The sequence below is a fragment of the Serinus canaria genome, chromosome 6, assembly GCF_022539315.1.
Source record: "Serinus canaria isolate serCan28SL12 chromosome 6, serCan2020, whole genome shotgun sequence".
NCBI classification, from domain to species: domain Eukaryota; kingdom Metazoa; phylum Chordata; class Aves; order Passeriformes; family Fringillidae; genus Serinus; species Serinus canaria.
Genome location: NC_066320.1, coordinates 1,604,917 through 1,669,373, shown reverse-complemented (window position 1 = coordinate 1,669,373; position 64,457 = coordinate 1,604,917). Strand labels below are relative to the sequence as shown.

Genomic DNA, 64,457 nt, shown 5'->3' with positions numbered 1-64,457 from the left:
GATTGATTCAAAACATTCATTGCAAGGAGATAAACAATAACACAAAACTGAACAGGCCCAAGCAAGTTGCAGAAAAACCACCATGGAGCCAAACAACAGAACAGGAATAAACAAGGCACTGGCAGTGTCTCTAACTCCTTTAACCATCCTGAGGTGCTGCCATCCACTGCTACAGGAATTTGACACAAGCACAGCTTTTCCACTTGGCCTTATCCAAAAAACCCCCTTCACAACACTGGCATTTCCCCACTGAAACTGCTCTCCAGCTGTGCCCTCTCTTCTGCAATAAATCTCAGAAATTCAAATAGCTCTTTAGTGTCCAAAGCTTTGTTCCAAGCAGCAAGCAGTAATGGGGGTTAGCAGGTACTCACCTCTAGAGTGAAAGATTGACTGTAAAAGCATTGGCAAGAAGCTGTGCCTTCCTGTGCCTGTACAGCTCCAGCTGCTGCAATATTCCTGCTGCCTCCTTTGTCTGGAAGTGTGCAGGCATGAAACAGTAAGATATACCTATGGTCGTGCTCCCCAAAATTCACTTTGCACATTCCCTGACTTCAGCTCACACATACCCCAGCCCAGGGAAGCCACATTCCAGACTTTCAGAGGAGCAGCACCCACAGAGCTGTTCAAAGGAGAGCACAGCTCCCTGCAGAGGTTTTCCAGCAATTCCCAGATCAGGGGGACAGAGCTGAGGACAGCTCACTCCCAGGCAACCCTTGTCCCAGCCCCACCCCATGCAGGAGGAGCTGTCAGAGCTTGTGCAGTGGGAGTTTCCCTTGGTCCCAGGTCCCTCGACGGGATGAGGACAGGGGCCACCAGCACCCAGCACAGTAGAACCGAGCAGGTCTCAGATCTTGTTCTGGGACAAATCCCATGGCAGGGAGGTTTTCATTCAGCTGAGAACAAGACTTTAATGGTGTAGGGGCAACTTCACACCTGCCTGGGAAGTTGATGGATGTGTACAGCCACTTTTCCTTCCACTCTCCCTAAATGGATATCCAACTTTAAGGATGTCCCCTTTGCTAGAAAACAACTTTCTGTACCCTTTCATTAGGTTGCAATTTATGGTCCACAGGGAAAAACAAAACAAAGCTGTTTAGAAATGAAAAGCAGTATCATTACCACCATAAGAGGTCTCAGAGGAATTGTTTGGACACTGCAGATTAAACAGCACTAGACTGAACTCGAGGACTTTAGTCTGCAGTTCCCAAAACTGTCTCCATGGCTTTAGTGATATAAAACACCCATTCCATGTTCCAAATTTCAGCCAAAAGGATGTCACAGAAGACCAGCAGAGCAACTCCACTGTTTTACAGAGGACTCAGTAAATAGTAAATGTTTTTTCAAAAGCCAGTTTGGCAGAACACTTACAGTGAAGATACTGGGTTGTTGAATACCACAGACCAAGCTGAAGCCTCCAGAGGAAATTATAGAGATGTGCATGAGTCTGTGGGATACTGAAATGTACAACAATTTCAGAGGTGTCCTAGCACCAAGAAATACACAATACATACCAACTTCTTTCCAACTAATCTGCTTAGAGATTATTAAAAAAAAAAAAAAACAAAAAAAACCAAAGTAAATTAGGTTGAATGGAGCTTATTATAAAAAAATTATACACTTCTGTTCAGTGGCACTTGCTAAACAGTGTGATTATAGAAACTAATGTTGGGGTAGTGTGAAAAAAATTGCATGCACAAATGCTTTTACAGATTGCACCTTGCAAGTAATTCAGTCTGAGCAGATCTGGTAAATGCATCAGGATTCTGAAGAATCACAGGCTCTGGTACCTTGCTGCTGGAGTTCAGTCAGTAGTCTGAGTGTAGCATTTAGGGTCAGTGCAATACATGTTCTACTGAGAAAGGGCTTTTGTAATACAGGAGTAACACCTTGGTAAGAATTTTATATGGAAATGCATTAAATGTGCAGGGGTATTATGTGAAGTCAGTGGTAAGGGCTAAATGCCAGCTAAAATTAGGTATTAAACATTATGAAACAATGTAAGTTTTACACAATCATTACACAGATAGAACTAAATCAAAGGCAAACAATAGCAAGGTAGATAAAAACTCCTTCAGAGAGCCCAAGTGTTTTCTTCCCTTTTTCCTCCCTAGAATATATCAGCAGACTCACCCCTGGAATAACTGTGATAACAGGTGAAACCCAGTTACAACACAATATGCAAGTAAGTAAGTTCTGAATCACATACCTTACTGAAAATAACTTTTAAAGTAGTGTTTGACAACAAAACTGCTAGAAACTCAAACTGTTCTTCATGTTTGGCAGCCTATCCACAGCAGTGCAAATAAACCACCATTTTAGCTCACCCACTCTTTTCAGGCCTGATAAAAATGAAAATACACAGAAATCTAAATAATCCCAACCAGTTCAATGCAAAGCAGGACCCCATGCTGGGAGTTACATTTCACAGAAGCCAGCACCATTGAAGTACAAAATTATTCTCCTTTGACTTGCAAACCTACATCCCTGTTTGTGGGGCAGGATGAAAGACACAGGAAGAAAGGAACTCCAAAAGAAAGGAATCCCATGAGGCACATCCCCAGGTCTTGCAGGGCTGCCATCCTCATTAAAGTTGTGTGTTCCTGTGTGCAACTGCAGTGCCTGACAAACAATATCCACTCACTCCAGTGACCTTTTCTAGGCCAAACAGGAATCAGCTACTCACGATGCCATAGTTCCATCTGAGGCTTCCATAAACATGCAGCAGAACTGTGCTGATACTGACATTCATTGCTGTGAACAAATTTAAATTACTCAAATAAAAACAAATCTGTCCTAAAAGCTTGCCAGGTGGCTTGGGGACAGGAATTTGTCTCTCATTTTAGGCAACTCTGAGAATTGCTAATAAGCAGGAAACACTCAAATACCCAGCTGCAGATGGAGCCCAGGTGTACCAGTGCCACTTCAAAACTCTTCCCAAAAGCTGGTACAGACATGCAGAGAAGCTGAGCATGAGGACCTCCACAGCCAGGCAGCCAGTGCCTGCTGAGCCCACTAAATAAGTGACACTGGGAGTCTTCACCTGGGAACTAACACAGTTCTCCAAAGCTGGGCCAGCTCTTGGAAAGGTTATTGCAGGCTACAATACTGCAGAAGTTTTGCTCTGTACTCCTTAAGCCGTTGCTGAACGTTTTCAGGAGATTCAATTCCACCCCTCTCCCATCTCGGGGATTCTGCTTGAGTATCAAAGCAGCTTCAGGGACTGTCTGCCCATTTTTTAGCTGCTTCTCTTCTCCTTATGTTCTGTGGGAGTCACACAAGAAAAGGTGAGGAGTTAGACTTATCAGATTACTCTACAAATGTACAAACAAGAGCACAAAGCAATTCCTTGTCTGATCTCATTCCAGTTCATTCAACACCTCCAGCAAAAAACGTATAAAACTCGACACTTCACAGAAAAGTGTAGTGTCCTTTCAATGCCACTCTTCAATAGGATATTTCCCAAGAGATAGAAATTTCCAGCCTGCAGCAGAGCCCTCTCTGGAAAAGGTGACCAGCACATTAGCTGGCCACAGAAAAATCCCAGTCTGCTTGCCCATCCCAGCTCCAGCCTAGCAGGAAAGGACAGGGCTTTCTTAGCTTTCCTTGTGAATAATTTGTAACTCTGCGACAGAGATGCTGAACCGAAGCAAATTTAGCTAGAAGCTAAGCAAAAATGTTTCATTTTGGTATTTTGTCTTCTCGACAGGAATCACAGAGGAGTGGAGCCATTCAGGCACATGCAAAATGCTGCTGGCAGGCTGGGAAGAAACGAGCTGGTGACCAGCAAGGACAGCAAGCGAGCAGCTCTCCGAAGGCTCAGGAGGTCAGTGCCCTCAAATCGAGTGTTTGTCATTGGCTCTAACTCAGCTGAGAGTCCCCTGCTCCTCTCCCCCATGCATCCCCCCGGGCTGTACAGGAAAGGTGGGTGGGGGGTGGCAGGGAGCAGTTTGCCCCTCGTTTGGTGAATAATTGACTGAAGAACTCAGCTAAGCACGGGAGATAGTCCACAGAGAGATGTCGGCATTCCTGCAGAGTTTGCTCAGCTATCAGATCAAGAGGTTTTAAAATTAGCTTCACCCTCGGAGGGAAATCTTAATTGCTGTGATTTTCCCCTTTTCTTCCCCTCCATATCCCAAGCAGAATAGAAAAGCTCCTGCCCAGTCCTGTGTGTACCATTCATCCCATGAGATCCCCATCAGAAGGAACGAGATTTCTGGATTTTATGTGGGAAAAAGCAGGGCAGTTTGTGTTAGTTACAAGATTTTGGGACTGAGTTTCCCCTTTATTTGATTGAACTTCCTGTGCCCAGTAGGAGTCAAGGTGCAGCCTGTTCTGTAAAGTCAGGATGTCCAGAGCCCCGCTGTGTTTCTCCAGAACAAACCTCATTTGAGCTGCTGGGATAAAGAGCAGCGATTTGTGGGACCACAGCGTCTTCTGATACAAACAATGGCCAGGAATGCTCCTGGAGATGGGCAGTGAGGAGGAGTCCCGAGTGCCCAGGGCTTTAAACCCAGCACGCAGCAGGTTCTGGATCATCCTGCACTGAAATGGGACTTGGCAAAATCAGCGCTGCGGTGCCGAATGCCCCTGGCTGCTCATCTGCTGCCCAGCAAACAAGTGGTGCTGGATTTCAAAGGAAAAACCTCAAAAGCCTTGGCTCATTATTCTCATCAGTCTGAAAACTCCTTCCCACTCTTTTGGGGTACCACAACCAAGGATAAAGGCAGTGCAGGCTAAGTGATTCCCATCTCTGATGCCTGGTGCACCCAGGGATTTGGGACATTTCACCAAATGCTGCTGGGATTTGCAGATGCTGCTGTTGCTACAGGTGCAGGAAATGTTTCCTAAGAACCACAGTGCTTGGTCCCAACATCCCAGCCTTTAGTCAGGAAACCCAAGTGGCTTCAATTTCTCATTTCTGCAAACAGTTACATGAGAGCAGATAGATTAAAAATGCAATCAAATCTCTCTGTGTTAAATAAAGACAGCAAATCTGATACCAGTAGCTTCATTTTTGAAATATGGTAATTTCTTTTAATAACCCAAACACCAAGAAAACGTTGTCCTTTGCATTCTAGTTGTGTAACTTGCTACTTGCTTTTCTGGAGCAAAATATATATAAAAAATGGGAGAAAAGTAGTCCATAGCAGAAAACAGCCATTATGATGACTTTTGAAAGAGAAGGCATAGAATATATAATTTTAAAATCAGAAAATTACCTAAAAACGACACTCAAAAAGATTTTTTTTTTTAGTGAAACTTTCAGAAATTGTTATAAATAAGAAGCTTGACTATGCCAATATTCCAGCAGCAATCAATTTATTAATTAATGTGGTAAAGTATGAGGAACACAGCGCTGGGTAGGTGAGGGCAGTTTGCCTCCAACTGCACACTGATAGTTGGGGCTTACAGGTATTTAAAGAGGTACTGTTATAAATTATCAATTCTGAAGCCAAATTTATGAAAAAATATTTTATAAATTTATTAGATCAACAGCCAAAAAATAAAATATTATAAAATCGCCACAGCCAAGAGAGCGTCAGCCCCGGACTTTGACACTGGGTGACCTTGGGACAGACAGATGTAGTGTCAGCATCTCCCAAGAGTGTCACCCCAACTGCTCCAGGCAGCCAGCTTCTGCACAGTTTATTCTGCCTGGAGCAGAAATGACCTCAGATTTCTGTAAGTTCCTACATATGTATAACGGGAACTATACAGATGCAGTCCTGTACAAAAGTCAGACCATGGCTTGGATGGCTGTCTGGGCTCCTGGAAATGCTCTTCCTTTCAGCTGTAGCCAGGACATCCCTGTTTTTCCATGTAATCTCTCCCAGGTGTTGTTGGGTGAATGTTCTGGACATTCTTGGGAGATGGTCGCTGATCAGCCAGGAAAGACTCATTCACTCGTTAATGGCCATGATTTTATCTGGGTGAGTCCGGGAAATCTTTTGGAAATGAAAAGCCCTGCTTCTGGCCATGGGGGTCAGAGGCATGGTTGGATCTTTATAATTTTTATACAATCTCCAAAGCATGAATTATCTACATCATATTCTACACACACCCTCCGTGGCTGCTGGGGTTGGCACAAAGGTTTAATTATTTGCATTCCCTTGGGTAAGGAGGGGACAGGGAGAAGGTCGGGCCCCACTGCCCAGCACTGCTGATCTTGGCACTTTTGCTGTGCAGTCCCTTCTCTCCCACCCCCTCCCTTCCCTGCCTCCTGCCCGGCTCCCGGAGCCCACCATGGATCCACAGGCACTTTGGGGATGCTTCTGCCTGCTTTGCTTTTCCCTCCTGAGAGCAGCAAAAGGTAAGAGAGGCTTTGGGCTGGTTCAGGTCCAATGACTCCACGGGGTCTGGATGCCCAGAGAGGTGAGATGCTCATCCCAGCATCTGTCCTCCCAGTCTGCAGCCGAGGGAACAGGGACTGGCAAACTGTCAGGGCATTTGGGGAGGGCCGGCTCATTACCAGGAGGGGCACAGGACAGCACCTGAGCTCCAGTCAAGGTGTGAGGAAGGGATCTCCACCTGTGGAGGGCAGAGAAGGAGCTGACTGACAAAACTTTGGGAGGGGCTGAGGGTATAAAAGGCAGAGCAGCCACTGTGTAAATGAGCACAGGGCTGACAGTCACAGCAACCCCAGCACCGTAATTTTTCCTTATTCAGTCCATTGTTGTATTTTTTGTTAAGGTTTAATAAACCTTTAAAATTTTAAAAGTGAGGGTCATTTCTCACATCTCCAAGGACAGTCCAAAATTCTCACCTTCAGACCAGTTTGTGTTGATTTCAAGAGCCCAGGGCAATTTGGATTTCCCAATCAAGCTTGTAGTAGAATGTTATAAATAATAAACATAGATATTGGCTTTCACATTTATGTTTTAACTTTGTTTTGTTTTGCAAGTTGTTATTGATCACAGAAATCCTGATATGGTGCAATTTGTAGTTACTGCTTTTGATATAGTATAATGTCAGTTTATGTATGCACTGTACAGCTTTTATAAATACTGGTGTAATCGACACTATCTTAGACCATAGCATAATAGAGACTGAAATGTTGGAAAGATTGTTTCATGTAACTAACTCAGAAAATGGTGTAAAATAATTGATTTCCCATATTTGGGGACAGTCTTATCTGGAAGACAAGATCACAGAAACATACACAGGAGAACTGAGTAAAAATAATTTATTAACCCTCATTATCAGGGAAAGAAAATAAAAGAAGATAGAACCACAAGGAAAACTAAATTGTATTAGTATAATTGAGAAGATGGCATGAAGACAAGTCAAAAGTTGAAACCAAAAAAAGAACATATTAAAGGAATCTTTGAATATGTATAAACTCTGTGAATGTTTGAATATGTATAAAATCTAACAGTATGCATGTAGCCCTATAATAAAACAGTATTTGAAGAACATAGTTTAGCTAATAATAGGCAAATAGCCAAGCATCACATTGCAGGATTTGACCCCTTTATAAACTTTAAATTTTAAATAATGAGCTGTGTTTCTCAAATATAAGAAGTACAATGCACTCACTGCAGGCAGCATCGGTGGCAGGATGGATTGCAGAGACTTTTCCTTTGCAGCCCCAGCCCAGCGCTGGCACTGGGGTTGAAGAGGCACTGAGGTGACCCTGAGAGGAAGTGCAAGGCACAGGGTGCAGCTGAGGAAGGGCAGCCCTGTGCTGGGCTCAGAGGTGAAGCTGGCACTGCCCAGCGTGGAGAAGGTCCTTTCTGCAGCCCCTGTTACAGGGGAGCTTGGGCCTTGCTGCAGACATACGGCCGCTCATTGGAGCAGAACTCACTCCTGAATCTTTTCCCGTCAGCCAGGTACACACACTGGGAATTGCCGAGGACAGGAACCCTGCAGGGAAGAGCAGAGACAGCGCCGGTTGTCAGGGGAACACCTTGTGTCCCTGTCCCCCCAGGCCCTGCCCGGCTCCCCGGCACTCACCGGGAGCTGTAGCTGCTGCCGTCCTCCCACTGCAGGCGCTCGCCCCGTCTGCGCAGCCCGAGCCAGAAATCGCCGTTCCCGCAGAGGTGGAAGAGCAAATCCTGCCCAGGAGAGAGGAGTGGGAGCTGCCCCGGCCCCTCGGGGGGACACGTGCCCGGGGCTGCCCCCGCCCGCCGGGGCTCCTTCCCTGCAAGGCCCCGGCCCGGGGCTGCAGCCCCGGCCCTACGAGCACCGAGCCCGGCCCAGGAGCACCCCCAGGCTCCCCTCAGCCACCCCACACCGCCCACAGCCCCTCACTCACCATGGCCTCCTCATCCTTGGCAATGGCCAGGGAGGCATTGAGCTGGGAGCAACGTTCCTGACCCTGCTCCCAGGTGCTGTAATCCCTTGAGAAGTAGTAGCAGACCCCATTGTGCCAAACCCAGCCAGGGGGACAGCCCAGAACACACTGTGGAGTCTCAGGTGTAACTGGAACCTGTGGTGTTGAACCGGGAAGAGAAGGTCTGAGCATTCCCCTCTGTAGGGAGCAGGGAGCCTGCTCTGCCCCGAGGTGCTGGGCCCAGGCTGCTGCCCCTCCCTTACCTGACTGCACAGCCAAGGCCACCCCCAAAGCCACCACCAGCACCAGGAGCAGCAGAATCAGCAGCGCCGTGCCCACAGGATGGGACCTGAACCATTCACCTGGAGCAGGAAAGAGCTGCTGGCTGCCAGAAGCAGAGCCAGCCCTGCAATCTGCTCAGCCCATGGCCAGGGAGCAGAGCAGGGAGGCCTGAGCCAGTGTGGGCCTCACTCAGCTGGCAGCCAGAGAGCCAAGAGCATGGACACAGGCAGGGACACAGCTGTGGGGACAGCCAGGGACACAGCTGTGGGGACAGGCTGCAGCAGAACTGCACAGCCTTGGGGGCAGCTGGGGCTCTTGCTTCCAGCCACTGATGGGGCCCAGCAGAACACGAGGCTTCTTCCAGACATTGGGAAGCAGCCACACACCTGCCAGCCCTGTCTTTGGGAGAGGACAGAGGCCACAGGGGTGGTCCTGCACTCACCCAGCAATCTTCTGAGCTTCCTTTCGTGTTCATTGTTGGTTGCTGATTTGCCCTGGGGACCCAGGAGCTCCCTCACACTGCCATCCCTGGTGCAGAATCCATTCTCCTCATCTGCACTCACTGCACGCTCACAAGGGGCATCCCCCTGCTTATGCCAAGTGGTTTCTTTCACCCCTGGCAAGTGTGGAACCCCCGCTGCTGGTCCCTCCTGGAGATGCTGGGGCTCATTAACAGTTCGAGGAATGGGACAGAAATCACTCTCCTCCTGCTCACAGCCGGCATCTCTCTGCCTGGAACAAACAGCCCTTTGCTGCTGAGGCATCAGGAGTGCTGGCAAAGCCTTTGGGAGCTCGGCCTCGGGAACAGCTTTACACTGGCGCTGATGGCACCCTGAAAGGGACACGATGAGAGGTCACTGCCGGTGCCGGCCCTGCGGGACGCCGAGGCTCAGGCGGGCGCTGCCAGCTCTGGCTGCGCTCTCCCCGCTGCCCAGAGGTGCGGCAGCAGCTGCGGAGACAAGCGCAGCCTCCGGCAGCTCTCCGGTGCCCGCAGCCGCGTCCCCTGGGGCTCTGCAGCCGCTGCAGCCCAGCTCCGTGCCGGGACGGGCGCTGAGAGCGCCTGCGAGCTGCCGGCTGCTGCTGGCCCGGGGCAGCTGCGGCTCGGAGTCCGCCTGCCCAGGGGCAAGAACCAGCGGCCCCGGGCTGCTCACCACTGTGCCCCGCATTCCCTGCCCCGGCGCCTTGGAGCCCGGGCACACCGAGCGCCGGCACGGCCGCTGGGGCTCCCTCCCTGCCTGTGAGCACGGAGCGGCTCCTGGCACACAGGGCAGCGCCGAGAAGCCTCGGCCCCGCAGCAGCCACGATGCGGCGCTTTCTGCCCGCACTCGGCGCCTGCAGCGCTTTGGGCTCTGACGCACGTTCAAGTTCATCCCGTGCCAGCCCACACACGGGTGGCACCGACACCTCCCGCCCGAGCACCGGCCCCCAGCCCGGTGCCGCACGGCCGGGAACTGTCCCGGGCACGGAGCAGCCGCCTCCGACCTACCGAGAGCAGCCGGGATGAGCCATCGCTGCCGCCTCACCGGCTCGTCCCCGGGGGTCCAGGCAAGGGGGAGACCGCGGGCAGCCGCTCCCTCGACGATCTCAGCCCAGGGGGGACACGGGGGAAGCCGGCACAAGGAACTCGCCAGAACACCGCGGCCCTCAGCGCGGTCCCCGCTGCCCGCAGCGAGCCCCGAGCTGGGGCAGCACCGACCGCGGGTCCCACCTGGGCTGGAGCCGCCTCCGAGCTCCGCCGCTCCTCTCCGGGCTCCGGGTGCCGCCGCCGCTCCGCAATGACCCGAATGCCTTGCCCGCCGCCGCCGCTCCGCTCCCGGTCAGACACAGCGGGCACGGCGCAACAAGATAGAGAAAATATCTGTAGCGGGAGGGATTGTGGCCGTTTTGATCAATCAGCGTTGGCAGGGAGCCAGAGCAATCAGGAATCTGGTCGGCGTCCAAAGCTCTCATGGAATTTTTCCAGGGCGCAGCCAGCACAGCTTGGGAGCAAGGGGTCAGTCAGGGGTGGAACTTTGTTAAAGTTTCTAAACAGAGATGTGCTGCTGGGAGGCTCCTGGGGCACAGTGATCATGAAACTACAGTGTTCTCGGAATCTGGTGATATCAAGAGGAACATCAATAAAGTTTTTACATTGGACTTTCTGAGGGGAGACTTGGGCCTGTTTAGGAGACTTATTCAGAGTTGCTTGGGAAGCAGTCCTTGAAAACAAAGGAGTTCAGGAAAGGTGGGCATACTTCAAACCAGAGATCTTTGGCACAGGAACAGACTGTCCCTGTGTGCCCAAAGATGAGTCCACGAGGCAAACGTCCAGCCTGGATGGGCAAGGTGGGTTTTGAAGGATCTTAGGAATAAAAAGAGGACATATCATCTTTGGAAGGAGGGTCAGGCTTCTGCGGAAGTATTTAAGGGGGCTCCTAGGGAATGCAGGGAAGAAACTAGGGAGGTCAAAACTCAGTTTGAACTTCAATTGGCAACTTTTGTAAAGGATAATCAACACGTGTTTACAAATACATTAATGGTAAAAGGAAGGGTAAGACCAGCTTTTGTTCTCTTTTTGGATGCAGGAGGGAACTCAGTAACTGCAGATAAGGAGAAGGCAGTTACTGACTTCCTTCTTTTCATCCATCTCTATTGGGCAATATTTTTTATACTAATATTTTATAATATTTTTATTGGTGACATGAATGAGGGGATTGAGGCTTTCATTAGTAAATCTGCAGAGGACTCTGAGCTGTGTCCATCTGTGGGAAGGCAGGAGGACTCTGCAGAGACACCTGGAACTGTTGGATGGATGGGCAGAGTCCAAGGAGATGAAGTTTAATAAGTCCAAGTGCCCAGTCCTGCATTTTGGCCACAATAACCCCCGCAGTGCTCTGGGCTGGGGATGGTGTGGCTGGACAATGGGGACAGTGCCCAGGCACAAAGGGACCTGGGGGTGCTGGTCCACAGCCGGCTGAACATGAGCCAGCAGAGTGCCCAGGTGGGCAAGAAGGCCAAGGGCTCCTGGCCTGGATCAGGAATGGTGTGGCCAGCAGGAGCAGGGAGGTCATTCTGCCCCTGTACCTGGCCCTGGTGAGGGCACACCTGGAGTGCTGTGTCCAGCTCTGGCCCCTCGGGTTGGGAAGGACATGGAGACGCTGAGGACCCGGCTGGAAAAGCATTCCCTGCAGAGGAAGGTGTCTCCCCTCTCTGACCACAGAGGGAGCTCAGCCTCCGCTGTTGTCTCCAAACCCTTCAGGCTCCGAGTCCGAGTGCCCGAAATTGGCTCGGCCCCACTTCCCAGCGCCCTGCTCAGAGCTCACACGGCTGGGGGGCAGTGCAGATTAAATCATTGATGCTCCTGGGCACTGCTTTAGCTCTGACCTACACACTGTCCCACAGGAACAAAACCCCTAACGAGGATGAGTTTCTCTTGCTGGCACAGGAAGGGAAGGAGAAATCTGACTGGAATATTCTTCATCATTCTGCCCAGGCTCTGTCAAACACTCCAGGTCCTGCACCTCGGGAAATAACAAGTGGCTTCTAAGAAGTGACTTTGATGTCAGTGAGCAGGTTATGATGGATTAATCTCACACTGAAAGCAGTCTTCACACCCTACTGCTCTCTGCATCACCCAGAGAGTTTGGAGGCTGCTGCCTGATGAGCTCCTGAGCTGTATCTTCCTTGTCAATCGCATCTGCCCCTTGTTTAATTGTAAAAACATAAATAAAATGCAGGGAGCATTGGCCCAGGGTCTCAGGACTTGCAAATCTCTTCCAAACATGGGGAAAAAAGAGTGTTTCTCCCAAACCACAGAGTTGAAAGTTCATGTAAACTACATATAATTTTAAAAGGAAAAGAGGAAGAGTAAATTATCAATTACTATGCCAGTGTTGCTTCAGCCTATTTCTATTCTCTTTCACTTGTAGCATCTTTAAGAATACTTAGGGACAAGATGAAACCTGTGTTAGTGGCACATCCACATGTTAGTGCTGCCTGTCACAATCACAGCAGCTTCATGGGTGTGTGTGTTAAAAATAGAAAAATGTACAGGATGGGGAAAAATTAAGGATTCAATGGATTAGCTCCTTATAGCAATCAAATTGGTCCTCAATAGGGAAAATTTCTCTGGTTTGAGAAAGATGAAAATGGAAATGACCCAAATATAAATATAGGAGGTGTAGCATTTAAGAAGAAAATAGAAGGGAAGAGGGAACAAAAATTGATCTAAAAAAAAGATCACAGGAAAAGAATTAGAGGAAACTGAATGAGTTCTACAAACAGTTAAAACAGTAGTAAAATATGAGGCTCTCTTGATAACCTCCCCTAACTGGCTGGCAATGAAGCAAAAATCTGCCTTGAGGGAAAACAGCACTGTAATTATGGCTTTTTGGAAAGCAGAACACAGAACAAAACACCATATTTCTTCCTTAGCAGAGTTGGCAGCCATAAAGAAGTTAGGGGAAAATCTGAAGGGGGGCAGTAGATTCTCCCTGGTGGTAGGACTAAAACCCTCAGCCAGACAGACATGGATGGGCTCACTGAGGAACAAGAGCACTTTGTGATCATTTTCTAAAATTCAATGGGTATGTAAGAATATTTGAAATCAGAAAACAAATTACCCAGGGACGTTTCACATGTTAAAAAGTGAACAAAAAGGTGTGGAGGACTCATCCCTGTGGGGGCTGCCATATAGTACAGAGGCCATTTAAAAGGATCCAGATTGATTTTACCAAATTACCCAGAGTGGGCAGGTGGAAATCTCTATTAGTTATTAATTGACTCAGTAGGTAGAAGCAGTCCCTGTGGCTCAGGCTACAGCTCAAACAGTAGCCCAAATTTTGTTGAAGTATATTATTCCAAGATTTGGATTACAATTTGAAGTGATAAAAGCAAATAATTTGGGGTAAAAGTTGTTATAGCAATGAATGTATGTTTTATGTAGTTTGGCCAAACTAAGTGTGTGAGTGTTTGGTTTGTGTTATTTGTTTTTTTTGTCAAAGCAATTGTGTTACAGCAAAGGGAAAATGTGCAATGTGTACCAAAGGCTGGCTAAAAAATATAATTTATATCCACTAGAAATTTTTATACAAACTACTGATTGTAGGCATGGAATGTAACAATTGTAAGGAGAGATGGCATTAATCCTGTTACCATAGTTACCCACCATAAGAGTTGGTCCAGAGTGCAAACACACCGATAAGTCCTACAGTAGGGAGCTCAGCTGGAGCATAGAAACAGCTTGGAAACCTTGGCAATTTTGTAAAATTTTAACCTTGCTCAAACACCAGCTTGCCATCAATTCTGGAATCACTGGGGCGAGTAACCCCACTGTGTTTGGAGGCTGAACAACATCACAAAGAACAAATTCAGCATCTCCTGAGACACTGGGATCAGGGGCTAATGCCAGCAACAGAGGTCCAGAAAGAAATAGAGCACTGGACACGTGCTGGGCATGGCCTGGGCTGTCCCACATGGACTTGTATTGTCTGTACAGTTTAACTGATGGTGGAAGGTAACTGTCGTGGTTTGAGAGAAAATGAAGTTTTTTAGGATGATGTGGTCATGCCAATTGGTGTTCAGATTTTAATATTGGCACCTGGTTTGTCCTCTAAGGGCATGGATACGCCTCTGAGAACACAGGGGGTAAAAAGCTGTGAACTCCCAGGGGAATTTCCTCTTTCGAGTTCCAGTCTTGGAAGAGAGCAGACCTTTCCCTGCCCGGCTCCGAGCTGGGCATGGGGAGGGGAGCCATGCGGCCGGAGGGAGGTAGGGCAGGCCTGGGCCGAAGGGTGGAGAAGCACTGCAAGGCTTCAGGCAGCCATCCCCCATTCCCCCCCTGGAGAGAAAGAGAGAGAGAGAGAGAGAGAGAGAGAGCAGCCTGTGCCCAGCAGGGCAGCCAGGCGTGGGAGTTCATGAACCAAACCGGCAGAGCCTGGGACTTTTAACCCTTCTGGGGATGATGGAAACCTTGCAAATGCTGATTCCTCCTGGAGTTGATGAGACAGAGAGATGTTGAGAAGAATCCTAGGTGGGAGGAGATGATGGAGTGGCCTTTGTCTGGACTTTGCTTGTATAGCCACAGCAGAACCACTTGAGTTCCTGTGACACAGAGACTGCATTCTAGGGGGAGGCGATGGCTCAGAGCCAGGAGAGTGCAGTGATGTGGAGGAGTGTGAACAGAGACGACAGGTGAGGAGAGTGGTGGTGATGCCCTCCGTCTTTGAAGAAGAGGAAGAGGAAGATGATCTCTGTTCAAGAGACCCCTCAGCCCCAGGGGGTGAAATTTGGGGGGGGACAGGTGTCCCAAAAGGAGAGGGACTGTGCTCTTTTTGGAACTGGACAAAGTATCCTTAAAGGAAAAAACCCTAGAAGCAGCTCTGATCCATGTGCAGTGGTGAGAGCACTGGGCATGGAAGGAAGAGGTCACGATGGCAGAAATGTTCTCCGGGCGGTGCCACACGTGACATGGAAACACGAGAAGTTTTGACTGTTTCCTGGGGAAGTCTGTAGTGCAAGAGGGACTCCTCTCTTCTCGAGGAACTGAGAATTGATTATCTAACAGGTGGTAATGGAATTGGAAATTTGGTGGCGGGAGGAGGAAGAAATTTGGAAGGTTTTCATCCTGTGTTCTGTGTGTTCTGTGTGTTTTTCTTTTTTCCCTTTCAATCTTAAGTTGGAGCCTGCTCTGCTCTGTCTCTGATCACATCTCACAGTAGATACCAGGGAAAGAGGTATTCTCGTGGGGGCACTGGCATTGCGCCAGGCTCAAACGATGACAGTAACCAAAATAGAACAAGGGGAAATCAACTGCTTTGTTTAACCTGCTTAAATCACCTACGTGACCAGCTTACAATAGCTTGCCTTTTCAGTGATCTTATAGGAGCACCTTTAAGGAATAGAGATAGAACCTTTAATGCAGCTGTTCAGTTAATAGAAGAGAGAGACCAATGAGTTTAGGCTGTAATAGCCTGTGAACAGGCAAGAGAGCAAGTGTGCCATTCTGTAATGGATAATTGTGTTATCAACAACAGCTGTTGGGGGAAGGAAATTTATGAGTCGCTGCATAGATTTGTTTCCACTACAGATGGACGTTGCACTTGTGTTTTCTGCTGGCAAAGATGTTTTAGTAATTATCCCCAGCGTCAGATAGTGGGACTATTTTAGAGATAGTAAACTTTCTTCAGTTCATTTGGGGAGAGAAGTCCCTCTTCTTAATGTTAACGAGACTTCTCCACAAGAGGAAAAACAGTTTTCTCCTGGTTCCTAATTTGGTCACAAATAGCATCTGCCAAGGGGAATTTATTGTGAAGCTTCTCTCATTTTCTACAAGCCTTCCTACAGCTTGTTTATGGCTCATGTTGACTTATGGGGTATTGTTTTAAAGATGAGCTGGTTAAAGGCAAAAGTTATTATTATTTATTTCTAAAGTCATCTCCATCCCTGGGAACAGAGGTTTTCTCCTGGCAGTACAGGATTACTCTTCTCTCTTTCTCTGTTCAAACTTCTCGTGAGATTACAGCTGCTTTAACATCTGCTTACTTTAGTATGGAGGCCTCTGTTGGATATCAATTTGAACCCTTCATCTCCCCATAATTTTATGCATTTTAGGGAAAAAGTGTCTTTTCTACAAGAGGATTTCAGCTTTAAATTTAAGGCATCTCCTCATCCCTTCCATCTGGGACTTAACCTCCCCCTCACTGACCATGGTGTTTTCATGCTGTTCTTTTACATGTTTGTATCTTGTTCTTGTATCTCGCTCGAGTTAGGACGGCAGCACTGAAGGGTTACCATGGTGCTCGGAGCCTGCAGATGTTTGCTCTGACCCCGATACAGACGCGGGGCTGCGGCTGGGGAGCGGCTCAGATCTGATTCCGATCGGCTCAGATCTGATCAGCACGGCCAGAGCTCAGCACCAGCAGCAGCAGCAGCAGCAGCAGCAGCAGCACCAGCACCAGCAGCGCTCTGGGGCTGGGCTGGCTGGGAGAGGGGCGGCTTCTCCTTCCCCCTTCCCGACGGCTGCGGCGGCTCCTCTGGGGTAAAATCCCCTAGCTGGCCTGGGGCTGCTGCCGGGGCTGGGCTGGGCCGGGCTGGGGGGATGACAAGCAGTCAGGTGAGAGCCAGGCCGGCTCCATCCGGCCCGCAGCACCCCCTCTCCTGCCCGGCAGCGGGGCTGGGATGGGGAAGGGGCCCGGGGGAAGGGACCCAGCCCGGCCCTGCTGCAGGGGCTGCCCGGCTGCGTCACCTCGCTCTGCCCAGAAGGGAAAAAGGAAATTCCCGGGTTCCTTTGGTTTTAACAGTGGCATGTTCTGTTTCTTAGTGGTTCAGCAGACCGTTAGTCAGACAGAAACCTTTTGTACCACTTCCCTAAATTCTTTGCATTTCAAACTGCCTCAGTCAGTTTAGTCTGTGTGTCATCTTGAAAATGCGACTCAGAAAATACATTAAATACCGTGTGAAAAGCATGGTTCTTGTTAGCACTCTTCTGGTAAAAAGTAAAAGTTTAATGAAGGTGTTTAATAGGAGACAAAGTCAACACAGCAGAGGTTACAGCAGGTGTGTTTGGAGAGCACAGCTGCTACTTTGGAAACACCCTTTATACAGCATTTCTACTGCATCTGCTTGGTGCATATGTAAATTTCCCCCAAACTGGTTTACATACCCCAAGAACTGTTTTGCATGGTGCCTCCTCAGGTCCTGCTTTTTAGAGCATGCACATTTCTTGGTTGTGGTTTCAGTCCATTTTATCATCACCTTCAGTTCTTGGGCCTGGGTCCACACTGCCTTCAGAAGATGAGTGCTGATAGTTGGCACATGAGGAGCAGGGTCCTCACCATTTGTTCCTTGGATATTATCTCAACCAAGCAGGCATTTTAACACAAGCATATCTAGATCAGCTATTTCTAAGTTTTAGATAGCATATAAATAGAAACTATATCTTTATAGAAAAGTCACTCTAACACCACAAATACAGAATCCAGTTTAATATTTGTCAAAAGCCAATACTATAGTATATATCTATAACACAGCGTTCATTTCTTTAACACTTTACCTGAAATCATTGTTTTCCAGTTGATTTTGATGCTGAAACCATTCATTGTAGCTGCTCTCCACACAAAGAAACCTTTAGACATGTTCACTCATCCTGCCAGTAGAAGAGAATTGTCAGTAATTTCTGCTGTTTGCAGTAGCAGTCTCAGTATTTGTGTGCATCAGTAGTGTTCATCCAGCCAGACTTCATGTAAAAACAGAATTGCCAAACACCAAATGTTTCACGTTTCTGTATTTAATGTCCTTTTGTGTGTCAGAGAAGATTTGGGCTTAAAACATGAAAATCTGCCTCTGTTAAAAACAAAGAGAAATCCTATTTTTATGGAACCCCAATTTTACCTCAGCTGTCTGTGACTCCTTATTGGTTTTGCCCCCTGAATGTGAGTGCAATTTTCAACACCAGCTGGGCTTTGTGGGTATTGGGGACCCACAAGGAAAGTTCCTCATTTTAGTGGCTGAGACCATGGTGAGGTTTTTAGCATTTCCTTCTCTCAGGTGGGATCTGATGGCCCTGAGGTGGCCTTGTCTCCTCAGGGATTTCATGCCCTAAGGAAGCAAAGGCTGATGGAATGTGCTTGATCCTCTCCTGTCCAATGGGGAGGAGCAGCAACCAGCAGAGCTGGAATCACCTTCTCCATCCCTGATTTCTCCTGCCAACAGATCACTTGGCTCTCCCAGGGTCCAGAAGTCACTTTTCCTTTTTGAGGGATGGCCTGAGGGCACCCAGGTGCTGCAGGTTAGTCCTGCCTCAGAAATCCTTTTGGCTTGGAAGGGTCCTTCTACCCAAGAGCTGAATGGGCTGTGCCAAGCACAAAGCGAGGGCAGACTCGCAGCAACAGAATTAAAGGCTGGTGAGAGAGCCCAAAGAATAGACTGTGACATCCAGATTGGGTGAGAGAGCCCAAAGAATAGACTGTGACATCCAGATTGGGTGAGAGAGACCAAAGCAGCCCAGAGATGTCCCAAAAGTGGAGTTGAGATTCCAGCCAGCTTGAGGATTGTTTAACTAACACTTTGGGCAGGGAGTTGGAATGTGTCATTTATTGATGTAATTGTCCTGCTTTAACAGATGAGGATTACAAGCATCTGCTGGGGAAACCCTAAGAGGTATTGGGGCAGTTCCCTTAAGGACCAACAAGTAGAGTGAAACAAGAAATAGAGGGCAAGACCAGGTTGGCCCCTGTGCTCACCACTGAGAATTCTCCACAGCCCTGCTGTGGGCAGCAATCCCATAGGCAGGGTAAGGTGGGGGCAAGAAAGGCACCCCAGAGCTCTGTCCTTGCTCAGCTGTCTGTTAATGCAACAGGAACCAGAAGGCAAGACTGAGCTGGCCTCTGTACCCACCACTGAGATCCACCTGCTAAGAGCAGCAACCCCCTGGGTAGATGGGGAAAGAAAGCCACACCAGAGCTCTGTGATCCCATTTTGTCCATTCCAAATAAGTCTAAAGAAAACCTGAGATGTTTTTTCCTTCTGTTCCCACTGTCCTCACCCTCATCAACAGATAGTGTGAGTCATTAAAGGTTTTCTTGAGAGATTATCAGAATTGAAAATGGCAGGTAATTCTTCAAGCCAAATGACTCACAGGAATGGAAAAGTGAGGTTTGTTATAGATGAATGATGTGATGCTTGGCTCTCACAAGTAGGAGACAGATATTACCTGTATGTTAGGAGAAGTTTTGTAAATGTGCTGTTACTGTAATATGTCCCCCCACAGTCCCCTTTCCCTCCCCCTGCAGCAGCCTGAGTACCCAGGGCATTTGGGGAGGGCTGGCTCATTACCAGGAGGGGCACAGGACAACACCTGAGCTCCAGTCAAGGTGTGAGGAAGGGATCTCCACCTGTGGAGGGCAGAGAAGGAGCTGACTGACAAAACTTTGGGAGGGGCTGAGGGTATGAAAGGCAGAGCAGCCACTGTGTAAATGAGCACAGGGCTGACAGTCAGAGACCCCAGTGCTGTAATTTTTCCTTATTCAGTCCATTCTTGTATTTTTTGTTAAGGTTTAATAAACCTTTAAAATTTTAAAAGTGAGGGTCATTTCTCACATCTCCAAGGACAGTCCAAAATTCTCACCTTCAGGCCACTTTGTGATGATTTCCAAGAGCCCAGGGCAATTTGGATTTCCTGACTGAGCTTGTTCTAGAATGTTATAAATAACAAATATAGGTACTGGCTTCTGCATTTATGTATTACTTTTGTTTTGCAAGTTATTATTGATGTCAAAAATCCTGATACATTAAAAATTGTAATTACTGCTTTTGATATAGTATAAACTGTCAGTTTTATGTATGCACTTTATGGCTTTTATAAATAGAGGTGTAATAGAGACTTAGAGCATAGCATAATAGGAACTGACATGTTGGAAAGATTGTTTCATGTAACTAACTCAGAAAATGGTATAAAATAAGTGATTTCCCACATTTGGGGACTTCCCTATCAGTAAGACAAGATAACAGAAGCAAAAACCAGAGCATGGAAAAAAACCCCACTTTATTGACCCTCGTTATCAGGCAGTGAAAATACAAAAAGACAGAACCATAAGAAAAAAATAAAATCTATTAGTTTAAGGTACAAGATGGCCTGAAGACAAGTCAAAAGTAAAAAACAAACAAAACAACATGTAAATTCAAAGTTATGTTTGTTACAACTCATTTCAATATGCATGTAGCTCTAAAATGTAACAGTATATAGAGAACATAGTTTAAGTTAACTGTGTACAAATAGCCAAGCACCCCAGGGTGGGATTTTAACTCTTATTAAACTTTTATAAAAAGTGTAAATAGTGAGCCATGTTTCTCACATATAATGAGGGCAGTGCACTCACTCCAGGAGCATCGGTGGCAGGATGGATAGCAGAGACTTTTCCTTTGCAGCCCCAGCCCAGCGCTGGCACTGGGGATGAAGAGGCACTGAGGTGACCCTGAGAGGAAGTGCAAGGCACAGGGTGCAGCTGAGGAAGGGCAGCCCAGTGCTGGGCTCAGAGGTGAAGCTGGCACTGCCCAGCGTGGAGAAGGTCCTTTCTGCAGCCCCTGTTACAGGGGAGCTTGGGCCTTGCTGCAGACATACGGATGCTCCCTTGAGCAGTTCTCACTCCTCAGTCTCCTGTCAGCCAGGTACACACAGTCAGCACTGCCAAAGACAGGAACCCTGCAGGGAAGAGCAGAGCCAGCGCTGGCTGCCCGGTGCCTTAGGTTGGAAATAGGGATATTCTATTCCCATCTGCTAGAGGAGGAGCAGTTATCTTCTGTTAACTGGGCAGTTTTCTTCATCTCCTCCACTCAATCCTCCCTCCGGGAGATACATTCTGTTAATGGGCAAGTGAATGTCGCTGCATGGCTGACAAAATTCCATCATCCCATTGTGAGATGGTCTGTCCAGGGGGAGGAGACAACCATTCCTACCTGGATATAATCTGAGGTTTGGAACACCACAACAGCCTTTTCCAGTAGAAGACCAGGCCCATCTACACCGTGACTGGACCTTCTGAGGAAAACACCCTTCTACAGGAGCACTGACCCAACACAACCACACCTGTCACTGCAGGAGGGCTGCAGCCACCACTGAATGGGACAGCTGCCAACACCCTGACCCACACGGTGTCGGGTAATATTTTAAACCAGCCAGTAGGTTTCTTTTTGTTTCTATGATTACATTTGTATTTATAGTTCTCCTAGTCAAGAAGTGTCATTCCTACTTCCATATCTTAGACTGAGAGCCTTGTAATTTCAAAATTACATTAACTCAGAGGGAGGGGGTTTACAATTTCCATTTCAGGGAAGGCTCCTACCTTTCTTAAGAGACACCTGTCTTGCCAAACCAAGATACCAGGGGAACACCTTGTGTCCCTGTGCCCCCAGGCCCTGCCCGGCTCCCCGGCACTCACCGGGAGCTGTAGCTGCTGCCGTCCTCCCACTGCAGGCGCTCGCCCCGTCTGCGCAGCCCGAGCCAGAAATCGCCGTTCCCGCGGAGGCGGAAGAGCAAATCCTGCCCAGGAGAGAGGAGTGGGAGCTGCCCCGGCCCCTCGGGGGGACACGTGCCCGGGGCTGCCCCCGCCCACCGGGGCTCCTTCCCTGCAAGGCCCCGGCCCGGGGCTGCAGCCCCGTCCCTACGAGCACCGAGCCCGGCCCAGGAGCACCCCCAGGCTCCCCTCAGCCACCCCACACCGCCCGCAGCCCCTCACTCACCATGGCCTCATCCATAAGAATGGCCAAGGAGGCCCCAAGCTTGGAGCAAGATTCCTGACCCTGCTCCCAGGTGCCGTCATCTCTTGAGAAGTAGTAGCAGATCCCATTGTACCCAACCCAGCCATGGGGACAGCACTGCAGAACCTCAGGTGTAACTGGATCCTGTGGTGCTGCAGGGGGAAGAGGAGAAGGTCTGAGCATTCCCCTGTGCAGGGAGCAGGGAGCCTGCTCTGCCCCGAGGGGCTGGGCCCAGGCTGCTGCCCCTCCCTTACCTGACTGCACAGCCAAGGCCACCCCCAAAGCCAGCACCAGCACCAGGAGCAGCAGAATCAGCACCGCCGTGCCCACGGGATGGGATCTGAACCATTCACCTGGAGCAGGAAAGAGCTGCTGGCTGCCAGAAGCAGAGCCGGCCCTGCAATCTGCTCAGCCCATGGCCAGGGAGCAGAGCAGGGAGCCCTGAGCCAGTGTGGGCCTCACTCAGCTGGCAGCCAGAGAGCCAAGAGCCTGGACACAGGCAGGGACATAGCTGTGGGGACAGCCAGGGACACAGCTGTGGGGACAGGCTGCAGCAGGAGAACTGCACAGCCTTGGGGGCACCTGGGGCTCTTGCTTCCAGCCACCGATGGGGCCCAGCAGAGCACGAGGCCTCTTCCACACCACTGGAAACAGCCACACACCTGCCAGCCCTGTCTTTCGGAGGGGACACTGTCCCCTCCCTAGAGGCCACAGGGGTGGCCCTGCACTCACCCTGCAATCTTCTGTGTCTATTCCCTGTTGCTGATCTGTTCTCCAGGGGCTCATTCACCACCCCACGAAAGGAGCAGGATTCACTCTCCTCCTGCTCACAACCAGTGTCTGTCGGCTTGGAATAAACAGCACATTGCTCCCGAGACATCCAGAGTGCCGGCAGAGCCTTTGGAAGCTCGGCCCCGGGAACAGCTTTACACCGGCGCTGATGGCACCCTGAAAGGGACACGATGAGAGGTCACTGCCGGTGCCGGCCCTGCGGGACCCCGAGGCTCAGGAGGGCGCTGCCAGCTCTGGCTGCGCTCTCCCCGCTGCCCAGAGGTGCGGCAGCAGCTGCGGAGACAAGCGCAGCCTCCGGCAGCTCTGCGGTGCCCGCAGCCGCGGCCCCTGGGGCTCTGCAGCCGCTGCAGCCCAGCTCCGTGCCGGGACGGGCGCTGAGAGCGCCTGCGAGCTGCCGGCTGCTGCTGGCCCGGGGCAGCTGCGGCTCGGAGTCCGCCTGCAGAGGGGCAAGAACCAGCGGCCCCGGGCTGCTCACCACTGTGCCCCGCATTCCCTGCCCCGGCGCCTTGGAGCCCGGGGACACCGAGCGCCGGCACGGCCGCTGGGGCTCCCTCCCTGCCTGTGAGCACGGAGCGGCTCCTGGCACACAGGGCAGCGCCGAGAAGCCTCGGCCCCGCAGCAGCCACGATGCGGCGCTTTCTGCCAGCACTCGGCGCCTGCAGCGCTTCGGGCTCTGAGGCACGTTCAGGTTCATCCCGTGCCAGCCCAGACACGGGTGGCACCGACACCTCCCGCCCGAGCACCGGCCCCCAGCCCGGTGCCGCCCGGTCGGGAACTGTCCCGGGCACGGTGCAGCCGCCTCCTTCCTACCGAGAGCAGCCGGGATGAGCCATCGCTGCCGCGGCACCGGCTCGTCCCGGCGATCCGGGCACGGAGGAGACCGCGGGCAGCCGCTCCCTCGGCGATCACAGCGCAGGGGGGACACGGGGGAAGCCGGCACAAGGAACTCGCCAAAACCCCCCAGCCCTCAGCGCGACCCCCTCCGCCCGCAGCGAGCCCCGAGCTGCGGCAGCACCGACCGCGGGTCGCACCTGGGCTGGAGCCGCCTCCGGTCTCCGCCGCTCCTCTCCGGGCTCCGGGTGCCGCCGCCGCCGCTCCGCTCCCGGCCGGACACAGCGAGTACGGCCCATCGGCGTGCAGCCGGTTCCATCAATCAAGGCCGGGGCCGCAGACCATCATTTTACGGCCGTTTTGCTCCCCGACCCAGCCCCAGTCCCTCTCCCCGGCGTTCCCTGCAGCCTTCTCCGGGATCGGTCCTTTCACCGTTCTGGCGCCTTGCGGCGCTGCCAGCCCGGATTGCGGGATCAGAACCCAAATCCCTTCCGCTATGCGGAGCACTTTGGAAAGTTCGGGGCGGCCCCGCGTCATCCCGAGCCCCGGGCGGGGTCTCAGCTCGGCTTTCCCCGCCCAGCCCCTCGCTGCCACCGAGCCTTTCCCCACTCCCGGGGCTCGGCTTTGCCCGGCCCGGCACGGCGGCTCCGGTTGGCCCCGGGCGAACTCACTCCCCCGCTGCGGTTCCCTCCCTGCCGCGGGGCGAAGCCCCCGGCATCTGCCGAAAGGTCTCTGAGCGCCCCTGCTTGCTGAAGCCTCACGCTCCCTGTTTTAGAATGTCTTAAAAGTGATGCTTTTTTAAAGTTAATCTTGTGTTTTTCCGCAAACTCTGATTTCTTTGAGAATTGTTACTGGAGAGATTCAAAGCGGCAAATGCAGTACAGCACTACTATTGGTTTTATTTTGTATTAATAATAATAATAATAATATTTTGTGCAGCATAACACGATCTAATTTCTTTATCAGAAATGCTGATAACATTTACCATATGGTGTTACACTAAACACAATTTCAAGAAGATCCCGGTTTGTTGGACACTTTGCCAGATTCTGCATTGTTGTTTCTTTTGGTACAATTGCACTTTAAAAGGTCTGAGTAAAGTTATGGTTCCATAAAATTTGCAGCTGCCATGAAGTTTTCTCAATGTAAATTACATAGAGTCACCGTATTTGTCACATTTCTCTACTCCCTCCAGTAAATCCATCATGTTGTTATTTCATGCTTGGTTCACATTTTCAGTGCCTTTTGGTATTAATAGCACCAGAACTAAGCTGCATTCTGTAGTACCCAGAACTTTTAAGGATATTGATTGTTAGTTTGGTTACGTTTTATTTGAATATGATTTTAGTGTTGGTAAGATTAAGCAAAGTTAGATCTGAGTAATGTTATGTTTTATTACTCAGTTGAGTTAATTTTTTAAGTCATTCATGTTGAAGTGGATTTCTGTCAGGTTTGAGCGTTGCTGAGTTCAAATGAGGTCAAGTTTCAGTCTCCTTCACTTAAAGCCATTTCATCTTCTATTCCAGATTTATTAAGATCAGTTTTTATTTAGTATTAAAGATGCAACTTTAAGTGTACCCCTGATGCTGCTGAGGTGACATTGAATTCCACTGCAACTAATTTGAAGTCACAAGTTAATTTTGTTTAAAAATGTTTGTCTACACTGCAAGATATGGTAATTTTCTTCTAGAGATAAGCCAGATCTGACTGAAACAGCAGTGATGAAACACTGATAAACACCTGCTTTTGGATAGAAGCAGATACAGTTTGTTGGGCCCTTGATCCTCTCACACATTGCACAGGTGTCAGGGCTGCACTCCCTGACAGGATCATTCATTGTCATCTCTTTTGGTTTATCTTCCAGAGATAACACAGCAGAGTGGGGGGTTGTTCTGCATTATGGCTGTTATCCACTGTCAGCTGTTCAGTGTTTCACTGGTATGGATACAGGAATGCTGGAAGAATATTGTCTCCAATTCCTGAGACAGTCACTGCTGATCTATTGCTTCCACCATGTGAGTTCACTCATTTTTATAACAGGCATTATCCATAAGGTATCATTACCTTATTGATACCTGGCTTTCCATGAACTTTGACAGATCTTTGTGTCACTATCTACAGACACGTGTCCCTTTGGGATCTCTCTGCTCTGTTCCCCAGCTGCAGGTGCATCTCTCTGACCAGGCTGTCTGCAGCTGTTCCCTGCACTGCCTGCTCAGCCTTTGGTCCCTTCTCTTGTTCCAGCAGGGCTGCTGTGCCTTGACCCAGGGCTGTCCCATGATTTTCCTGTGTTTTCAGAGCTCCAGGATGAGATCTCTGGGCTCTGTCAAAAGCCTCATCTGAGCTGAGGTCCTGTGGTCTTTCCTGACCCTCTTGTGACACATCCTCATGGGACAGGGCTGTGCCCTGCTGAGGGCAAGGCAGCTTCTGCTCTGTGGGGATCAGACACAGCCCCAGGTACTCTCACAGGAGCACTCCAGCAGTTTGCTGTGTTTGGGGCATCTCAGAGCTGCTGTTATTGAGAGATTTGTTTTTAAGGTATGTGAGGGAGACCCTCCCAATGAGGGTCTGGGCTCTGGCCAGGCCCTGGCTCTACCTGGCTGGAAAAGTGCCAACAAACCCAGATGTTTTCTGCCTCAGAGCTCTATTCCAGTCTCTTGGACTTGGCAATTTGACCCTCTAATGATATGACAGCTGGATCAGTTTTTAGAGTGAGCTTGGACACCTTTCCTGGGAATGGCTCTCCAGGTCCTCACTGAAATGAGGTTTGGCAGCTGCTGCAGCCTCTGGGTGATGGTGCAGTGTTTAACACACTGATAATCATCCAATTTCACATATGTTATTAATTATATGTATTATCTGACTTATTCTTGATTACTGTAGTTTCTTGTTTCACTGCATGTATTGTTTTGGTTTGATGTTCCCTTCATGCTCATAGCAAGAGATGTGCATGGTATTTTTAATACAAAAAGAAAGGGGAATTGGCTCCTAAAGGATGTCTGAACAATAATAAAATACTTAAAGTATTTTTAGAGGCTTTTCTGTAGGTGTCACAGTGAGGGTGGCTGTGCCAAACCTCTCTGGTTCCCTGACTTCAGGTGAGTTTGGTGAAAATGAAAAGGAGCAGGTCCCATGGAGCTGCCTGAAAGAACTTTATAAAGGCTGAGAAACTGCAAAGAGGGAAAAGCCCTGCACAATAGGAGGGGCAGGATCCAGAGACCCCAAACAAAGGGGAAGCAACAATAGATACACTCAGCAGTGGAACATTCTAGAACTGTAACCAGAGAGGGAAAACAAGTAAGCAAAAGGGAAGCAGAACTTGGGCAACTTAACCTAAAAACCCAACGCTGATGGGGGAACTCTCAGGCTGGCCCTGAATTTAACAAATGATTCCCAGGGCTTGAAACCAATGCCTGGCTCTTTTGGGGTAAAATCCAGCTGGGTCTGAGTCACAGCTGGACCAGTCCCACATATGAGGATCTCCAACCGAGTGGGCAATGGCAGGGCCTGGCTGATGGATGGACTGAGGGAGGAGGTGTGCATGTGTTGTATCATCAGCAGGTTTAAAGGGTCACCTGCTCACCTGGTCAGACATCCATGGCCTTGGAGAAATCGAGGCCCAGGGAGAAGAGAGGTGACCTTGTCACCACCCAGCCTTGGTTGCCAGGACAGGGACAGAAGCAGGACTGCCAGCACATGGCTGTGTCCAGAGACTTGGAAAGGAAATTGGCAACAGAGGCCTTCTGTCCTACAATATTTCCCTCCCTGATATTGTGTTCTACCAACCCTCTTCAGCTGTTTCCTGCTCCAGGCTTCCAGAAAAACATTCAGTCATGTAAAGGTCAACATTCCCAGCTGCTGGACTTCCTCCTGCCTCAGCAGCACAACCCCTGAGTTCAAGCCATAGGGACTTTAGAACAGTGGTCATTTATTTCTGTTCCCTAAGAGACACTGGACATTATCTTTGTGTTCTCCCATGCTGCAAGGCCCTTAGTCAGGGACATGATTGGACTTGAGAATACAAAAATTGGAGCATTTTGTTGATTGTAACCTGTCTTTCATGTGTCTTATCCTGTACCTAATAGATAACCAGTAATAACCTTAAAAATGTAGTAATCTTACAGGAGCAAAGTGTTTTATGTCAGAATACATAAGCTTCTTTAAAAAAAAAACAAAAAAAAAAAAAAGGGGAATTGAAATTGAGCTGGGTGCAGCTCACAGCTCGACTGTTAATTCCCATGAGAGAGAATTAGAGAAATGAGAATCAGTCTGCAGAACAATTCGTTGTCGTAAAGAAAAACAGGTTCACACTTGTAAAAACAAGAAATCCATCCCATGCAAATCACTGAAGAACATATGCAAAATAACCAAAGATAGAGAGGTTTAATGGAAATGCAAAATGCCATTTGCTGGCCAGTGAACTGTCAGAGTATTGTGAACCAATTAGATCTAACCAGGTGCCAGCTAATAATCTTATAAAATGTGAGCTGTGCAATAAAGATGAGTCTTTTCTGGATGAAGAAACGGAGTCCTGGCAGTTTGTAAGAAAAAGAACCCCACTCTGCTGGAGCTGGTGAAGAACCGCAGCCCCGGGGAAGCCGCTTCTGGAGGTCTCCACAGTGAATTACAGCAGGGATTTATGGGCTGGGCTGGGCCTGGCCAGGTGCCCGGGGCCAGCAAAAGCGCTCTGTGCCTCTCCTGCTGCCCCTGGGCAGACAACAGAACACAGCAGGAAAGGCTCGAGGATCGGGAAAAGGCCAGGGAGAGATCTCTCACCGGTCACCGGAATAAGAGACACGACTGGGGGGAATTATTTGGATTTGTTATCAAACCAATCATTGCAAGAGAAAGAGAGGTAAAGCAGCAGGGCTCCAGCCTCGGAACCAGGACTGTGCCCTCGGCTCCTGGCAGCGGCAGCAGGGGGATAAAGGATCCCCGGCCCCGAGCAGCGGCTCTGCCCCACCGCGGGGATGTGTCCAGAGCCCCGCTCCGTGCCGGGCTCGGAGGGCCGAGCGCGGAGCGGGCGCTGAGCTGCTCCATGGAGCTTCCAGCCCTGCTGGAGCCGGCGGGCGCGGCACAGGCTCTGTCAAACACTCCAGATCCTGCACCTCGGGAAATAACAAGCGGCTTCTAAGAAGTGACTTTGGTGTCAGTGAGCAGGTTATTATGGATTAATCTCACACTGAAAGCAGTCTTCACACCCTACTGCTCTCTGCATCACCCAGGGAGTTTGGAGGCTGCTGCCAGCAGCTGTATCTTCCTTGTCAATCTTATGAGCCCCTTGTTTAATTGTAAAAACATAAATGGAATGCAGGGAGCATTGGCCCAGAGTCTCAGGACTCACATATCTCTTCCAAAGAAAGGGAAAAAAGAGTGTTTCTCCCAAACCAGAGAGTTTAAAAGTTCATTGTATCTACATATATTTTTAAAAGGAAAAGAAGAAGAGTAAAATAGCAATTACTGTGTCAGTCTGGCACCAGCCTATTTCTGCTCTGTTCTTTCTCTTCTTGTAGCATCTCTAAGGACACATAAAAAACCCCAAAACATAACAAACTGACAAAATTAGAAACAAACTAAAAAAACCCTCATTGCATTTAAGCTGAAGGAGAAGCAATCTGACTGCAGGCTTGTGGCACTCCAGTGCCTGAGTTCCAGTAAGGGAGCTCATCCCCTCTGCAATTACAAGCCAGATCCCAAAGTCCTGAGCATCAGCTTTTAGCTTTTGGAACACTGAACTGTAAGAAAAGCTGCAGGGGAGGGCCATGCTCCAGGCACATCGGTGGGAATTCCACTGGCCAGCTCTCTGAGCTCAGCTCGTATCTTTTCCTCTCCTGGCTGGCTTTGGCTCATGCATTTCTTGAGGGGCTGGCCCTGCACTGATCAGAGCATGCACTGACCATCAGACAAACAGCTTCTGGCACTGTGGGTCTGTCCTAAATGGAGCATTTCCCAAAGGAATTCCAGTGCCTTAATTTCACTCACTTCAAATGGCTTTCAAAGGAACCTGGTTTAATGCACTCCATTTCTAAACAGGGAGTGCACAACTCCCTGCCAGGGTCATTCTTTGAGCCTTGCAGAAAGCAAGCACAGAGCTTGCTAAGCACCAACAAAAATCCAAATCCATAGCCTGGGCAGAGCCTGACTGTAAAACCTGTTGTAAAACTGAACTAAAGAGCAGTTGCACTGCCAGTCATTAAGATGAGAAAGGTTTCCTTAGCAGTTGTTGAGATGACAAAGCAAGGGAGAGGACGGAGCCTGCAGTGGGGGAAAGAAGGGGAAAAGCTTCATTTGCACAGTGGGAATTTAACCATCATGCTCACATTTCAAGGACTTGCAGAGACCATTCTAACCTCAAGAAAGTAAAATTTCCTGCATATTTCTGATTTCCACAAGAGCCTAAGGAAGCCCTCAGCAGCAGGAGATTGGGATAACTACAAGGCTGGTTTCTGGAGCAGAGTGTGCTCATCAAAGCCAGACCTTCACCAACAGCAGCCAGAAGGCAGAAAAACAAGGATCCAACAAAGCCTGAAGTGGGGAAGGGGTTATCAAGGGTTTTATAATGAAAGAACAAGGTCTGGGAAACAGGACCTGGAACGTGAGAGAGGAAGGAAACAGGGAGGCAGCTGAGGCCTCTTCAGATTTGAACAGAGAAAAGAAGGGAGAAGAAGGGAGGAGGAAAGAAAAGGCTGGCACTAAATTCTACCTCAGCCGGCACGGCCGCTGGGGCTCCCTCCCTGCCTGTGAGCTCGGAGCGGCTCCTGGCACTGAGGGCAGCGCCGAGAAGCCTCGGCCCCGCAGCAGGCACGATGCGGCGCTTTCTGCCCCCACTCGGCGCCTGCAGCGCTTCGGGCTCTGAGGCACGTTCAGGTTCATCCCGTGCCAGCCCACACACGGGTGACACCGACACCTCCCGCCCGAGCACCGGCCCCCTCTGCCCGCCCTCAGCACCGAGTGGGGCACAGCCGATCGCGGGTCCCACCTGAGCTGGAGCCGCCGCCGCCGCTCCGGTCCCGGTCAGACCCGCCGGTCCCGGCCGCTGCCGCCGCAGGGTGAAGCCGATCTGGGTGTGGGAGGGATTTTGGCTGTTTTGAACAAACAGCGCCCTGGAAGCAGCGAGGGATGGGAGCAGAGGAAGCGACTGAGAGGCCTGAACAGGGGTCACAGCAAAGCGAAGGCATTTGCAGGGACCCCGAGCAGTCAGAGCACAGACTAGGTCTTGATAAACAAAGAGATGTTGGGCAGGGAGCCCGAGCAGTCAGGAAGGAATCTGGTCGGCGTCCAAAGCACTCATGGAATCTTTCCAGTGTGCAGCAAACCCAGCTTGCGAGCAAGAAGTCAGTCAGGGGTGGAACTTTGTTAAAGTTTCTAAACAGAGATGTGCTGCTGGGAGGCTCCTGGGGCACAGTGATCATGAAACTACAGTGTTCTCGGAATCTGGTGATATCAAGAGGAACATCAATAAAGTTTTTACATTGGACTTTCTGAGGGGAGACTTGAGTCTGTTTAGGAGACTTATTCAGAGTTGCTTGGGAAGCAGTCCTTGAAAACAAAGGATTTCAGGAGAGGTGGGCCTGCTTCAAACCAGAGATCTTGAGGGCACAGGAACAGACTGTCCCTGTGTGCCCAAAGATGAGTCCACGAGGCAAACGTCCAGCCTGGATGGGCAAGGAGGGTTTGAAGGATCTTAGGAATGAAAAGAGGACATATCATCTTTGGAAGGAGGGTCAGGTTTCTCAGGAAGTATTTAAGGGGGCTCCTAGGGAATGCAGGGAAGAAACTAGGGAGGTCAAAACTCAGTTTGAACTTCAATTGGCAACTCTTGTAAAGGTTAATCAACATGTGTTTACAAATATATTAATGGTAAAAGGAAGGGTAAGACCAGCTTTTGAACTCTTTTGCATGCAGGAAGGAACTCAGTAACTGCAGATGAGAAGGCAGAGGTGCCCAACGCCTTCTTTGCCTCAGCCTTTAGTGGGAACACAGCTTGTCCTCAGGACAAGTGTCCTCCTGGGCTGGTGGACGGTGTCAGGGAGCAGAATGGGCCCCTGTTATCCAGGAGGAGGCAGCCAGAGAACTGCTGAGCTACTTGGATGTTCATAAATCCATGGTCCCCAGATGGGATCCACCCCAGGGGGATGAGGGAGCTGGCAGATGAGCTTGGGAAGCTGCTCTCCATCACTTCCCAACAGATCTCTCACCCTTCATTGGCATAAGAAGGCCAGAGTGGAGACTTTAATTTTAATTGAATTTATTATCAAACAAATCAGAGCAAGGGAATGGTAAGTGTGACAAATGCCAGTCACTTGTTTTTAAAATTTTAAAGGTTTAAGAGTAATAAAATAATTATAAAAATAGTAATACAATTAGAGTAATAATAATTTGATAATTATTAATATCAATATTAATACAATAAATAATTAATATAATATATTAATAGCAATAATTCGATAATTATTAATAGTAATTTAGACAATTTGAATTAAGACAATATGAGACAATAAAAACAAAGAGTTAAAGATGTCCCGGTACCTTTTTCTGGGCAGCACAAGCACAAAAAAGGACACTCCTTAACAAAGGATTAACTCTTAAAAACAACAGCCTGTTGCATATTCATACACTTCATACATGATGCATAAATTCCATTCAAACACAGGATTCTGTCTGGTCATGGTCAACTTCTTCCTCCTAATCCTAACAGCGCCTTCCAGGCAGGAAGAAGATCATTTCTCCTGATAATGGAGCAATAAATTCTCTTTCTCTGAAAGATTTGGGTGTCCTGTGGCTGCTATCTCCCTGCAAGTCCTTTCTTTGGAAAAAAGGTATCCTACATAGCACAGTTTCTATTTTACCATTATGTTATAACCTAAAACTGTACTTACACACTATTTAAGACAATTAATACAGCATAACTTTCTAACATAGAACATTTTATATTCATTTGAATATTTGCAAAAAGCCAATCATAAAATCGGCATTTTTCACACTCTGTGTGTTATGTTGGAAAGTGATGCTGTATTAGTTCTCTTTTAAGCAGGGCTGTTTTAATCTCTTTTAAGCAGTGTGGTAAATATAGTTTTTAGGCTAAAGCATAATATTAAATAGAAACGATGTGATGTACGACACTTTTTGTAAAAAGCTCAAGGAATGGATAAGATAATCAAGAAATTCTTTGCATAGAGCTAACAGCAAGAACACAGCAAGATCCCAAGAGAAGAACTCTTGCCTCCTTAATGGGAAAGCTCAGACTTTGAGGGACCAAAATGATTGATGCACAAGATGAGGGGGAGAGTTGAAATTAGGCAGAAACCCCCTTGGTTTGAAAGGAATGTTTGATTCATGTAGGAGAGATATGAATATGCAATAGGCTTTTAAGGGTTAATCCTTTGTTAGCAAGGTGTGCTTTTGTGGCAGAAAGCAAAAGCACCCAGACATCCCTAATTCTTTGGCTTTTTATTGTCTTTTATTGTCCTAACTTTGATTGCCCAAATTCCTATTGTTTGTATTTTTGTTACTATTTTCATTATTACAAAACATCTAAAATTTAAACAGAAGTGAATGTTTTCTTTCACAACTCCTATTACTTCTAACCCCCATCACCTGCATTTTCCCTCACATGGCCCTGTTTCAGTGCATCTTTCATGGTTCTAATTCTCTAAAGCACCTGCTCTTTTTGCAAGGCCTATTTTGGAACTTGTTGAAACAATCTCTCTCTCTCAACAATGTCACCTCTGTTCTGTGACCTTCCTGAGCCAGCACACCTTATCTCAGTGTCTGCCAACAGAGGTACAAGGCTGTGGGACCTCTGTCAGCTTTTGAGAATTCTTTACAAATCCATTTCTCACATCTTTCTTTCTTTTTTGGACTATAACAACTTTTTTGGTGGTCTGTTTTATTTGTTGTACACAGTGAAGTGCATAAGGTACTATTACTTATAGCATTATTATAATAATTAATATTTGGAAATTGATTTTGTAACTTTAGTTAAGGTATAAAGTTTTTTAAAATAAATTGTGTAGTTAGGACTTATTGTTTGTTTTAATTTAATTTGTTAAATTTTTTATTTTTGAAGATATTTGTGGATGGACTGAGTGGTTAGGTAAGTTTATGTCATATAATATTTTAAATTTTTCATAATTATGTTTATGTGCTAGTAAGAGAAAATTGATAGTGGTTCTATTTTGTAAGATGGTGTGTTTAATAGTACTAATATTTGTTATATTATTAATAATAATGAAGGTAGTTTTGATTTTTTTCATTTAATTAATACGCTGGTTGAATTGTTTTAATGTTATAGTTGAGGTGAGTTGAGGTAAAAAGAAATTTGATGTAACTTGTTTTGTAGGGATTTAGGGGCTAAAATTGTTATTAGCCTTTTTTTTTAATATCCATGGGTAGACTTTTTAATGACTTTCTGGATGTTTTTTTCAATATTAAGTGTTGTTATAGTGTGTTGCTTGATGTTGCTGTTATAGTGAGTTGTTATATGGGCTATTTTTATATTTTGAGGGAGTGTTTTGCTAGGTTTTATTTTTATAAATGAGTTCATATTTTTGGTCATTTCTGTGGGAATTTGTTAAGATTAATAGTTTTATTTTTAGGAAGCACAGCAGTGTCCTGGGGTGACTTTATGGTGCTCATGTCCCCGTTTGTCTGTTTAGCCCAGAAATGAGTTCTGCACCTTTAGGCAGGTTCTGAGAGCCAAGGGGCAGAGCAGAAGGCCCAGGCTGTTATCACAGACTGCACTCACCCTGCACATTGCTGCTCCTGGGCTGAGCTCTCTGCAGAACAGAGGGCAAGGCAGAGCTCGCCTTTGGTTTAGTTTTTAGGTCAATGAGACAAAGAAGTTCCCTGGAATGTGGTTTTTTCTTTTTCTTGGACCTGTTTAAACCTGCTCTGGACTGAACACCAGGAGAGCACCTGCAGCTCACAGCTGTGGCACACCTGGCTGAGCCTGGCACCAGAGGGACTGATAAGGGACTGATAAGGGACTGATAAGGGACTGAGTGAACGGAACTATATCCTACTGAGGGACTTTCTGAGTTGGTCATCTCTTCCAACAGTGAGAGGTTCCGTTGTTTGATATTGATCATTTTTTGTGCTGGTGAATGCTTTGCCTGTTACATGAGTGGAATTTTCTCCACTTTAAATCAAAGGAAAGCTTTATCCCAAAACACTTGGACGTGCGGCAGCTTGAATTTGCTTCCTGGAAGAACTACCAGGAGAGGTTTTTCTCCCAAAATTGCCCTAAAACAAAACACTTGGCACCACTTTCTCCCTCTCCCTGCCAGCTGGCAGCAAAGACATTTCACCCACTAGCACCAGCTGCCTCCTCTCCCTCACTTCCATTTTGCCCATTCTGAACTCCTGGAGCTGCCAGCCCGCGGAGCTGGAGCCACCGTGGAGCCGGGCCAGGAGAGGTGCCTGGGGCCAGCAAAAGCGCTCTGTGCCTCTCTTGCTGTCCCTGGGCAGGCAACAGAACACAGCAGGGAAGGCTTGCGGCTCTCAGCAAAGGCAGCCAGAAATCTCTCACCCACCATGAACAGAACAGGACCAGCGCTGGCACTGGGGATGAAGAGGCACTGAGGTGACCCTGAGAGGAAGTGCAAGGCACAGGGTGCAGCTGAGGAAGGGCAGCCCGGTGCTGGGCTCAGAGGTGAAGCTGGCACTGCCCAGCGTGGAGAAGGTCCTTTCTGCAGCCCCTGTTACAGGGGAGCTTGGGCCTTGCTGCAGACATACGGCCGCTCAGTGGAGCAGAACTCACTCCTCAATCTTTTCCCGTCAGCCAGGTACACACAGTCGGAATTGCCGAGGACAGGAACCCTGCAGGGAGGAGCAGAGCCAGCGCCGGTTGCCAGGGGAACACCTTGTGTCCCTGTCCCCCCAGGCCCTGCCCGGCTCCCCGGCACTCACCGGGAGCTGTAGCTGCTGCCGTCCTCCCACTGCAGGCGCTCGCCCCGTCTGCGCAGCCCGAGCCAGAAATCGCCGTTCCCGCGGAGGCGGAAGAGCAAATCCTGCCCAGGAGAGAGGAGTGGGAGCTGCCCCGGCCCCTCGGGGGGACACGTGCCCGGGGCTGCCCCCGCCCGCCGGGGCTCCTTCCCTGCAAGGCCCCGGCCCGGGGCTGCAGCCCCGGCCCTACGAGCACCGAGCCCGGCCCAGGAGCACCCCCAGGCTCCCCTCAGCCACCCCACACCGCCCACAGCCCCTCACTCACCATGGCCTCCTCATCCTTGGCAATGGCCAGGGAGGCATTGAGCTGGGAGCACTGTTCCTGAGCCTGCTCCCAAGTGCTGTAACCCCTTGAGAAGTAGTAGCAGACACGCCTGTACCCAACCCAGTCAAAAGGACAGCACTGTGGAGTCTCAGGTGTGACTGGATCCTGTGCTGCTGCTGCAGGATGAAGAGTAGAATGGCTGAGCATTCCACTGTGCAGGGAGCCCACTCTGCCCCGAGGGGCTGGGCCCAGGCTGCTGCCCCTCCCTTACCTGACTGCACAGCCAAGGCCACCCCCAAAGCCAGCACCAGCACCAGGAGCAGCAGAATCAGCACCGCCGTGCCCACGGGATGGGATCTGAACCATTCACCTGGAGCAGGAAAGAGCTGCTGGCTGCCAGAAGCAGAGCCAGCCCTGCAATCTGCTCAGCCCATGGCCAGGGAGCAGAGCAGGGAGCCCTGAGCCAGTGTGGCCCTCACTCAGCTGGCAGTCAGAGAGCCAAGAGCCTGGACACAGGCAGGGACACAGCTGCGGGGACAGGCTGCAGCAGGGGAACTGCACAGCCTTGGGGGCACCTGGGGCTCTTGCTTCCAGCCACTGATGGGGCTCAGCAGAGCACGAGGCTTCTTCCACACCACGGGAAACAGCCACATACCTGCCAGCCCTGTGCTTGGGAGGGGAGACTCCTAGAGGCCACAGGGGTGGTCCTGCACTCACCCAGCAATCTTCTGAGGTTTCTTTTGTGTTCATTGTTTGTTCCTGATTTGCCCTGGGGACCCAGGGGCTCGCTCACACTGCCATCCCTGGTGGAGAATTCATTCTCAACATCTGCACGCTCACAAGTGGCATCCCCCTGCTTATGCCAAGTGGCTTCTTGCACCCCAGGCAGGAATTCAACTCTGGCTGCTGGTCCCTCCTGGAGATGCAGGAGCTTCTTCAAAGATCCATGAATGGAGCAGAAATCACTCTCCTCTAGCTCGCAGCCAGAATCGCTCTTCCTGGAACAAACAGCACCTTGCTGGCGAGCCCTCAGGAGTGCTGACAAAGCCTTTTGGAGTTCGGCCTCAGGAACAGTTTTACACCGGCGCTGATGGCACCCTGAAAAGGACACGATGAGAGGTCACTGCAGGTGCCGGCCCTGCGGGACGCCGAGGCTCAGGAGGGCGCTGCCAGCTCTGGCTGCGCTCTCCCCGCTGCCCAGAGGTGCGGCAGCAGCTGCGGAGACAAGCGCAGCCTCCGGCAGCTCTGCGGTGCCCGCAGCCGCGGCCCCTGGGGCTCTGCAGCCGCTGCAGCCCAGCTCCGTGCCGGGACGGGCGCTGAGAGCGCCTGCGAGCTGCCGGCTGCTGCTGGCCCGGGGCAGCTGCGGCTCGGAGTCCGCCTGCCCAGGGGCAAGAACCAGCGGCCCCGGGCTGCTCACCACTGTGCCCCGCATTCCCTGCCCCGGCGCCTTGGAGCCCGGGCACACCGAGCGCCGGCACGGCCGCTGGGGCTCCCTCCCTGCCTGTGAGCACGGAGCGGCTCCTGGCACAGAGGGCAGCGCCGAGAAGCCTCGGCCCCGCAGCAGCCACGATGCGGCGCTTTCTGCCCGCACTCGGCGCCCTCCTGAGCTTTGGGCTCTGAGGCACGTTCAAGTTCATCCCGTGCCAGCCCACACACGGGTGGCACCGACACCTCCCGCCCGAGCACCGGCCCCCAGCCCGGTGCCGCACGGCCGGGAACTGTCCCGGGCACGGAGCAGCCGCCTCCGTCCTACCGAGAGCAGCCGGGATGAGCCATCGCTGCCGCCGCACCGGCTCGTCCCGGCGGTCCGGGCAAGGAGGAGACCGCGGGCAGCCGCTCCCTCCGCAACACGGGGGAAGCCGGCACAAGGAACTCGCCAGAACCCCCCGGCCCTCACCGCGGCCCCCTCCGCCCGCAGCGAGCCCCGAGCTGGGGCAGCACCGACCTCGGGTCTCACCCGGGCTGGAGCCGCCTCCGATCTCCGCTGCCGGCTCGCCGGGCTCCGGGTGCCGCCGCCGCCGCTCCTATCCCGGCCAGACTCCTCGGGCACTGCGGCTGACTTGAGTGCCCAGGACAGGACAGATTCAGCCGGCACTGCAGGTCGTGCCGCGCGACAGAGGCGGTGTGGGAGCGGCTTTTGGCCGTCCTGACCCATCAGCGTGCTGGGACGCGGCGAGGGGCGGGGAGGAGCGGGGGGACGGGAGGAGCGAGCCAAGGGCCGGGCAGGGTTCCTCATGGACATCACAGGAGCGACTTTGCTTTCTTTTACCCAAGTGACTCCCGGCGCCGTATTAGGAGCCAGGGTCAGGGGCATATGCAGAAGCAGAAGCCACGCGAGGAGAGGAGTCAGGTCACTCCTGTCCAGCAAAAACCTTGCTAAGAAAAAGGGCCCCACGCCTTTGAAGCTGGTGAAGAACCGCAGCCCCGGGGAAGCTGCTCTTGGGGGTCTCTCCAGTGAATCACCGCAGGGATTCTTGGGCTGGGCTGGGCCTGGCCAGGTGCTCAGAGCCAGCAAAACCCTCTGCGCCTCTCCTCCTTCGCCTAGCAGACAACAGACCTCAAGGAGCCGTAGAAACCATTCTATTGTCAAGAAAGGAAAAGCTTCCAGGATATTTTTCAATTCAGCAGGAGCCTAAGGAAGCCCTCAGCAGCAGGAGATTGGGATAACTGCGAGGTTGGTTTCTGGAGCAGAGGGAGCAGGGTGTGCTCCTCGAAGCAAGACCTGCGCCCATAGCAGCCAGAAAGTAGAAAAGAAGGATCCAACAAAGCCTGAAGTGGGGAACGAGTTATCAAGGGTTTTATAATGAAAGAACAAGGTGTGGGAAACAGGAGCTGGAAGGAGACAGAGGAAGGAAAACGCGAGGCAGCTGAGGCCTCTTCAGATTGGAACAGAAAAGCGAGAAAAGAGAGGAGAGAAGGGAAGAGGAAAGGAAAGGCTGTCTCTAAATTCTACCGCAGGCGGCAGATCCGCTTTGGTCCCTGCCCGTGAACACGCAGCGGCTCCGGGCCCAGAGCGCAGCGCGGCCGCCGCCATCGCGGCGCTCCTCGGCGGGGCGGAGCGCTTTGGGCCCCGGCGCGATGGAGGCGCTGCGGCGGCCGGCGCTGGCCGAGGACGCGGTGCGGTACCGCCTGTTGGCGGCGGCGGGCCCGGGCGGCGAGGCGCTGCTGCGGCTGAACTGGCCCTGGTGCGCTTCGGCCCGCTCCTGGCCTCGTACGTGTGGCAGCGGCAGCCGCTCGGCCTGCGCTACGTGCCGCGCCGCGGTGAGCCGGGAGCGGGCCGGGAGGCACGGCGGGAGGGGCGTCCGAGCGGGGGGACTGTGAGGGGGACCCGGCGGCCGGGAACCGAGGGCGTGTGAGGGGCACCCGGCGGCTTCCCCGACTCTCGGTGTCACAGCACGGGTTAACTCAGTCAGGCATCTGGTGCCACCTCCCTGCTGCAGCAGGGCCATCCCCGAGCACAGGACAGAAGATTGTGTCAGCAGGGTCTGGGATATCCCCAGTGAGGGAGACTCCTCAGCCTGTGTGGACAATCTGTTCCTGAGCATGGCGTTGCTGAGCCGCCTCTCCTCTCTCTGCCCCGTGCAGGTGAGAGCCCGGCGCACTTGGGTGGCACTACGGTGTTCGGGGATAACGTGGAGGATGAGTGGTTCATTGTGTACCTGCTGCGGCAGATCACCAGGGAGTTCCCGGGGCTGGCAGCCAGGTAAGGCGGGTGCTGCCGAGCTGCTTTTGTGGGACGGCTGCCAAGGGGCAGTGCCTGTGCTCTGAGGGTCCTGTCTTACCATTGCCCATCCTTGGAGGTGTTTCTCCATCCCACAGGTTGGAAGTGTTCAAGGGGCTTGGAGCAGCCTGGGCTAGTGGAAGGCATGCAGGGGGCTTGGAAGCAGATGATCTTTAAGGTCCCTTCTAACCTATCTGTAGTTCTATGAATATTAAAAAACCCCTGCAGACATGAATTCCAAGTGTGCTGTTGTGCTCTGCATGGCTTTTCCTGCCAAATTTCCGCTTTTTCTCTCAATAGAAGCTGCTGATTTTCTCCCAAAGCGGCTCAACCCTGAGAACAGTGAAAACAGGGTGAGTAAAACTTGTGTAGAATTGCCCAGGGGGACCCAGTGGCCTTTTCTGTAGCAGGTGGAGTTTTCTCTTGCACTTCTGGCCAAGTGATCTGACTGCCTCTGAAAATCCAGAGTGCTGTCTGTCCCTTACTGTTGCTCCCTTCAGGGGCACTCCTGTATCCACCTGAACTTTGTAGCTCTGCTAGAACCACTTGGATTTTTGGGTTTTTGCCATTTTGTGGAGTGTTTAGGGAAGAGGATTTGCTGCCCTCAGAGTAGGGAATGCTCAGGGCTGGAGTGTTGCTGTCTCGGTAAGGACACAGGCTTTGTCTGGTACAGGTGAAATGATGAGCAGACACCTTCACCTGGCTATGGATGGTTGCTAATGGCAGTGGATTAAAATGGAGATCATTAATTTGGTCATTAGCAAAAAACCAGTTTAATTATTTTTTTCCTACTCCAAGATTCATTAACGGGCTGGAACACAACACCAGAATAGATTGCAAGTGTGTACCTGGAGTACTCATATTTTCCTTTTTTTTGAGGGAGCAGAGTGAGGGAGTTGGGAACGTTGCATTCAGGGCTTTTCTTAGATCAGGAACCAGCAGAGGTCGCATGTGGCACCTGAAATCATGCTTTTAAATGCCTGTGAGGGTCTGAAGCCCTTAGGCTATCGTGGTTCTCCTGAAGCACTTCTCTAGTTTATGAGTGAAGTGTAACAATTATTGTTCTTAGAGAAATAAGATATATTTGATGAAATTTGTTGCAGGTAAAATAGGGATTTATCCTGGTTGGATCGTGGTCTCTGGCATCTCAAATAACTTTTTTGGAAAAGCTGTGCTGCTTCCTGTATTGGTTCTCTATTTGTACTTGAAGGAGAAGGATTATTTCAAGGTGAAGCAGTGTGTCTGTGGCTTTTGAACATTCCAGGGAAAATACATTTTAACCCTTGAACTTGTGTGAGGAGTTGCAGAAGGGCAAGAGCTTGAATCCTTATCTCTGTGTCAAATGAATTGATGTGTTTAAAGGAGATGTGTGCAGTTTGTTCCCCTTTGAAAGGAATTTATTTTGGAAATTAAAAAGGAAAAAGCAAGATCTGGTGATTAATTAGTTCATCTAAAGCAGGGGGAGAAATACACTTGAATGAAGAAAACCACCATGGGATTTTGTGAGGTGTAACTGATTTCACTGGTTCACATTTCATTTCCACCCCTCTAGAAATAAATATTCTTTGAGATCCACACGTAACACCACAGACCTATCTGGGCCCATGCAAGTGTAATTTTTATGTGTGTGTGGTTTTTGTGAGTTCTGGGGGTTTTGGTGACGTTCTGTGAGTTTTTTTTAAAGATGCCTTTGACTACTTCTTTGAAGTTAATAAATTGGACATAAATTGTGTACTTATTTGAAGGTTATAAAATTGGACAACTTTATTGAGAGTCTTAGGTTAATATCCTTTAATTTACTTCAGTTACAGGAATGTCCCTTTGCTGTATTGAGTTCCAAGTGTACATGGCACAGAGCAACGTTGGGAGAAGTTTCAGCAGCCACAGGAGAGGGGTGAGTGTGCCTTGAGCTCTGATTTGCAGCAGTGATTTCCAGGCAGGAAGTTGCTGCAAGTGGCCATTCTGAGTGATGGGATCAGAACCTTCCCACGTGCAAGCAAAGTGTGCTGGACCTGCACCATCATACATTATTTTCAAATTAAAACTTACCTAAGCTTGGAATTTGCTCATCTTTTCCAAGACTTAGTTCCATTTCCCTGTTTTGAGTAGCAGAGCAAGCAGCTGCAGCTTCACTTGTGAGTTCCTGTAGTAGTTTTCTCCCACAGGGAGCTGAGCCAGGACTCAGCAACACTTTGTGTCCTTCTCTTGGAACTTAATTTGAGTAATGGACAGTGGTGATTTTTAGCTGGCAGGAGCATTTGGTGTCTGAATTCCTGTCTGTCCAGACTCAGGTCTGTATTGGACTTTGTTGGCTGCAGAAAGCAGAATTGTTTCTTTTCTCCTGTGGTTTGCCTTTATTTTCCCCTTAAATCTGCTCATGCAATTTGGTAAACCTTCATCTCTGTACTCACTGCAGGTGAGTTCTGTTGGAGCAGCCACGTCTGAGAGTGCTGGCCCTGATTCTGGAGCTGAGGCTGCTGAGCTGGCAGCCCTGGATGTGGACATGAACCTGGTGGCAAACCTGCTGGAGTCCTACAGAGCCCAGGCTGGCCTGGCAGGACCCACCTCGAACATTTTACAGAGCCTGGGGGTGAATTTACCTGAGAGCACAGAGCTCTCTGGCAGCTGAGCAAGGCAGGGAGAGGCTTTGAACAGGACATGGCTGGTGGGGAGATGGAGCACAGACAGGCGAGCAGGATGTGGAAGGAGAGGCCAAAGGTTTTAATTTGAGCATTCTGTTCATTATGTGTCACTTCAGCAGAGTGAATTTACCTGCAAAAGCTTCTGTTTGGACACTGGCTTGGGTGGAAATGAGATTTTCCCAGTGCTTACACAATTTCAGAAAACTGAAAAATGATGTTGACTGACATGAGCTTTTCTTTTATGACAAAACCTGTCTTCCATTTTTCCAATCCGTGATCCAATTTGCCACATGTCTAAAATGTCCTTTTACCCATTGCTGAGTGGGTTCAATATCTGGGGAGCAGTTCTTGTTCTGAAAATGCTGCTGCCTTCAGGGGCAGCTGGAGAAATAGCACATTGCAGGAAGAGTAATTGGATCAAATGTGTAAATATTGGCCAGAAGTATTTCTTAACTTTATTTCAGTAAAAACAGAAATAAAACTTGAGTACTGATTTGTTGGTTTTTGGGGGTTTTTTTGAGGGTATGCATAATTTCCTCAGTGCAGTATCAATACTTGGAGTAAAAGCATTTTTTTGGTAATTGTTTATTTTCTGAATGAATTCCCTTGTTGCTGAATGTTGGTATCATACCAGCAGTAGCTGTGTGTGAGCCCAGGCTGAGCAGTTTTGGAGTTTTTTTCAGTGAAAATGTGTCTGGAAAGCATGCAGCATGTTGCTTTCATGTGGAATGAAAAATCTATTTCAAATATGACAACTTTAGTTTCAGCAAGAGAAATTTGAAATAAAATACATAGAAATTGTTGATATACAGACACCAACACTGCAGTCCAATGTCAGGTCCAAATCAGCTTCTCAATTTCTCTTTATTTCTTTTCCATTCAGCAATTAATCAGTTGTCCTCCTCTGATGTTGTGTAATTTACTTTGCAGCAGTTCAGGGAGAGCACTGGCAGGTTGGACAGGGATTAGAGATAGTCAGCAAGAGCTGGGAAGTGTGAAGAAGGTTCTGCTGAATTTCGAGGAATTTGGATTGCTGAGAGGTGAGAGACTCAGACAAATCTGTGGTGGAAAAATGGGGTTAACAGAGGTGTTTTAATTGAGACAAGGATAATGAGCAGTTAGTGGTGGAAAACAGAGATACTTGAACCTTGGGAAGGTTGGTGTTTGACCAGGGAAGGTAATTTACACTGAAAATACATAAAATTCTCCACTGATGAGTAGTTAGATCAAGTTTAGATACTTTAAAACATAATTGAGTTGAAGAACATGATCACATTGAACTGCTGTGTGGCCTGTGCTGTACACAAGGTCCAAACAGAGGGAAGGACTCCCTTAGTGCATGAGGAGAACTTCTGAGCTGAGGGTCAGAACAAAGCTGCTCTTTTGGAAACACTCCAGCTGATGCTGCTGCTTGGATAATCTGACTTTTCCATCAGTGGGGCTGGGATTGCTCTGGGGCTGTGCTCATCCCAACTATTTCCATTTGTTCAGCAGCTTCACAGTGGAGCCCTGCAAGGCTCTGGGAGTGCTCCCAGGAGAGTTTGCCATGGAAGGAGAAGCATTTCCATGCTGCCTCTTCCACTCCTTTGAGGTGACACACAAGGCATCTCCACTTTTAATTCTGAGATCGTTTTTATTGAAGGAAGCCTGATGGAATGAATTAGGGAAGACAGGTGGTGTGTGGTTCCATTTCAATGGATTTCTGTCAAAGTGTGTTCTGAAGTTTTTTAACTGGTTAATTTTCCCTGATTGTCTCTGTTTCAATGGGGGAATCCCCATTCACCTGCAGTGTTAAGGGTATCAAATGGAAGGAACCCTGCCTTGGCCATTATTTCAGGGATGTCAATGGATAGGGAATTTGCCCTCATTTGAGGGATTTATATTGAGGGGCAAAAAAAGGGCAGCAAAAAAAAGGCAGCAAAAAACGGCTGCAAAAGAAAAAAATGTTGGTAGAAAAGGGTGTGAGAAGAAGTTAGCAGAAAAAAAGGCAGGAAAAAAAAGGGAGGGGAAAAAGGAGGCAAAATAAGTGGTTAAAAAAGGGAGGGGGCAAAAGGACAGAAAAAATCAGGAAAATGGGACAAAAAATGGGCAAAGAAAAAGGCAGCAGAAAAAGGGGGGAAGAGTTAAAAATGAAGATGGCCTAAGGGTGAAAAGATGGCGTTTAGGAATCAGGAAAGCTGTAGACAGGTGAGGAGAAAAGAGTGCAAAACATGAGTGGAAAAAGGATGGGAAATATGAGGGAAAAAGAGCAGGACCCCAGAGACACCCCCACACCTCAGACCCCCTCCCAAATCCCACAGACACCCCCGAGAGAGCCCCTGCAGACCCCACAGACACCTGGGCCTGCATTCCTGGATTCCTGCTGCAGGAACACTCGGGAACAAGTCGGCTCCTTGCAGTGGGATGGAAACAACCGCCAGAGCATATTTCCTTTTTTTTTAATTGGTGAGGGTTATTTACCTTACCTGCAGTTATAAGGCCAAATAGTTTTGGAATATATTCTAGTTTAATCTAGCTTTCCTCCATGCTGCATGCTCAGAGCAGCCATATTTAACTGTCATATGATGTGTGAATATGCTTCTGTCCCAAATGTCATCCTTCCTGGTCTGTCAGCTTCTTTTTAATATGCTAGTAAATCTTCTGTGTCCCTGTGCAGTATTGCCATGGGTAAAAACACTGAAGAGCACTACCTAAAGGATGCTACCTCCAGCTGAGCACAGGGACCAGTGGGAAAGGATGTTATATCAGCATTTTCTGTCCCTGTGCTGATACTGCTCTCCCTGGGAGGGAGCTGGGAAATCTGTATTTCTGCTCCTGTGCTCTTCCTGATGTTTGTCACAGCTGATGCCAACCCCAGTTTCCCCGCTGTAATGATGACTCTGGACATCTCTGAGTGTACCTGCTGGCCTTGGAAATGCCACTCATGGTTATCAAGAAAGGAGAAGGCAAGTCCCACCATTTCTGTGTGGAAACGGAATCGTGTGGCCTTCCCTCAGCTCAGCTCTTTTAGTGGCAGCAGTCGGTGGCCACTCCTGGTGCAGTTCTGTTATCAATTTTCTAATGCCATTTTATTTTATTCCCTTCACAATTCCCTCCCTTTCCCATTCCTCAATTCTTAACCAGCACTGCCCCAATGGTCCATGGTGCTGCTCTTTCAGAGAACAGGGCCCGTCTCAGCAGGCGGCTGCTGCAGCCAGGGCAGGGGCAGGGCAGGGCACATCACAACGCTGGTGGTGCTCGGAGACTGTTGGCTTTTGCAGTGCAGGCAGATCAAATGAATCCCAATTGTCAGAGATTTTCACCATCTGCTACTTCTCCCCTCTTTTCCTAGGTGGATTTGATAGCTCTTCCTTTCCTTCCACAGACCTGGAAAGCAAAATGCCCACCTGCCCCATGGCCATCCCCAGCACTTTCCACCGCTCCAGCCTTTTCCCTCTTTCTCTCCCCTTTCCTTGCCACCACTTTCTCCCTCCTTCTCTCCCTGCCAGCTCCAGCAAAGACATTTCACCCACTGGCACCAGCTGCCTCCTGTCCCTCGCTCCCATTTTGCCCACTCTGAACTCCTGGAGCCGCCTGCCCACGGAGCCAGAGCCGCTGTGGGGCTGGGTGATGGTGCAGGGAATGATGGCAGGGATTCTTGGGCTGGGCTGGACCAGGTGCCTGGGGCCTGCAAAAGCGCTGTGTGCCTCTCCTGCTGCCCCTGGGCAGGCAACAGAGCACAGCAGGAAAGGCTCGGGGCTCTCAGTAAAGGCAGCCAGAGATCTCTCACCCATCATGGGTAGAACAGGCCCGGACTGGGAAATTAAATTTAATTGAATTTATTCTCAAACAAATCAGAGCAAGGGAATGAGATGTACGCCAAATCTTAAAAATGCATCTTCTCCACACTGTTTTCTCCTTTCTGGGCTTCACTTTCTCCCCAGTTCCCTCCCTCCCTCCTCCCCACACAGTGGCACAGAGGGGTGGGGGTTACAGTCACATCCTGTCACTGCTTCTCCCTCCGAGAGACAAATCCTTGTCCTGCTCCAGCCTGGGATTCCTCCCACAGGAGGACAGTTAAGATCCTTCACAGCAGACAGACAGACAACAGACTATTCTCCACAGTCAGGTGCCTGATGCCAATAGACTGCTGCTCAGCACGTGTCAGCGGTTCTTCCTCCTCTTCCAAAGACAGTCCAAAAGTGTCACATTCAGACCAGTTTGTGATGATTTTCAAGAGGCCAGGCAGGTTTGGATTTCCCGTTGGAGCTTGTTGTGTCATGAGGGCAGTGCACTCACTCCAGGCAGCATCGGTAGCAGGATGGATTGCAGAGACTTTTCCTTTGCAGCCCCAGCCCAGTCTTGGCACTGGGGGTGAAGCTGGCACTGCCCAGCATGGAGAAGGTCCTTTCTGCAGCCCCTGTTACAGGGGAGCTTGGGCCTTGCTGCAGACATATGGCCGCTCATTGGAGCAGAACTCACTCTTCAATCTATTTTCGTCAGCCAGGTACACACACTGGGAATTGCCGAGGACAGGAACCCTGCAGGGAGGAGCAGAGCCAGCGCCGGTTGTCAGGGGAACACCTTGTGTCCCTGTCCCCCCAGGCCCTGCCCGGCTCCCCGGCACTCACCGGGAGCTGTAGCTGCTGCCGTCCTCCCACTGCAGGCGCTCGCCCCGTCTGCGCAGCCCGAGCCAGAAATCGCCGTTCCCGCGGAGGCGGAAGAGCAAATCCTGCCCAGGAGAGAGGAGTGGGAGCTGCCCCGGCCCCTCGGGGGGACACGTGCCCGGGGCTGCCCCCGCCCGCCGGGGCTCCTTCCCTGCAAGGCCCCGGCCCGGGGCTGCAGCCCCGGCCCTACGAGCACCGAGCCCGGCCCAGGAGCACCCCCAGGCTCCCCTCAGCCACCCCACACCGCCCACAGCCCCTCACTCACCATGGCCTCCTCATCCTTGGCAATGGCCAGGGAGGCATTGAGCTGGGAGCACCGTTCCTGACCCTGCTCCCAGGTGCTGTAATCCCTTGAGAAGTAGTAGCAGACCCCATTGTACCCAACCCAGCCAGGGGGACAGCCCAGAAATGATGGCAGAGTCGCAGGTGTAATTGGAACCTGTGTTGCTGCAGGGGGAAGAGGAGAAGGGCTGAGCATTCCCCTCTGCAGGGAGCAGGGAGCCTGCTCTGCCCCGAGGGGCTGGGCCCAGGCTGCTGCCCCTCCCTTACCTGACTGCACAGCCAAGGCCACCCCCAAAGCCAGCACCAGGAGGACCAGCAGAATCAGAACATCCATGAGCACGGGATGGGACCTGAACCATTCACCTGGAGCAGGAAAGAGCTGCTGGCTGCCAGAAGCAGAGCCAGCCCTGCAATCTGCTCAGCCCATGGCCAGGGAGCAGAGCAGGGAGCCCTGAGCCAGTGTGGGCCTCACTCAGCTGGCAGCCAGAGAGCCAAGAGCCTGGACATAGGCAGGGACACAGCTGTGGGGACAGCCAGGGACACAGCTGTGGGGACAGGCTGCAGTAGGGGAGCTGCACAGCCTTGGGGGCTGCTGGGGCTCTTGCTTCCAGCCACCGATGGGACCCAGTAGAGCCCAAAGCTTCTTCCTGACATTGGGAAATAGCCACACACCTGCCAGCCCTGTCCTTTTTGGGAGGGGGGGGGAACTGTCCCCTCCCTAAAGGCCACAGGGGTGGTCCTGCACTCACCCAGCAATCTTCTGAGGTTCCTTTTGTGTTCATTGTTGGTTGCTGATGTGCCCTGAGGACCCAGGGGCTCCCTCACACTGCCATCCCTGGTGCAGAATCCGTTCTCCACATCTGCACTCACTGCACGCTCACAAGGGGCATCCCCCTGCTGATGCCAAGTGACTTCTTGCACCCCAGGCAAGAGTTCAACCTCGGCTGCTGGTCCCTCCTGGAGATGCTGGGACTCATTTGCAGCTCCAGGAATGGCGCAGAATTCACTCTCGTCCTGCTCATAGCCGGAATCTCTCTGTCTGGAACCATCAGCACCTTGCTCCGGAGACATCAGGAGTGCCGACAAAGCCTTTGGGAGATCGGCCTCGGGAACAGCTTCAGATCTGCGCTGATGGCACCCTGGAAGGGACACGATGAGCGGTCACTGCTGGTTCCGGCCCTGCGGGATCCCGAGGCTCAGGAAGACGGTGCCAACTCTAGGGCGCTGCCGCGGCACCGGCTGGTGCCCGGCGATCCGGGCATGGAGGAGACCGCGGGCAGCCGCTCCCTCGGCGATCTCAGCCCATTGGGGACACGGGGGAAGTCGGCACAAGGAACTCGCCAGAACCCCCATCTCCCCTCACCGCGGCCACCTCCGCCCGCAGCGAGCCCCGAGCTGTGGCAGCACCGACCTCGGGTCGCACCTGGGCTGGAGCCGCCACCGAGCTCTGGGTGCCGCCTCCGAGCTCTGGGTGCCGCCGCTCCCGTCCCGGGCAACACACCGCGGGCACGGCCTCTCCTGCCGGGGTTTAAACTCGATATTGGTGTGGGAGGGATTTTGGCCGTTTTGATCAGTCAGCCTGCGGGGCAAGTAGCGAGGGGCAGGGAGGAGGGGGGAGAGGAGAGGTCGGGTCGGGTCAGGTCAGGTCAGCTGCGATCCCTTTCCCGTAAAAGCTGTGGTTTAAAAGAACCTCAGCTGCTTGGGGAGGAGCTTCTGGTGCTCTCAACAGTGAATTATCGCAGGGATTCTTGAGGTGTGCTGGGCCAAGCCAGGTTGCCCGGTGCAAGCAAAAGCGCTCTGTGCCTCTCCTGCTGCCCCTGGGCAGACAACAGAACACAGCAGGAAAGGCTCGAGGATCGGGAAAAGGCCAGGGAGAGATCACTCACCGGTCACCGGAATAAGAGACACGACTGGGGGGAATTATTTGGATTTATTATCGAACCGATCATTGCAAGAGAAAGAGAGGTAAAGCAGCAGGGCTCCAGCCTCGGAACCAGGACTGTGCCCTCGGCCCCTGGCAGCTGCAGCGGGGGGATAAAGGATCCCCGGCCCCGAGCAGCGGCTCTGCCCCACCGCGGGGATGTGTCCAGAGCCCCGCTCCGTGCCGGGCTCGGAGGGCCGAGCGCGGAGCGGGCGCTGAGCTGCTCCATGGAGCTTCCAGCCCTGCTGGAGCCGGCGGGCGCGGCACAGGCAGTGCCGGGCGTGCGGCGGCATTGCTCGGTGCCTGGCGGCGTTTGCCATCCCCAGGGAGAAACTGAGCCCAGCCGGCAGCGCCAGCCCATCCTCACCGCTCTGTTTCAATTGCCTCACGGATTAAACCAAGGGGAAACTCCCTCTTGTCGCCAGTTCAAAGTCTCGAATCAAGGGGAGAAAGGAGGTTCCCTCTCTATTGAGATCCCTAAATGATTGTGAAAAATACGGTTTATTTTCTTGGTAAAATTTAAAAGTTTAATAAAGGACAATAGGAGACAGATACAGTAAAGGAAAAATTACAGTCAGGTGTATCTTGGCACTCAGCGAAGAGCACTCACTGGTTTTGGAAACCCTTTTTAAATACTATTTTTTTTTCATCATCTGTTCTATATTTAGACATTTAAAAATTAGTTTCCGTGTTTTTAAAACTGTTTAGCATGGCGCTTCTTCGGGTCTCCCTTTTGAGAGCATGGGTATTTGTTGGCTGTGGATTTAGTCTGGTTTTTTTTGGTTTTTTTTTTGTTTTTAGTTATTGGGCTTTTTACGGATAATGAGTGCTGATAGTTGGAATATTAGTAGCAGGTCTTCATCATATGTTCTTTGGATATTATCCCAACCAAGCAGGCATTTTAACACAAGCATATTTGTATCGGGTACTTTTAAGTTCTAGTTAACAACAGAAATAAAAATTATATTTCTATAGCAAAGTTATTTTAACACTACACATATAGAATCCATTTTAATATTTGCAAAAAGCTAATACTGTTATATGTATCTATAACATGATGCATAAGGAGAGTCTCCCCTCAATTGAATCCTGAATAAAAAGTGAATCAGGGGGCATTTTCCTCAATGTAGCCTCCCAAAATGAGGGAAAATGCAGTTTTCCTCTTCAATTTCCCTCAAGAAAGACCATTCTGGGGGCTTTTGGACATCTTCTTTGTTTGTGAAGGTCCCTTCAAATGGAGGGTCCCCCTCGATGGAACTCTTACAGTGGCACATCAGGAGGTTCCTCTCAAGTGAAGCCCTTTCAGACCAGGGACAGCCGTGTTTGCTCTTAATTAGAACCTTATGATGATGAAAATGGGGCTCTTTTCCTCAATTCAAACAGCACAGTAAAGTTACTCTCCTTCAATTTCAACATGAAAATCATGGAAAACGGTGATTGCCCATCCAGGGAGACATCCAAAATGGTGAGAAAGTTGTGTTTTCCTTCAACTGAGACCCTTCAAATTCTAGGTAAATGGGGATCCTTCCCAGGTCAAACACAATTGCAGAAAAGTTTTCCTCCTCAATTTAAATCCCTTTTCTTCTCGTAACCCTCCTTTTTGGGGGCACTTGGGAGGGATTGGGAGCTGTTAGGAGGGAAAACCCGACTGGAATGTGCTGGGGAGGGCTGGGCTCCCAGCGCTGTGATTTTTCCTTTTTCTGTCCTTTGTTGTAATGTTTGTCAAGGTTTAATAAGCCTTTTTAGAATTTAAAAAGTGAGGGTCATTTCTCTCACTAATTTTCAGTCTGCTCTTGTAGCATAGGGTCAGTAGTACTAGAAGGGCATTACTGTGAGAAGACAGAGAGTTGGCAAAACTTTGCTAAACTCCTCCTTCCTCTCCCTGGAAAAGTCTTACCATGCACTGTTAACACTCTGTTGCCCTCAGGCAGTTCTGTTTGTGTGACTCATCCTGAAAATGTGACTGAAAATACCTGCCAAACACTCCTGGTAAAAAATATAGAAGATTAATAATTGACAATAGGAGACAAAGATCAGAGGTTACAGCTGTGGTGGTGTTTGCAGGGGTCCCAGGACGAGGGAAGAGATGAGAATCTGACTCCATGTTTCAGAAGGCTGATTCATTATTTTATGATATATAATATATTAAAACTATACTAAAAGAATAAAAGAAAGGACTTCAGAAGGCTAGCAAGGAATGGAAGGACTGGAATGATAATAAAATCTTGTGAGTGACCAGACAGTCCCAGACAGCTGGACTGTGATTGGCCATTAATTAGAAACAACCACCTGAGACAAATCAAAGATGCACCTCTTGCATTCCTCACCAGCAGATAATTATTGTTTACATTTTGTTTCCGAGGCCTCAGCTTCTCAGGAGAAAAGTTCTGGCAAAGGGATTTTTCAGAAAATAACATGGCTACATTCAGCTGGGTGCATCTTGGCCCTCAGCCAAGAGCACAGCTGCTACTTTGGAAACACCCTTTATACAGCATTTCTACTGCATCTGCCTGGTGCCTATGTAAATTTCCCCAAACTGCTTTACATACCCCAAGAACTGTTTTGCATGGCTCCTCCTCAGGTCTTGCTTTTTAGAGCATTTCTTTAGCACATTTCTTGGTTGTGGTTTCAGTCCATTTTATCATCACCTTCAGTTCTTGGGTCTGGGCCCACACTGCCTTCAGAAGATGAGTGCTGATAGTTGGCACATGAGGAGCAGGGTCCTCACCATTTGTTCCTTGGATATTATCTCAACCAAGCAGGCATTTTAACACAAGCATATCTAGACCAGCTATTTCTAAGTTTTAGTTAGCCACAGAAATATAAACTATATCCTTATAGCAAAGTTACTTTACCACCACACATATAGAATCCATTTTAATGTTTGCAAAAAGGCAATACTATAGTATATATCTATAACACAGTGTTGATTTCATTAACACTTCACATGAAGTTGTTGTTTTCCAGTTGATTTTGATGCTGAAACCATTCAGTGTAGCTGCTCTCCACACAAAGAAACCTTTAGACATGTTCACTCATCCTGCCAGTAGAAGAGAATTGTCAGTAATTTCTGCCGTTTGCAGTAGCAGTCTCAGTATTTGTGTGCATCAGTAATGTTCATCCAGCCACTCTTCATGTAAAAATAGAACTCCCAAAAAACAAATGTTTCAAGTTGGAATTAAAAAGTTTCTGTATTTAATGTCCTTTTGTGTGTCAGAGAAGATTTGGGCTTAAAACATGAAAATCTGCCTCTGTTAAAAACAAAGAGAAATCTTATTTTTATGGAACCCCAATTTTACCTCAGCTGTCTGTGACTCCTTATTGGTTTTGCCCCCTGAATGTGAATGCAATTTTCAACACCAGCTGGGCTTTGTGGGTATTGGGGACCCACAAGGAAAGTTCCTCATTTTAGTGGCTGAGACCATGGTGAGGTTTTTAGCATTTCCTTCTCTCAGGTGGGATCTGATGGCCCTGAGGTGGCCTTGTCTCCTCAGGGATTTCATGTCCTAAGGAAGCAAAGGCTGATGGAATGTGCTTGATCCTCTCCTGTCCAATGGGGAGGAACAGCAACCAGCAGAGCTGGAATCACCTTCTCCATCCCTGATTTCTCCTGCCAACAGATCACTTGGCTCTCCCAGGGTCCAGAAGTCACTTTTCCTTTTTGAGGGATGGCCTGAGGGCACCCAGGTGTTGCAGGTTAGTCCTGCCTCAGAAATCCTTTTGGCTTGGAAGGGTCCTTCTACCCAAGAGCTGAATTTAGAAACAGATGCAGTGAGGCCAGGGAGCTAACTCAGAGCTGTTCATAGGATCCCAAAGGAAAAGATCCCTAGGAAAGACTGCAGTTCTTTTTATAACAAAGTTTCTAGCAGAAGTTTCTGGACTCCAGGGGAGCCATGGAATAGTTCAGAAGTATCAGAAAGAGCAAATCCACTCTTGGCCAGGAGTTCCCAGCTCTTCCTGAGTTACTGGCAGTGGTTCCTGTCAGGATGTCTACCCAGCAGAAAACAAAGGTGACCACAGGATGAGATGTTATCTGCCTAGAAATTGAAAATTGCTTTATGGTTCCAGTTTAATCTCTTGCTAACCAGGTCAAGGTCAGCTGCCTTCCTGCCTGGGGCTGCCCTCTGCCAGCTGGGTCTCAAAGGCTTTGTTACACTGCAGGGATTCAGGTGCTCCAGGAATCTCTAGCACTGCTGTAGAAAACTAAATATGTGCCTTGTAAAGGTGTACCTTAAGTCAGCATTGACATCAGAAAGTGATTTTCTGTCTGACTGAACCAAAACTTCTTTAGAAAACAGGAGAGATTACATTGATCAGAACTCTTTATTAGAAATTGCAGTGGTTTTCCACTCAAATTTCCATGCATAACACAGACACCTTTCCCCCTTTCAGTCCAAGATGAAATCTTGATGAAAACCTTTGTCTGACAGTCACTGTCCCCCCTGCAGAGTGGCCTGGAGCTTTCCTTACCCTATCCCCAGGGGACTGTTAGCTGCCCTCCACAGCAGCAGAGCCACAGGTTCCCCTGCTCAGGTAAGAAGTGAAAGGTGCCCCTTGACAGAGCAGGAGCTCCTGAGGCAGTGGACTCAGGCTGTTGTGAGTTCCTCCCCCAACACCCCATGGCAATGTAAGGGTGAAAAATGCCCTGGGTGCTGGGCACCAGCAGTGACCCTCAGTCATTCCCTGGGTGCTGGGCACCAGCAGTGACCCTCAGTCAACCTTTCCAATCCTCTCCCCCGAGCAGGTCAGGCTCTGGGGAACACAGGACAGCAAAACGAGCTGAGTTTGGCCCTTGGAAGGTGAGAGGCCAGAAGCAAGAATCCAGCGTGGTCTCTCTCTGACCTTTCCTTTAGGACAGGCCTGTGTGTCCCCACCCCAAAGGCACAGAGGGGGCTCTTTAAACGGTGCCACAATGTCCCCGTGCCCACCGTGTCACGATGCCACAAGGAGAGACCCTGGGGAGGTCTGGGCCAGGAGAGCTGTGCCAGAGAGCTGTGCCCAAGTGTGCCCGGCCCTGTGTGCCCGTGTGTGCTGCTGTGCCCAGGTGTGAGGGCACACGTCCTGCTCTGCACAGGGCACGTGTGTGCTGCGGGTCGCACCTGGGCTGGAGCCGCCTCCGAGCTCCGCCGCCGCCCCGCCGCGCTCCGGGTGCCGCCGCCACTGCGGAGTGACACGAACGGGCCGCTCACCGCCGCCGCTCCGCTCCCGGCACTGCCACCGGCGCGGCTCCGCGGGCACTGCCGCCGGTTCCACCGGCCCCTCAGAGCCGGGCTGCGGGCGGGGTTTCGGCTCAGCCTGCGGCAGCGAGACCGAGCCGCCACCAGGAGGGAAAGGAGCGAGCGAGCGGGGCGGCAAAGCGTGTGGCGCGCCGCGGCGGCACCGAGGCTCTTGTCCCGACAAAAGCCGTGCTAGGAAAAAGTCCACAGGCTGTTGAAGCCGGGGAAAAGGCACAGCCCCGGGGAAGCCGCTTCTGGGGCTCTCAGCAGTGAATTCTCGCAGGGATTCTTGGGCTGGGCCTGGCCGGGAGAGGTGCCCGGGGCCGGCAAAAGCGCTCTGTGCCTCTCCGGCTGCCCCTGGGCAGGCAACAGAACACAGCAGGAAAGGTCGGGGGTCGCAATAAAGGCAGCCAGAGATCTGTTACTCATCATGGGCAGAACAGGCCTGGGGAAATTAATAGAATTCACTATCAAACAAATCATAGCAAGGGAATGAATAGGCTGCCGAAACCTAAAACCGCACCTTCCCCACACTGTTCTCTCCTTCCTGGGCTTCACTTGATCCCCATTCCCTTCTTCCCTCCTCCCCGAACAGTGGCACAGAGTGCTGGGGGCTGGGGTGGGCGGCAGTGCTGCCGCCTTGTGGGCAGAGCCGGTACTGCAGCCCGCCGAGTGTAGCCGATAATAGCCGAAGAACCGATAATAGCCGAGTGAGGATCAAAACAGCCGAGTGTAGCCGAAGAGCCGAATATGACCGAGTTCAGACGAACCGTGCCGAGTTCAGCTCAAGAGCCGAACCAAGCCCAATTTAGCTGAGTTTAATTGAACAGAACCGAACGTCTCCGCCCTCGGCCGAATCGAACCAGCTCCGCCCAACCAAGGCGAGACCAGCCCAACCTTGCGACCTCGACAGAACCGAGGCGAAGCTTACGAGGCTGCCTGAACCGAAGCGAGCTCCGCCCAAACACGCCGCCTGCTCGCGTGCCCGCTAATGAGCGCCATTGCGGTCACAGCCTAATGAGCTCCTGCCCAGCCCCGCGCTGCCGCCCGTGTCCGTGCGATGGCCGGGCCGCCCGCGGGACACGGCAGCAGGAGAGCCCCGAGCTGGGCGAGTTTAACGTGAGGCAGCGCCGCTTTCCCGACCTCAGGGAGCCGAGCCTAACCGAACCGAGCTGAGCCGCGCCGAACGCACAGAGCGGCTCCGAGTTCGGCCGAAGCGGGCCCGGCGCTGCCGAACAGGCGAATCCAGCTGAATGCAGCCGACAATAGCCGAGTTTAGCAAAACACAGCTGAATGTAGCCCAAGAGCCGACTCTAGCAGAGTGTCGGCTAACCGAGCCGAGCTCCGCCGAGCGCAGCATCCCGGGCAGGGCGGGGCGCCGGGACGGGCTCGGGGTGGAGCCGGGGCTTTGGGAGGATTCCCCTCCTGTCCCTCTCTCTATCCCTCCTTCCTCATCCCCTCCTCCTCTTCTCTCGCTCCCCTTCCCCCATTCCCTCGTCCCCGCAAGCCCGGCTCCTTCCTGTCCTGTCCCTACGCCTCTACTCCGTTCTATTCCCCCTCTCTCCCTCCTCTGCCCACCCTCCCTCTACCCCCATCCCGGGCTTTCCCTTCCCCTCCCGCTTTCCTCCACAGCCCTCCCTCCCTGCCCTTTCTCATCCCCTGCCCTCGCTCCTCTCTTCCCCTTCTCCCTTTCCTTCTTTCCCCCGCAGCCGCGGGGCTCGGGGTGCCGGAGAATAAAGCCCAGAGGGCCGGAGCCCGGCGCCCCTCGGGCCCTGCAGGAGTCCCCGCCCGGGGCCGGAGGCTCTCGGCGGATCCCCCCGTGCGGCTCAAACAGCCCGCCCGACACCGCCGCACCTGCGGCTTTCCCGACATCCCGCTGATGAGAGCGGCCCCGCTCTGTGCCGTGCCGTCCCCGCCGTCCCTGTCACTCCCTCTCGCTGCCCCTCGCCCGTGACAGCGAGCCCGGGGAGGAACCTCAGCCCTTCCGAGGGCTGTCCCCCCCTTTCTTGTTGCGGCAGAATCCCTTTCTGGGGGGATGTACATGTGGAAAGGGCTTGACGGAAGCTCTGCGCTGCTGTCCAGGGCAGCTGGACTCGTTCTGTGCCTTCTTTGGGGGTGAGGAAAAGGGGGTGAAGGCTCGGGGCTCTGATGCCATTTGAGGCACCCCAAGGTGCCTGGGAGAGGGAGCCACACTGCGGTGGAGGAGCGGGTGGGTGGCGGGCGAGGGGGGGTCCTGCTGGGTGCCGTCCCCCAGAGGGACCCAAAGCTGCCACCAAATTCACAGGGAGGGGTGGGTGCAGAATGCTAAAACCTCTCAAGTTATTCGTTTTTATAGGTAATGGTAAAGAATAGGAATTTGTCTCTAAATTCGTTTCGGAATAAACCCTCTCTCTATCCACTCTCCACCCAGGAATGTAGGAAACTCTGACTAGAGATGGGGAGTAGTTTTAAAATATTGCCGTAATGTTTTTATCTAGGAATGAACCAAGCCGTGCCCTGAAACCGTAAGAGCAGCTGCAGGGGCTGAAGGGAATAGAAAGGGCTCTCAGGAACCTTTTGCCTTTGTTCTCTGCCGGTCCCCAATCGTGTCTCAGTCCCGGAAGAGGCGTTTGTCATGCAGAGTGCCAAAACAAAGACCTGTCAAATCCTAGCTCTGCCTTGTGTTTCATGTAAGTGTTTTTACTTCATATTGATGTCATCACAGAAAGCAAGGAAAGAAGAAATGTGGCTGGTTCCCACTATTGCTGTGCGAAGGCTTTTTTTAAAGGCTGGTGTCCTTTTATTCTCTTTTTCCACTCCAAGCTTGACTTTTCCCCTCCTTTTTCGAGGTCTCCTGCATTGGGTGTCCCAAGGAGGGCTGGGTTCCTCAGCAGGGGTCTTAGGAGTTGGTGCCGATTCTGCTTTTTCTGAAGGTGTATCCAAGTGTGCTACCAGAATGACAGTGCTCTCCACTGGAAAGCTTTCCCTCAATTCCATCAGGGCATGTACATGTTTTTATTGTGGAACCAGACGGACTGAGAAAAGCCAACACCCGCAGCAGGTTTCTGTTTGCTCTGTGTCTGTGAGAAGCGGGCTGTGTGCTGGACAGGGAGAGGCGCTGTTGGAGCGTGGCACCAGCCCCAGGTGTGCGTGTGAGGAAGATGGGGGCTCGGAGCAGCCCCAGGTGGGAGCTGTGAGGATGATGGGGGCTCGGAGCAGCCCCAGGTGTGCGTGTGAGGAAGATGGGGGCTCGGAGCAGCCCTAGGTGGGAGCTGTGAGGAAGATGGGGGCTCGGAGCAGCCCCAGGTGGGAGCTGTGAGGATGATGGGGGCTCGGAGCAGCCCCAGGTGTGAATGTGAGGATGATGGGGGCTCGGAGCAGCCCCAGGTGTGAGTGTGAGGATGATGGGGGCTCGGAGCAGCCCCAGGTGGGAGCTGTGAGGACGATGGGGTCTCGGAGCAGCCCCAGGTGCGCGTGTGAGGAAGATGGGGGCTCGGAGAAGCCCCAGGTGGGAGTGTGAGGATGATGGGGGCTCGGAGCAGCCCCAGGTGGGAGCTGTGAGGGCGATGAGGGCTCGGAGCAGCCCCAGGTGTGAGCTGTGAGGATGATGCGGGGCTCGGAGCAGCCCCAGGTGTGAGTGTGAGGATGATGAGGGGCTCAGAGTAGCCCCAGGTGTGAGCTGTGAGGGCGATGAGGGCTCGGAGCAGCCCCAGGTGTGAGTGTGAGGATGATGAGGGCTTGGAGCAGCCCCAGGTGTGAGTGTGAGGATGATGGGGGGCTCAGAGCAGCCCCAGGTGGGAGCTGTGAGGATGATGAGGGGCCGGCTCCTGCTGGGGGGAGGCTGTTTTCGGGGGAGGGTTTGCCTCAGCTCCCTTTTGCATGGAGCTGATGAGTAGAGGGTTTTATGGGGGGCTCCCGGGGCTGTCTCATGGAAGGACGGTGAGAGCTTCTCCCAGGGTCCAGGAGAACACCAGGATAGGCGCTTGGATACGTGGAGCTTTGCTTAAAGGAGGTGCCGAGGGACAAAGATTTGTGCCGGGAACCAGCGGCCGAACGGGTGAGCCCGTGTGGATTTGGAGTGGGGACTTTTGTCCTTTTCCTTTTCAATTTCATTTTGCCAATCCCTCCCAGGTGCCCTCAGGAAAAACATTGGTGTTTATGAGGACAAAAGAAATTAAGGAGAGGGAAGCAGCTACTCCTCTATTATTGTCTGTGTTTGAACCGGAGGGGATCCCCCTTCACTCGTGGTTTTAAGGGTGTTGATCGAAGGCAAACCTGCCTTTCCCAGGCTGTTAGGGGTATCGCTCAAATCGAGTGTTTGTCATTGGATCTAACTCAGCTGAGAGTCCCCTGCTCCTCTCCCCCATGCATCCCCCCGGGCTGTACAGGAAAGGTGGGTGGGGGGTGGCAGGGAGCAGTTTGCCCCTCGTTTGGTGAATAATTGACTGAAGAACTCAGCTAAGCACGGGAGATGGTCCACAGAGAGATGTCGGCATTCCTGCAGAGTTTGCTCAGCTATCAGATCAAGAGGTTTTAAAATTAGCTTCACCCTCGGAGGGAAATCTTAATTGCTGTGATTTTCCCCTTTTCTTCCCCTCCATATCCCAAGCAGAATAGAAAAGCTCCTGCCCAGTCCTGTGTGTACCATTCATCCCATGAGATCCCCATCAGAAGGGATGAGAGACATTTCTGGATTTTATCTGGGAATAAACACAGCAGGGCAGTTTGTGTTAGTTACAAGATTTTGGGACTGAGTTTCCCCTTTATTTGATTGAACTTCCTGTGCCCAGTAGGAGTCAAGGTGCAGCCTGTTCTGTAAAGTCAGGATGTCCAGAGCCCCGCTGTGTTTCTCCAGAACAAACCTCATTTGAGCTGCTGGGATAAAGAGCAGCGATTTGTGGGACCACAGCGTCTTCTGATACAAACAATGGCCAGGAATGCTCCTGGAGATGGGCAGTGAGGAGGAGTCCCGAGTGCCCAGGGCTTTAAACCCAGCACGCAGCAGGGTCTGGATCATCCTGCACTGAAATGGGACTTGGCAAAATCAGCGCTGCGGTGCCGAATGCCCCTGGCTGCTCATCTGCTGCCCAGCAAACAAGTGGTGCTGGATTTCAAAGGAAAAACCTCAAAAGCCTTGGCTCATTATTCTCATCAGTCTGAAAACTCCTTCCCACTCTTTTGGGGTACCACAACCAAGGATAAAGGCAGTGCAGGCTAAGTGATTCCCATCTCTGATGCCTGGTGCACCCAGGGATTTGGGACATTTCACCAAATGCTGCTGGGATTTGCAGATGCTGCTGTTGCTACACGTGCAGGAAATGTTTCCTAAGAACCACAGTGCTTGGTCCCAACATCCCAGCCTTTAGTCAGGAAACCCAAGTGGCTTCAATTTCTCATTTCTGCAAACAGTTACATGAGAGCAGATAGATTAAAAATGCTATCAAATCTCTCTGTGTTAAATACAGACAGCAAATCTGATACCAGTAGCTTCATTTTTGAAATATGGTAATTTCTTTTAATAACCCAAACACCAAGAAAATGTTGTCCTTTGCAATCTAGTTGTGTAACTTCACAAAGACAAGTGAGAGCATTCTAACTTGTAAGAAACCCCTTTGGCTGTTATTGCAGCAAGGCAACAAGAGGCAGGATAACACGGTAAAATTATCTAATTAATCTACCCAAGTAACTTACATTTGTATTCAACTAGCCATCCTGTGCATCAGAAAAGAGGTTACTGGGAACAAGGAGGTAAAGAACAATGGAGTGAAGTTCTCTAAAGCATCTCCAGGAGACCAGCAATAACATAAAATATGTCATCAGTGAAATAAAACTTCACTATAGTAAGAAAAAACCATTCCCAACATACCTATAGATGTTACTGCTATTTAGGTGGAGACCAACAAAGCACTCTGGTTCCTTATAACTCCTCTCCTTAGCACCTGGATTGAGTTAAGAGGTCAGCAGGTTAATTTGTGATTAGGGAAGATGAACTCCAGCTGGCATTAACAGATGTTACCTGTTTGGTGAAGTTATCAGGGTGCCTAAGAAATGACTGAGGAAGAGAGAAATTTTATAACCAGAAAATGGGGCTGCAACAGGGAGTGGCTATTCTGTACAAAATTATTGGGAAAGAAGGGTAAATACCAGAAACAGGAAAAAAAGGTTTATGTGATTTAAGTTAAACAATGTTAAGAAATAATAATGAGGTTGAGCTAGCCAAGGATTACACAGGCTGGACATCAGATATTTTCCTGTTAAACATTTTGAAATGTATCATTAAAAATTCCTCAGTCTTCCAAAAGTTGGCAATTTCTTTTGCTTTGAGAAAAAGTGGTTTTGAATTCTTTATTGAAAAATTGCTAGTTAGCTTCAACAAAAAGCTGTTGTGATCTAATATCCAGTCCTGCTTGAAATGAAGTAAAATGCACTTCTAGAGATAATTGAATTAAGATATATGAATGAATATGAATTATTATATAATTCATCCCTAGACAGAGAGGATTGCAGAGTTACAGTCAGGGGAAAGTAAAAATAAGCATCTCCAATTGACAGCTATGAAAATCCCTACTGACCTTTGGAAATCCAAGTGTCAGTACCAGGAGCAGAAATTTAATGTAAGCCACCATTGTGATGCTGGTGGGTGTATTCTGCAGTCACATTTCAGAGGACTTTTTGTGACAAACTTGCTTTAAGAACATGCAGCTTCTGTCTAGACCAAGCCCTTCACTGCAGCCTGGTCTTTTAGACTGCAGAGGTCACTAGAACAGTCAATTGCACATGTACTAATTGCAGGTGGCAAATGAAAATGATGGATAAACATTCACCAGCATGATGTAGTAAACATTAATGTGAATCCTTAGATATTTAGGGTAGCAACTGGAATGCATCTGAGCCTGATTTCTCCTTAGCTATTTCATCATGTCCACTTTTATGAATTTTTAGAAAAGGTTTAAAGGATTGTTTCCTGGGGCTGCTGGGTCAGTGTGTGTGTGTGAACATTTCCAGAGGATGTAAGGCTAAAAGCAGCTGCTGATTTCAGATGATCACGCCGGCATTGGGCAGCAGCTGTCACCCCACCCTCCGTGCCGAGCCCTCCCCCTTTACCTTTTCACCTTCTCCAGCACCAGCAGTTCTGGAGCTCTGTCTCAGGATTCTTTGTGCTGACTCAATCCAATCCACCCCATCCAGTCCCAGCATTTTTCCCAATGTGTGATGCTTTGCTTAAAACATCCAAAAGAATGAAACTAATTCGGTCTTCCACTGGTTATGAAAGCAGCTTACAGTTCATTTCACTCCCAGACACATTATATCCAGCCACTTCTTCCAGGAACAAAACACCAGCACTCCTGCTTCTTACACCTTTCTCCTGGATACCGAGGGCCCAGTCTCCTTGCAGTGGCCTCAGCAGAGTCACCAGGCTAAAAGCAAGCCCAGTTTGCCCCAGAGTCTGACTGATGGGGAGGCTGTGCCTTTGCAGAATGCTGTCCTGCTGATACTCTGCTTGCTCACCACTTTTCCACCAGCCTGGCCGCGGGATTTTTGCCTGTCAGGATTTACAAGGCCAATGGCAGAATGCCAGAGGAGGAGATAACCTGCCCTGAGTGGTTTGGTGCTGCAGCTGATGGCAGCTCCACAAGAGAGGATGTCACCATCGGGTCACACACGCAGGCAGAGCGCAGACAGAAGGTCAAGGTGAAAGCCAATAAAGTCGGTGGCACCAGAGGGCTCCAGCACTGGCTCTGTGCCTCTGCCACTGTGGTCAAGCCTTGCCCCAGCTCTCCCCCCTGTCCCTGCTGCTCCTAGCTCCAGGGCAGGTCACTCTTCCTCCAGAAAACCCCACTCTGGGCTTGAGGAACCTGCCTCTGTTTGCACTAGGATTTCAGAGACAAAAGCTGCTCCGCCCCTTCTCCCCCAGGATCAGGGCTGCTGCCCTGTCTCAGATCACACTTCCCCTGGGGAAGGGCTGGCACAGCAGGCCAAGGAAGCAGCAGGGCAGAGCACAGCCAAGCTCCAGCCCTGCCCTGCCTGCTGCTTACAGCACTTGCACAGGTTGTTCTTGTTCTGCAGAGCTCTGCACCCTCTCTTCATCCTGCAAAATCCTTGCCAGACAAGGTAAGGGCACAGTTTGCTTTAGAGCCCGGGGCTCACAGAGGGATCTGGTGTCCAATTCAGTGTGCTATGAAGGAATTTTTATAGGTTCCTAAATTCCATGCTGTGTTAAAGTGATCTTTTTTTCAGCTGTCTTCGTTGAAAATAAGATCTTAAGTGGATTAATCTTCCTTTAACAAAATAAATTCACTGCTCAGAACATCATCTGCACAGCCACCTCTTATCAATACTACATACTGAGCCACTGCTACCCAAAAGTCACACTACACACACTCTGCTTTTGTCCAGTATTGCACATTGTGTGGTCCCCACAAGTCCCCTTTTGTACTGACCATCACTACATACTCAAATCACCAGGCTGAAAATGCTGACTGCACATTCTTTACAAGCATATTACTGGATCCCATGGATGGTCTGAGAATTTATGGATGTGCTGCCATCCATACGTGTCCCAGTCACTCATTTTTCCTCTCTTTGTCATAATGAAAACATCACCCCCTCCCCTCAGAGAAAAAAAAATAGTTAAAAAAAAAAGTATTTCTTAGCTTGATTTCAGGAAGAACATTAAGAGAGAAAAATCAGGTTCAATACTGAAAAGCAGCTAATCTGTATTTTCATCTGTTTAGTCATATTATATATGGCTTTCTTATAGCAGAGGGGATCCTTGACAAAGGCAGCATTTTCTCTATGAATACCCTGAAGTTGCTTTTGCAAACTCTTTCCCAAGACTTCACAACTTGTAACACAAATGTTCTAACAGTTACATTTAATGTTAATGAAGTATTTAACTCACCTGAATAGTACTCCAATAAAACAAGGCATGAAAAGCTGAAAAGGAAAGTCTTCCATGGGAGATGTGATGACCTCATGTGAAACAGACAGGAGCGTTTCCAGCTGCTCAGAGAGCTCCCACAGCTCTGTCATTACAGTGTCCAAGCTGGAAGTGTAACAAGGCATCTACCCAGAGTGCACCTGATATACCTGGAGGGAAAATTCCCTTTTCTCCTTGAACTTGAGCTCTGCACTCATGCACTGGGCTGTGAGAGAAGTGTGCTCTTGAGACCAGCACTGCAAGGCACTTCTGTCTCCAGCTGCTCATTTCTAGAACACACATAGCAGCAATTTCTGCTTTTTTAGATCTGATCTGCTGGCTACCATCCAGCCTTGCTAAAAAGGGACCAAAAATGAAGGCAGCAATTCTCCAGCTGTCTCTGCCCCTTGCATGATAAAACAGGAATGGAACTGGATGACCTTGTGTCAGGAAAACTAAAAAGATTTAAACAATACAGGGAAAAAAAAAACCCACTGAAACTCAAATTCTGTACATCACCAAAAATGTTGCAACAAAATACTAAAGCAAATTAGTACTTTAAAAGTATCTGCTGAAAAGCAGGGTGGGGAGATTGGAGTCTGGGATTCCTGGAAGTTTTTCCTCCTCCCCACTCCTCCCCTCTAGGCAGCTGTTTGTGCTGAAATGTGAACAGCCACTCAGCCAACAGCATCCCTGCACCTGTGTCCCTCAGCAGGCTGAGGGGAAAATAACCTGGGAATCCATTTCCTATCAGAATACCTGGCACTAGGAATCTGTCACCTGGGCTGGAATCCAGCTCAAGAAATTTCTATAATATCAAACTACAGCATGCAACAAACCAATCTACCCAGCAGCATTATTCTGCTGTCCTTTTAAAGAGAAGAATAAAGAGAGCTGAACTAATATTTGACCACATACAACAACTTGCAAGATCATTAAATCACAACTGCAAAGGTACTGATTCTTACACCTGTTGTGGGGCACCTGATCCAAATCCTCAAACCAGTTAAATTCTGTTAGACACAATTTAAAACCAGCAGGACACAAGAATTCAAAAGCAGCATCACATTTTCAAGATAAGTTCAGGTATGAAATGCCTAGAAATTCAAAAGCAACATTCCAAAACATAATTATCCTACCAGACACCCAATGTCAGGTGAGATTTGGTTCCAAAGCTCTGGTTTACACTCTGTAGGGTGATGCTGTGGACTATAGAGAGGATGAATAAATAAGGGATATTGGTTTTACTTGAAAGCAATGCATTTTGTTATTAGAGCTTTTTACTACAACAACTTTTGTGCAATATACCAATGAGACCCAGTATGCAGAAACTTAAAAGCTTGTTGGGAGAACACTGGCAGTCTGGAGAGCTGAGTGAAAGTATCCATTATTGATGGCATCTTCACTGCCACACTCCATGGCAATTTTCAAGTCCCAGCTGAACTTCTGCTCTCTGGAAGATACCAGTGTAAGTGCAGTGACTGTGCTACCTACACATTTTGCAACCTA

At 50.2% G+C, this 64,457-nt stretch overlaps 4 protein-coding genes across 12 annotated transcripts; 1 reads left to right on the top strand and 3 right to left on the bottom strand.

Annotated features, from left to right (window-relative positions):
• Nucleotides 1-7,471: 7,471 nt before the first annotated feature.
• On the bottom strand, nucleotides 7,472-30,745 carry LOC103823388 (C-type lectin domain family 2 member B-like). Of its 4 annotated transcripts, none has more exons than XM_050976164.1 (6): nucleotides 30,390-30,745; nucleotides 22,520-22,735; nucleotides 22,042-22,140; nucleotides 21,770-21,939; nucleotides 21,469-21,569; nucleotides 7,494-7,863 (listed from the first exon to the last, which is right to left on the bottom strand). In XM_050976164.1, the coding sequence occupies exons 1-6, from the start codon at nucleotides 30,586-30,588 to the stop codon at nucleotides 7,746-7,748; spliced, it is 903 nt and encodes a 300-aa protein (XP_050832121.1). In that variant the 5' UTR covers nucleotides 30,589-30,745; the 3' UTR covers nucleotides 7,494-7,745. The 4 variants fall into 4 exon arrangements, with proteins under 4 accessions (XP_050832123.1, XP_050832121.1, XP_050832124.1 ...); XM_050976167.1 differs by lacking the exon at nucleotides 30,390-30,745 and adding an exon at nucleotides 23,611-27,593 and having other exon boundaries at nucleotides 7,520-7,863; XM_050976165.1 differs by lacking the exon at nucleotides 7,494-7,863 and adding an exon at nucleotides 20,059-20,732 and having other exon boundaries at nucleotides 30,390-30,738.
• A 4,250-nt stretch (nucleotides 30,746-34,995) lies between these two features.
• On the bottom strand, nucleotides 34,996-37,053 carry LOC127059771 (C-type lectin domain family 2 member D2-like). The gene is made up of 6 exons (XM_050976419.1): nucleotides 36,807-37,053; nucleotides 36,339-36,719; nucleotides 35,893-35,991; nucleotides 35,622-35,797; nucleotides 35,321-35,421; nucleotides 34,996-35,230 (listed from the first exon to the last, which is right to left on the bottom strand). Exons 1-6 carry the CDS (start codon nucleotides 37,051-37,053, stop codon nucleotides 35,113-35,115), a joined length of 1,122 nt encoding a protein of 373 aa, XP_050832376.1. The 3' UTR covers nucleotides 34,996-35,112.
• A 514-nt stretch (nucleotides 37,054-37,567) lies between these two features.
• Nucleotides 37,568-46,558, top strand: LOC115485561 (uncharacterized). 6 transcript variants are annotated; one of them, XR_007777884.1, is made up of 6 exons: nucleotides 37,568-38,295; nucleotides 39,207-39,324; nucleotides 39,643-39,695; nucleotides 40,446-40,570; nucleotides 41,148-41,236; nucleotides 41,759-42,477. XR_007777884.1 is itself a non-coding variant. In XM_050976169.1 (5 exons), exons 1-5 carry the CDS (start codon nucleotides 38,700-38,702, stop codon nucleotides 41,760-41,762), a joined length of 447 nt encoding a protein of 148 aa, XP_050832126.1. In that variant the 5' UTR covers nucleotides 37,568-38,699; the 3' UTR covers nucleotides 41,763-42,477. The 6 variants fall into 6 exon arrangements, 2 of the variants coding, with proteins under 2 accessions (XP_050832126.1, XP_050832125.1); XR_007777882.1 differs by lacking the exons at nucleotides 39,643-39,695; nucleotides 40,446-40,570; nucleotides 41,759-42,477 and adding exons at nucleotides 42,915-43,024; nucleotides 46,471-46,558 and having other exon boundaries at nucleotides 37,568-38,882; XR_007777881.1 differs by lacking the exons at nucleotides 39,643-39,695; nucleotides 40,446-40,570; nucleotides 41,759-42,477 and adding exons at nucleotides 42,915-43,024; nucleotides 46,467-46,552 and having other exon boundaries at nucleotides 37,568-38,882.
• Nucleotides 45,777-55,921, bottom strand: LOC127059770 (killer cell lectin-like receptor subfamily G member 2). The gene is made up of 8 exons (XM_050976418.1): nucleotides 55,904-55,921; nucleotides 55,218-55,277; nucleotides 53,933-54,260; nucleotides 47,662-48,051; nucleotides 47,180-47,275; nucleotides 46,896-47,077; nucleotides 46,595-46,695; nucleotides 45,777-46,504 (listed from the first exon to the last, which is right to left on the bottom strand). The coding sequence occupies exons 1-8, from the start codon at nucleotides 55,919-55,921 to the stop codon at nucleotides 46,387-46,389; spliced, it is 1,293 nt and encodes a 430-aa protein (XP_050832375.1). The 3' UTR covers nucleotides 45,777-46,386.
• Between the last annotated feature and the right edge of the window lie 8,536 nt (nucleotides 55,922-64,457).

Coding starts and splice junctions, on each gene's coding strand:
- LOC103823388 (XM_050976164.1), bottom strand. CDS start 30,588: ATGCCTTCGCTTTGCTGTGACCCCTGTTCAGGCCTCTCAGTCGCTTCC. Junction 22,736..30,389: donor CGGCGGCGGCTCCAGCTCAG/GTGGGACCCGCG, acceptor TGTCCCTTTCAG/GGTGCCATCAGCGCCGGTGT. Junction 7,864..21,468: donor GGCAGCAGCTACAGCTCCCG/GTGAGTGCCGGG, acceptor TCTTCCCTGCAG/GGTTCCTGTCCTCGGCAATT.
- LOC127059771 (XM_050976419.1), bottom strand. CDS start 37,053: ATGCGGGGCACAGTGGTGAGCAGCCCGGGGCCGCTGGTTCTTGCCCCT. Junction 35,798..35,892: donor GGCCTTGGCTGTGCAGTCAG/GTAAGGGAGGGG, acceptor TTCATCCTGCAG/CAGCAGCACAGGATCCAGTC. Junction 35,231..35,320: donor GGCAGCAGCTACAGCTCCCG/GTGAGTGCCGGG, acceptor TCCTCCCTGCAG/GGTTCCTGTCCTCGGCAATT.
- LOC115485561 (XM_050976168.1), top strand. CDS start 38,700: ATGGAGGCGCTGCGGCGGCCGGCGCTGGCCGAGGACGCGGTGCGGTAC. Junction 38,883..39,206: donor GCGCTACGTGCCGCGCCGCG/GTGAGCCGGGAG, acceptor TGCCCCGTGCAG/GTGAGAGCCCGGCGCACTTG. Junction 41,237..41,758: donor TCAGCAGCCACAGGAGAGGG/GTGAGTGTGCCT, acceptor TACTCACTGCAG/GTGAGTTCTGTTGGAGCAGC.
- LOC127059770 (XM_050976418.1), bottom strand. Junction 47,078..47,179: donor GGCCTTGGCTGTGCAGTCAG/GTAAGGGAGGGG, acceptor TTCCCCCTGCAG/CAACACAGGTTCCAATTACA. Junction 46,696..46,895: donor CCAAGGATGAGGAGGCCATG/GTGAGTGAGGGG, acceptor TCTCCTGGGCAG/GATTTGCTCTTCCGCCTCCG.